This window comes from Vipera berus, assembly GCF_964194415.1.
Source record: "Vipera berus genome assembly, chromosome: 1".
NCBI classification, from domain to species: domain Eukaryota; kingdom Metazoa; phylum Chordata; class Lepidosauria; order Squamata; family Viperidae; genus Vipera; species Vipera berus.
The window spans coordinates 42,892,493-42,964,581 of NC_138202.1; the positions used below are offsets into that span (position 1 = coordinate 42,892,493).

At 39.1% G+C, this 72,089-nt stretch overlaps 1 protein-coding gene across 1 annotated transcript; it reads left to right on the forward strand.

Moving 5' to 3' along the window:
• The first annotated feature begins 2,440 nt into the window (after window positions 1-2,440).
• Window positions 2,441-53,602, forward strand: FBLN5 (fibulin 5). The gene is made up of 11 exons (XM_081325636.1): window positions 2,441-2,645; window positions 6,990-7,044; window positions 7,300-7,351; window positions 15,564-15,812; window positions 32,767-32,889; window positions 35,650-35,766; window positions 40,811-40,930; window positions 42,664-42,783; window positions 47,795-47,921; window positions 50,690-50,882; window positions 52,768-53,602. The coding sequence occupies exons 1-11, from the start codon at window positions 2,629-2,631 to the stop codon at window positions 52,927-52,929; spliced, it is 1,335 nt and encodes a 444-aa protein (XP_081181762.1). The 5' UTR covers window positions 2,441-2,628; the 3' UTR covers window positions 52,930-53,602.
• Window positions 53,603-72,089: the final 18,487 nt, after the last annotated feature.

Sequence of the window (72,089 nt, forward strand, 5' to 3'; positions counted from 1 at the left end):
GAGAATATATCAGAAGTGTTCTAGGGGTGCGGGGTATAGAAAAGTTTGTGAGCTGCTGGATTAGAAGATAAATCATGTGATATAGGTCTACCATATCAGGATTCTAAAAATCCAAAGAGCCTCAAGTAGCAGCAAAGAAACACAGAACCCCACCACCACCACTATGTAATGGACAGATTTTAGCAATACATATATGGTAGTTCTGATGTGATGTTAATCCTGCAAGGAAATGCTCACCTGCCTCCATTTTGGCGAACTGAAGTCTTCATCTAAGTATACTCTTTGACACAGGGAGCATATAGAAGAAAGAATCCAAAATGGAATTTTCAACATTTAGGGTATAAAAGTTCCTCAAACATTTAATTTGTTGCATATTTTGAATAACATACAATACAGTAGTTATAACTGAGCCTTGAAGAGGCAATTGACAAAGTTAACCTTCTAACAGGGGTCTCCAACCTATGGGCTGTGGCCTGGTACCAGGCTGCAGCCTGTTGGCCACTGGGCCCCGCCCAGTCATGGTAGCACTACCACGCTGGCACTAGCGGCCCCATTCGCACATGCGCTGGGACGCTACCACCACTGCCAGCATCACGTGGGCACCAGCGGCCCATTTGCATGTGTGTGTGCACCATAGGTGCACATGGCCCATTTGTACATGCACGTGGGCAGCAACACATGTGCCCTGGGTGTGCACAGCCCACTTACACATGCACATATACACTAGCACCACTGTCATGCTCATGCCTGTTTGTGCACACGTGCATGGGCCATGCATGTACACATTTCCCTGCTGCTCCCTTCCTTCCGCCAAGCTGGAAAGGTTGGGGAACTCTGTTCTAACATATCAGTTGCATGAAGCCATTTCCCATATGTTCTATTGCCAAGAAATGGCTGATATTGGAGAAGAAAATGAGCCTTTTAAGAGATTAATTATTTGTAACTGTCGAAATTATCCAGCTTAGACAGGCTCCTCCTGCGGATAAGTTTCATCCTAAATTAGTAGAATGTCACATACAAAGAAGGAGGAGAGATAAGACAAGAACAAAGGAGCTATTAATCATAAAGCTTCAGGGTCGGAAAGCATGTGGCAATACCGGCCCTATCAACCAAGTCTGGAAAGGAAGGATGTGGTGTAATTCTATGGACAGGTATACAGTAGTGGCCAAAATTGTGGAAAACTTTTGGGAAAAGTGTACAGTAGAAATGCCACCTTTGGTTAAGTTTCCACCAATTTTTCTTCTAATTTCTTTATAACTGTAGCCTTGTTCACTTAATAATACTATTTTACATTGCTTTCTGGGTAACCAGTCAACTCTTTGCACCATTACTTTTAATTTTATTACGTTTTACAAGCTCACTAAATGAAAGAACACACAAAAGCTAACCAACTTGATAGCGGTCACATAACACACTGACAAATGTCCTCCTCTCAGCTTCAATACAACATCAGTAACTGAGCCCTACTGTGATCTGATTGGCTCATTGCCAAAACAAGATGACACCTGATTGACTCTCTAAACACTCATGCTCATTGGCTACAATCAGATGAAGGTAAGCTACCTGATATCAACCTAAGCAAGTTGTGCTTCCTTTTTCTGGTTATTTGGCTATAACATTTCATAGAATACAGTACAGATAATTGAACAAACTTTGTTGCATTACATTCTTGATTAAATTATCTTTCCATTGATATATAATTTTATGGCACTACTCCAAAAAAAGTGGTATTAGCCATCAAATCTCAAAATACACTTTTCCCAAAAGGTTTCCACAATTTTGGCCACTACTGTAAAGATTTATGCTGAACTAATTTTGGATGTGAGGTATAGAGGTGGTCCAGCCTTTGCAAACGCTTCAATAAATCTTGTTTTGCTTCCCAATGCCTTTGGAGTTGAATTTTATTCCTCACAGCCTCAAGTAAGGCCATTCTCAAGAAGACTTCCACAACCTGATGCCTTCCAGATATGCTGGGGCTACAATTCTAGAATTCCCAGGCAGTCAAGATTCTAGAGGAACCACTCAATATTTGCAGATCTCTCTAAAAGATCTTGATAGAAGTTGATTGCTCATGCCAGTGTTGCCAGACCTACAGTACACTGCTTAGGAAGTGGTCCCCTTGCTTTTATTTATTTCACTTTATTTTTCATCTGACAGGCTTCTTAGGAGTGTTGTAAGGAGTCTAGCCAGCTGATGAGTTCTCTAATCTAAACCAGCTGTCCCTAAATTGAGGCCTCCCATTTGCATTGTTTTAACATACTTAGAAAATGAAGTATTCATTTTTAACATTCCTCCTCCAATTGGTTTAATGCTGAATTACAGAAGAGAACTAAGCAAAACCAGGTGCTCTTGCTGTATTCGCTCCAGTGTCTGAGGAGGAGCAGACCTCTCTGATTCCCTTCCCTCTCCTCCCCTCCCTCCTCCTTCCTTCCCCTTCTTCCCCTCATTCTTTCTGTCTCTCTTTCTCTCTCCCCGTTTCTCTATGATTTGGCCTTTCATTCTCTGGAAATTAAATGATGGTGGGTCTGAAGTTCTAGCAAAAGATTTAATGTACAAAAGCATTTTTAGATATTCAGCTGTACGGGCATTACTGTTTTACCTCCTTGGTTTTATTCATCAGTTTTGGACATGACAGCATTTAAAAGGTATGTTCTCTGTGTTACGTTACTATTTTGTTTCTTTTTGATAGTTTGCTGAATGCAATTTCTGAGTCAACTACTTAACTTATACATCCCATTATATTTGAAAGAGATTGTGTGGGAGAGGGGAGGAATAATTTTATTCCTTTAGTATTATGCAGATCTAATATCTGACAGCCTCTTTGTACTGAATCCAGCTGTTTATCACTGGAGCCATTTACAGAGTCTATGAAAAGTTTTTGTGCAGAAGTCCATCAACATTTATTGTAGATCAAAATCAGTTTACAGCAACGGAATGTTTTAAAAAAATATTTTCCACTAATATGCTGTTGACTAACTCAATTCCTCCTGAGAGAACTGAACAGACATATCATATGCTGTGACTATTATTTTTCCCCATGAAGATAACTATCTTGAAGTAGTTCCAGACTGCACTCTTATAGGAGGACATTTCTCTTATTTTGCAAACTAGGAAAAAATTGCTGGAAAAAAGAGGAAGTAACTGGATTGGATTGGTTTTTATATTGCTATTTAGTGTTTCTATGGCTTTGCTCAGTGTTCTTTGTGGGGTTTCATAAAGGATAAATCAGAATGTGCAGTTTAGATTTTGAATAGAAGACATAACAGAAGAAGAGATACAAAAATAAGGGGGGAAATATCTGTCATCTTCAGTTACGAGCTATTAGATTTATTTTCCCTCAGGTATGGCCTGTCTTTTTTCTTTTAATGCCTCTGAAAATGATTCCCTCTCAAGCAGTAGACACAACTAATAGAGTTTTTCTATCTTAGGAGGGGAAATTATTTAATGGCATCAGGCTGGCTATTATAGGAAAGATTCTGGATTCAGCAGAAATTTTTCCTGCTCTAGCACAGTAATTATTTATCTTCTTATGTTCTAGTCATACATGCACTCAAAGTTCTTATGAGACGTGATTATAATCCATATATGTTTGCAGTCATTGGGGGATGTGAATATGTTTTTCAGGGTGCCCAGATTGGCTGCAATGTCCGGTTGAATTAGATACTAGCTGTCACTTATACCAGTGTTTTGTTTTTCCTTTTTCCTTTTTTTGTCCTGTGAAATGACTCTTCCTTAACAGAACAGAATAATGAGAGTTGGGAGGGTTCTAGTCCAATCCCCTGAACAAGCAGGAAACCCAATATCAGGGGTAGGCAACCTTGGCTCTTTTATGACTCGTGGACTTCAACTCCCAGTATTCCTGAACCAGCTATGCTGGCTCAGGAATTCTGGGAATTGAAGTCCACGAGTCATAAAAGAGCCAAGGTTGCCTACCCCTGCCCTATACCATTCCAGACAAGTGGCTGTCCAATCTTTTCTTAAAAGCCTCCAGTGATGGCGCACCCACAATTTCTGAAGGCAAGTCATTCCACTGGTTAATTGTTCTCACTGTTAGGAAATTTCTCCTTAATTCCACGTTGGTTCTCTCCTTGATGTTTCCATCCATTGTTTCTTGACTTGCCTTCTAGAGTTTTGGAAAAATAGGTTTATCCCCTCTTCTTCGTGGCAGCCCCAGTGGCAGGAATCAAATATATGAACAACCAGTTCTCTGTGTGGATGCTGCTTCCAGAAGTCCATTCTGGGCCTGGGTAACAAAAAATTAGCTACCGGTTCTGCCGAAGTGGTGCGAACCAGCTGAATCCCACCACTGGGCAGCCCCCCAAATATTGGAACACTGCTATCTTATCATCCCTAGTCCTTCTTTTCATTAGACTAGACAAACCAATTCCTGCAACTGTTCTTCATATGTTTTAGCCTCCAGCCCCCAATCATCTTTGTTACTTTTTTCTGCACTCTTTCCAGAATCTCTACATCTTTTTTATAGTATGGTGGACAAAACTGGCTGCAATATTCTAATTGTGGTCTTACTAAGACCACAATGTTACAATCTTCCTTTGGAATACAATCTTCCTTTGGGATATGCAGTCTGCCTTTGAACTTGCACCATCTCTCTGGAAAGATTTTAAGAGAAAACAAATACAGCGAGACACGATAGATGATGCAGAAAGTTCTCCCAGACAGGTGCCTCTTATTACGTCAGGACTATAACTCCCAACATCCTTACCCATTTTTCCTGATCAGATTCTACTGTTCTTATCCTCATCCATATCAATGGTTGTCATCCTGTTGAGTGAGGAACCATGGGGTTTTCCTTGGTGGAAAAAAAAATACAGTCAGAGGACCATTTGGAACAGAAAAAAAATAGCTGGAAAGGGAAGGATGACAGCTCTTCTGAATTGCAGCCACTTTTCTCCAGCAGTTTTCCTCAGTGTGGTACCCTCTTAGAACAGGGGTGTCAAACTGCTGGCCCGTGGGCCAGATGCATCATAGCAAAACTGCACCCACCCCACTGCCGGCAATGGCAAAAAGTGGTGATATGTCGTGACACATCACGTGACGTTGCAAGTTTGACACCCCTGCTCTAGAATGCTCAGACTATAATGCTGAGAATTTCTGACCAACAGGATACTTGAGACTTATAGTCCTAATATCTCTAGAAAGCGCTGCTGCCAGAGGCTGTTCTGTTGGAGATCCTGGTTCCTCAGATATGGGGAGCAAACTGTGTACATTTTGCCTCTGAGCTGCCAGTCTCTTGACTATTTGAGACCTGATTTCAGTCTCTGTTATATATAGCATTTATACTCTATATAATGTGAAGCTACCATAAATAAATAAACACACAGCAAAATAACAGAGAATGATGAAGAGTTAGTGTTCCTGGCAATTTCAATCTCTGTTATTCTGCCATTTTGTTTGTTTTGTTTATGGTGCCTAAATCTATGCTGATTCCTGGCATCTGTCTGGACTATCCCTGCAGTTTACTTGGCAAGACTTTTCAGAAATGGTTTGCCATTGCCTTCTTCGTAAGGCTGAGAGAGATTGACTGGCCCAAGGTCACCAGCTCGCTTTGTACCTAAGGCAGAATTCAAATTCGTGGCCTCCCAATTTCTAGCCTGATGTCTTAATCACTACACCAAACTGATTCAGCTCTGCTATGTTAGCTCTAAATTACTGCAGGTATTGGTATATATTGTCAGAATGCAGTACGTTTAGCTCATGGCTGGGAAGCCCTCCAAGGTTTTGTTTCGTTTTTTACATTTTTTTATTCTGCCTTTATTGTTTTTATAAATAACTCAAGGCAGACAACATACTTAATACTCTTTCCAACCCCCCCTTATTTTCCCCACAGCAGTTCAAGAGGTAAATTGGGCTGAGAAAGAGTGGCTGCCGCAAAGTCAACCATCACAGTCTCCTGTTTTCCCACGGGACGGTAAAAGGTTTAGAGTCCCAGGGGTAGGCAACCTTGGCTCTTTTATGACTCGTGGACTTCAACTCCCAGAATTCCTGAGTCAGCTGACTCAGGAATTCTGGGAGTTGAAGTCCACGAGTCATAAAAGAGCCAAGGTTGCCTACCCCTGGTTTAGACTAGCAGAAATCCTCCATCCCCCTCCCACTCCTCTGGCAACTTAGAACAAGGGAAATGGCTGCAGCCATTGTTGACAGTACCTTAACCAGACAAAACATATGAAGAATGGTTGCAAGAATTGGGTAGGGCCAGTCCAGAGAAAAGGACTAGGGGTGACATGATAGCAGTATTCCAGTATTTGAGAGGCTGCCACAAAGAAGAGGGGGTCAAATTATTCTCCAAAGCACCAGAGGGCTGGACAAGAAACAATGGATGGAAATTAATCAAGGAGAGAAGCAATCAGGATTTAAAGAGAAAATTCCTAACAGTGAGGACAATTAACCAGAGGAACAGGTAGCATTCAGAAGTTGTAAGTGCTTTATCACTGGAGGTTTTTAAGAAGAGACTGGATAGCCACCTATCTGAAATGGAATAGGGCAGTGGTGGGATTCAGCTGGTTTGCACCACTTCGGCAGAACGGCAACTAATTTTTTGTTGCCCAGGCCCAGAATGGACTTCCAGAAGCGGCATCCACACACAGAACCAGTTGTTCCCATAGTTGAATGCCACCACTAGAATAGGGTCTCCTGTTTGAGCAGGGGAGTGGACTCAAAGACCTCCAAAATCCCTTCCAGCTCTATTCTGATTGAATTGAAATTGGCTGTCTTATTTTTTGTTCGTTTCAAGTTTGTTGCACTATATATATATATATATATATATATATATATCAGCAATGTTCATCATGTGGGACCCCTGGCTCAGCCACATGAAAAGATTATGGATTCCCACTCTTGCTTTAAGCACACCTTTTTCTCATGTAATTTTGGAAGCTGTCCTGTCATATTAAAAAACAACAACTGGTTTCTATTTACTTCAAATCACCACAGCAAATACCCATATAATAACTTTGTTATACCTCTTGCAGGTTAATGCCCATTTTCATGGCTGTTGGCTGCCTCATTAGTCATGGAACAACACAGGTGAGATACATACCGTGTGAGAAATAAGGGAAAGGATTACATGGGCTGGCATAGGGGAAAGAGAAAAATGACACAATATTAGATTCATTATAAACTTTACCAAATATAAAAATGCATGTGGCTGTGTCATTTCATCTTGGTAGCTGGTTTTTTCATGTCTATTGCTACCAAGGGAAAAAGAAAAGCATGATATTCCCTCCGATTTATAATTTTGCATTCTTCCAATTGTTTAATCCTCTTTTATTTTCTGTTTAGCAACAATGCTCAAATGGGTTTGAGATGGATCGCACGTCAGGCCAATGCTTAGGTAAGATTTTGATTATGCCCGTTCCTATCAGCTAACAATGTACCACATGATACAGTATAAGCTGTGTGCGCTGGAAGCTTTGGGTTATATTTATATTTTTCAATATGAAAAAGTATGATTTATTAATTACATCTTCAAATGAATATGACTAGATTCAACTCATTTAATTGGAACTGACCATGAAAGGGACGTGGTGTCTCAGTGGGTTAGGATGCTGAGTTTGTTGATCAGAAGGTCGGCAGTTTGGCGGGTCAAATCCCAAGTGCCACGTAACAGAGTGAGCGCCTGTTACTCGTCCCAGCTTCTTACCAACCTAGCAGTTCGAAAGCATGTAAAAATGCAAGTAGAAAAATAGGGACCACTACGGTGGGAAGGTAATAGTGTTCCGTGCGCCTTTGGCGTCTAGTCATGCCGGCCACATGACCACGGAGACGTCCTCGGACAAGCGCTGGCTCTTCGGCTTTGAAACGGAGATGAGCACCAGCCCCTAGAGTTGGAAACAACTAGCACGCATGTGCGGGGGAACCTTTATCTTTACCTTATGAAAGGGAAGAATCAATGTCTTGATTGCTGAATTTGAAATACAACATCCAATGTGGCTACAAAAAGATTAATTTTGAAGTCCTGCTTTATAATAAAGAAAATAAAACAATGAACAAAATGTAAATAGGATTGCTGCTATTGAAAGTCTGTAGTGAAACTATTAAATAGAGATATAGAACTAAAATATTATGGAGTTTATGGGAAAATATTTATCTGTTTATTAAACAGATTTATATAGCTGCCCAAGTTGCACACAATGATTCTGGATGATATACAACATTATTTATTTATTTATTTATTTATTTATTTATTTATTTATTTATTTACTTACTTATTTATTTATTTATTTAAATTTATATGCCGCCCTTCTCCCTGAGGACTCAGGGCGGTTCACAACAATAAAAATTAAAAAACATAGAATAATTTTTTTTAAAAGAATTAAACAATAAATGCAAAATTACAAGACAATTTAAGCTGGTAAAAAGCCTAATTAAAAACCGTAGTCAGTCCAGGCCCGCTTGTTGGAACAACCAGGTCTTCAGGTCACGGCAGAAGGACCGAAGGTCAGGGGCTGTCCGCAGCTCTGGGGGCAGTTCATTCCAGAGGGTCGGGGCGCCCACAGAGAAGGCTCTCCCCCTGGGGGTTGCCAGCCAGCATTGCCTGGCCGACGGCACCCTGAAGTGGCCGACTCTGTGGGAGCGAACCGGGCAATGGGAGGTTGACAATGGCAGCAGGTGGTCTCGCAAGTACCCTGGGCCTAAGCCATGTAGGGCTTTAAAGGTTATTACCAGCACCTTGAATCGCACTCAGAGGGTAACCGGAAGCCAATGCAGCTCGCGCAGGAGTGGTGTAACATGGGAGTCCTGAGATACTCCCATAAGCACCCGCGCGGCCACATTTTGCACCAGTTGAAGCCTCCGGGTGCTCTTCAAGGGCAGCCCCATGTAAAGAGCATTGCAGTAATCCAGGCGAGAAGTGACGAGGGCGTGGGTAACCATGCATAGGGCATCTCGGTCCAAAAAGGGGTGCAACTGGCGCACTAGGCAAACCTGTGCGAAGGCCCCCCTGGTCACGGCCGTTAGATGATCTTCCAAATTAAGCCGTGAATCCAGGAGGACACCCAAGTTGCGACCCCTTTCTGAGGGGGGCAATACCTCCCCCCATCAGAAGAGATAGAACTTGTTGGACAATACAAGATGCCGGTATCCACAGCCACTTGGTCTTGGAGGGGTTAAGCCTGAGCCTGTTCCTTCCCATCCCAGCCCGCACCGCCTCCAGGCACCAGGACATCACATCAGGGTGGAGATGAACAACTGGGTATCATCCACATATTGGTGATACCTCACCCCAAAGCCACAGATGATCTCACCCAGCGGCTTCATATAGATGCTAAACAGGAGAGGGGAGAGAACCAACCCCTGAGGCACCCCACAACTGAGGGGCCTCGGGGTAGATCTCTGTCCCCCTGCCAATACAAACTGCGAGCAGCCCGAGAGGTAGGAGAACCACCGTAAAACAGTGCCTCCCACTCCCAACCCCTCGAGCCGTCGCAGCAGGATACCATGGTCGATGGTATCAAAAGCCGCTGAGAGGTCAAGTAGGACCAGGACAGAGGAACAGCCCCTGTCCTGGGCCCGCCAGAGATCATCCACCAGTGCGACCAATGCCATTTCCGTGCTGTAGCCGGGTCTGAAACCAGACTGGTACGGGTCCAGATAGTCCGCTTCATCCAGGAATTACGGGAGCTGACGCACCACAACACTCTCAACAACCTTCGCTACAAAGTGAAGGTTGGAGACAGGACGGTAGTTATTCAATGAGGCTGGGTCCAGAGCAGGTTTCTTGAGGAGGGGACTCACCACCGCCTCTTTTAAGGTGGAGGGGAAGACACCCTCCATCAAAGAAGCATTGACAACTGCCTGGAGCCAGCCCCCTGTCACCTCCCAGGTGGCTGAAACCAGCCAGGAGGGACACGGGTCCAGTAAACAAGTTGTAGTGCTCAGTCTACGCATGATCCTGTCCACATCATCCAGAGTAACAGGGTCAAACTCACCCCAAATGGTATGATCAAGACCTGCCCTCTCCACTCCACCAGATTCCACCCAGTCGGAGTCTAAGCCAGTCCGGATCTGAGCGATTTTGTCCTGCAGATACTGTACAAATTCCTCAGCCCTACCCTGCAAGGGGTCATTCCTCAGTGCCTGATTAAACAGGGAGCGGGTCACTCTAAACAGGGCGGCTGGGCGGTTATCTGTGGACGCAATGAGAGCGGAAATGTAGACACACTTTGCCGCTTCCATCGCCATTAGATAAGACTTAAGATAAGTTCTTAGCTGTGTTCGATCAGATTCAGATCTGCTGGACCTCCAACAGCTCTCTAGGTATCTTTTCTGGCGCTTCATCTCCCGGAGCTCCTTGGTAAACCAGAGGGCCACCCGGGGTCTGCGCCGGGTCAGAGGCTGCAAAGGCACAACTCGATCCAAGGCCCCAGCAGCCGCCCTCTCCCAGGCTTCTACTAAGGCCTTGGCAGAGTCGTGGGCAAGGGAAGCAGGAATTGTCCCAAGCTCTGTCTGGAAACTTTCAGGGTCCATCAGGCACCTGGGGCGCAACCACCTGGTCAGTTCCGCCTCCCAGCGGAAGTCTAGCCAGAGAAGAAAATGATCGGACCATGACAGGGGTTGGATGATTAAATCCCCCCTACCCAGATCATTAATCCACTGCCCAGAGATAAAAACCAGGTCGAGTGTGTGCCCTCCATTATGGGTCGGGTCCTGAATTATTTGAGTCAGGTCCATGGCTGTCATGGAAGCCATGAACTCCTGGGCCAACTCAGACGCCTCACCCACGGAAGGCAGATTGAAATCCCCCAGAACTATAAGCCTGGGGAACTCAATCGCCAACCTGGACAAGACGTCGAGAAGCTTGGGCAGGACCGATGACACGCAGCTGGGAGACAGGTACGTAATCAATAGGCCCAACTGAACTCCAGGACCCCACTTCAAAAGGAGAGACTCACACCCGCCTATCTGAGGGACAGTGGCCACTTGCAGACAAAGACTCTCCCTAATAATAACCGCCACCTCCCCCCTGCCCCTGCCCTGGGCCCGCGGCTGGTGAAGCACCCGGAAACCTGGTGGGCATAATTCCGAGAGAGGGACACCCCCCTCTTGGCCCAACCAGGTCTCTGTGATGCAAGCCAGGTCCACGTTCTCCTCCTCAATAAGATCCTGTATGAGGGGAGTTAAAAATCTACAGTTCAACCCCCCAACCCTCACAATACCTACGATGGCAACAACACAATCAGATAAGCTATTTATTAAACAAATTTATAGAGCAATGTATTTAGAGAGTACATTGATTCAGATGCAGATCAGATAGAATAGAATAGAGCTGGAAGGGACTTTAGAGGTCTTCTAATCCAGCCCCCTGCTCAAGCAGGAGAACCTATACCATCCCAGACAAGTGGCTGTCTAGTCTCTTCTTGAAAATCTCCAGTAATGGAGCACCCACAATTTCTGGAGACAAGCTGTTCCACTGGTTAATTGTCCTCACTGTCAGGAAGTTTCTCCTTAATTCCAGGTTGCTTCTCTCTTTGATCAGCTTCCAACCATTGTTTCTTGTCCTGCTCTTTGGTGCTTTGGTGAATAACGTGACCCTCTCTTCTTTGTGGCAGCCCCTCAAGTACTGGAATACTGCTATCATGTCTCCCCTATTTCTTCTTTTCTTTAGACTAGCCAAACTCAAGTCCTGCAGCTGTTCTTCATCTCTTTTAGTCTCCAGGCCTTTGATCATCTTAGTTGCTCTTCTCTGAATTTTTTTTCCAAACTCCCAACATCTTTTTTGTGATATGGTGACCAAAATTGGTTGCAGTATTCCAGGTGTGGTCTTATGAGGGTTTTGTAAAGCAGTAGTAAAGCAGTCTTGCCCAATCTGTACTTATACCTTTGATTTTTCCTGACTAAATGTACAATTTTACTTTTCTCCACATTGAAACTCATGTTGTTGGATAGGTGCCATTGTTCAAGTTTGTCTAGATCTTTTTGGATCCTGAGTTTGTCTTCTGGGGTGTTGGCTACCCTTGCCAGTTTGGTGTCATCTGCAAATTTGATGAGTTTCCCTTCAATTCCCTCATCTAAGTCATTTATGAAGATATTGAAGAGTACTGAGCCTAAGACAGAGCCTTGTGGTACCCTGCTGCTTACTGTTTTCTTCCTTCATCACATCAGTCCCACTTTTAAATAGTGGAATAATTCAAGTAATGCCAATATGACATAAGTGTTTCTAAATAGTATTTAGCATGCTTTGCTAACTTAATGTCCCCCAGATGTATGGCCTACATGTCTCATTATCATTTCCAGCCAGGCACAATAAATGTCCATCCTGTTTACAAGTGATGGCAGTTGTCATCCATGACACTGGACAGGGAAGTTTGTCATAGGAGTATAGAAGAGTTAATTCTCTGAAACAAGAATGCAAAGCCTGAAACTCAAGGATCACAGCCAGAAGAAGACCTCTAAACAGTATGGCCAAATCATAATCATTTTACAACAGAAAAGGAAAAACTGGGAAATAATTGTTTGAAAATATTTAATTAAAAGTATTGGTGATATCATTTAAATGTCAGTTTTATTAAATCCAACTCATTTTTTTCCTGGTCCATCCACTTTTGTCTCTCAATGATTTTTGGAGTACAATCGTTCAGAGGCAACATTTGACTTCTGGGTCACTTTGGCCCTGCCTGAACAATGCAAGAGGCTTGGTGGTCTCCTCTCCTAATCATCCAACCATTTCAGCCATGTTTACAGTCCGCCCAGCTGCTACAAAGGAGTTTTGGGAAATTGCAGCTTCCTCTTTCTCTTCATCCTCGTTATTGTTGTTATTCATATAGGCATCTTTATTTGCCATCAAAGATAAATCAAACAGAAAAACAAATTTATAAAGCATTATTCAACTCTAATAGGAGCTAATCTCAGCCAAGGATCATGCTGAATAAGCTATTTCCAGGGTTTTGCAGCAGTTGCCCAGAATCTGCTATTCTATGAGTTATGTGATAAATCATATCCTAAAGGGTCAGAATGGCTATTATTCTGTTTTCACCAGTGCATATCTCCTGCTGTGGAAAAGACATCATGATTCTCAAATGCTAATGCTGCTGCATGTTATATCCCAAGCCTTTGCATTCTTTCTCTCAAAAGGGACACATAGATGCAAACATATTCAAATAACAACATAGCCCTATTATTCTAAATGGGAATAACCTTTGTTCTCCAAAATGGCTGTTGCTGTCCAATCTTATTCATCGGTTTGTTTGTGCATTTCTGAAGTCAGTTTACACTTTAGTACTCTGTGAAAGTGCCTAAAATGTGGCTGAGAGCTAGCAGGAGAATTCAAATGAATTCTTGAGAGTTCAAAATTTTGCACTGATATTTACACAAAAAAGAATATAAGGCGCGTGGAGTTCTAGAACAAGAGCCAGGTTCTACAGCTGCCAAATCAAACCTTTGCTGTCTTCGGGAAAAAAAGCCAGCCTAAAACACGTGTGCCAATGCTGTGACTTGAACAAGAAAAGGTTGTCTTTTTTGTAATTAGACATAAAAGTCTAGGTTAGAGGAAGAAAATGAAATCAGAACATTTCTACTTTTACTGAAAACAAAACAGCAAGGTAAGATGGATTTTTACTCAGCAGATACCAAAATAGGGTCAATTTGGTCTATGCCTTAATACTGTGTATGGGGTGGTCACAGCCAACTAGAACTATTCACCAAACTATGGTTTTCCAAATTTTGTCTTAATTTACAAATCACACGTGCCAAAATGAAACATTCCACTTTATGAAAGGTAGATCAGTCTAGGACTGAGGATAAATTTTAATCTGACCTTTTGCATAAAACATCCACATTGACCTAGTTCACGGGTAGGCAACCTTGGCTCTTTTATGACTCGTGGACTTCAACTCCCAGAATTCGTGAGCCAGCTGGCTCAGGAATTCTGGGAGTTGAAGTCCACGAGTCATAAAAGAGCCAAGGTTGCCTACCCCTGACCTAGTTCTTACACTTTGTTAAGATAAGTCATCTATCCATAGTGTACTAAATCCATCATAGTTAGGTTTGCACAATATGATAAGATATGTGGGTACCTTGGTGCTCTTTGATCTTGGATGTTTTCTTGCAGATGTTTCTTCACCAAACTAAGTAGCATCATCAGTGCTAGTAGGGAGTAAGGTAGCACTCTAGAGTAGCAATGTCTGCAAGAAAACAGCTGAGCTCAGAGAGCACCTAGGACCCCACAGTTCAACTGTGAGCTACAAATATTCACTTCTATGATAAGATATAAATCTGATTAAAGCAATAATGTGTGGACTCATGCAATATATTAAGCCAAAGACAGATGAATTCCATTATACATAACTTAGCATGATGGGTGAAGTCAAGTATAATGCGAAGGCTTTTGTTGGAGGAAAAGGTTGGAGAAGGTTTTCCCTGAATGCTCCTCCTACTACATTATTCTACTTCTGTCCTCCAACCATATGAGGATTGGAGGATCCCCCTCCATGCAATAGCTTTTAAGCAGGGGTCTTCAAACTCTGCCCTTTTATGACTCATGGACTTCAACTCCCAGAATTCCTCAGCCAGCATGCCTGGCTGAGGAATTCTGGGAGTTGAAATCCATGAGTCATAAAAGGGCAGAGTTTGAAGACCCCTGCTTTTAAGGGACATAGGGAATTGCAATAAAGGGGAAGGCCATGTGAAAACTATAGATTCATTTTAATGCCTTTCCCTATGAAGCACTCTGTAAATTGAGATTAACAGCCTGGATAATACCACTGTATCTGAGTTTTGCTTGGAAAATAACAACTTTAAACCATAATATTTAGGAAACAGTCTAACAGTATTGGGAGTAAGACCCATTGGACATGCATGGCATTGTTCTGAATATTAATTTAATGGATATATTACTAAACTTTAAAATCAACAACTGACTGAGCTTTTATATATTTATTACAGGCATTCCTCTACTTACAACAGTTCTTTCAGTGACCATTCAAAGTTACAACCGCACTGAAAAAAGTGACTTATGATGGTTTTTCACACTTACGACTATTGCAGCATCCCTATGGCCATGTGATCAAAATTCAGAAGCTTGGCAACTGGTTCATATTTATGACGGTTGCAGTGTCCCAGGATCATGTAATCAACTTTTGCAAACTTCTGACCAGCAAAATCAATGGGGAAGCCAGATTCACTTAACAACCGTGGCAAGAAAAGTTGTAAAATGGGGCAAAACTCACTTAAGAAATGACTCCCTTAGCAACATACATAAGTTGAGGACTACCCATATTTGTGCCCATTCTATTTATTTGGTTCGATTTATTTGTTTGAAATTAGTGGTTTTTGGTCCTTGCTGTTTACGTGCATTACATTTGAGGGGGTAGGGATGGATATTATTAAAAATCAGTCTATGTCTGTAAACTTCTCCTTTTCTTAAATTATCTCAAAAAGAAATTTACACTGAACTATTAAATTTGAAATTGAAAAGCAGGATAAATAATTTATGATGTGATTAAAAGTCAATACATTAATTAGTTGACTGAACAACAAGTGAATAATCAGACACAAAATATCAATCAGCAGAGAGCCAAGTTAACATTTCCATTTCTGGATTATTTCAGATATTGATGAATGCCGCACTATTGCTGAGGCCTGTAGAGGAGACATGGTGTGTGTCAACCAAAATGGCGGCTATTTATGCGTCCCACGAACAAATCCTATCCAGCGATCCCCATATATGAATCCTTACATACCTAGTCTGTACCCACCGCCTCCAGTCCCAGCTCCTGCTCCAAATTATCCTAATGTTGGAAGAACGCCTCCCATTTGTCGGTTTGGGTATCGAATGAATGAAAATAACCAGTGTGTAGGTAAATAGCAAGATGTTTCATTTGTGCCTGTCATGTACAGATTTTTAGCGTATCACAATTTGCTATCTGAATTGTTTGTGTGTGTGTGTGAGAGAGAGAGGAGTGAGACAGAGAGAGAGAGAGAGAGAGAGAGAGAGAGAGGGAGAGAGGGACAAAACAAGAGTATACGTAATCCTCGACTTATAACCGTTCATTGAGTGACCATTTGAAGTTACAACAGCAATGAAAAAAGTGAATTATGACCATTTTTCACAACATACGATCAAATGTCTCACTTAGCAACATACATTTTGGGCTCATTTGTGGTCGTTAGTCAAGGAATACCTGTATACATTGGTCCATTGGTTTCATGACTGAATAGCGAAACTCTGGCGAAAGGCCCAGGCAGCATTTTCCTGCTTTATTGTGCCTTGTCTATCTTTCAATGGCCTCTGTACCACCTTTGAATTGCTGATTATGTCAAAACAAGACATTTATCATGGTGAAATGTTTGTTTTGTTGACTTTTCTTTTGAACTAGTACCTTGCACATGAGGTAGGTAGGTTCATGCTGATGATTCTGACTGCCAGCTGTTTGAACCATCTAATGGGGGATAAATAGTGAATATATCTCATTCATGTACCAACTATTTTTATTACGAAATAACAGGCTTCAGGCTATAACTGTGCTGTTTTCTTTCAAACTTCTTTGTGATTTGTTGCTTTAACAGCTGTTTGTTTGGACATTGCTGTTTCCTTACAGGTAGCCCTTGTTTAGCAACCACAATTGCCATTGGCAACTTGGTCATTAAGCAACATGGTCACTAAATGAAACTACAAATGTGCATACAACTTGTTGACACATGAATAATTAGTAAGCATCAACACACACATCCTAGGCAGGCAGCAGGATAATATCTCCCAGATACTTCTTTGCAGTTTTTAAATATATTTCTTAAAAGAAAGAATATGATTATATCCAGGATATATATTATTTTGAAACTTCTTAATTCCTGGTGGAAGTAGATTATATTTCTGAAGCAAAACACAGTGTCATATTTAGACCAATATTTTTGTTTTGGCTATTTCCATATTTAACCCATTTAATCATGTAGTCCCTGAAGCTCTAGACTGCTTAGCCATAATAATCTTTTTGGCGAAAGAATTCAGTTTAGTAACCACCTTTATTCTTCTTATTCTTTCACTATAATTTCTAAACTAAAAAATTTCCTTCATCCCATTCCATAATTTTCTCCTTCATACTGATTTGGCAATCTTTGTTCAGTATTGCTAGAAATGTAGTGCAAAGATCTCTTTCTTTCTTTCTTTCTTTCTTTCTTTCTTTCTTTCTTTCTTTCTTTCTTTCTTTCTTTCTTTCTTTCTTTCTTTCTTTCTTTCTTTCTTTCTTTCTCTTTCTTTCTTTCTTTCTTTCTTTCTTTCTTTCTTTCTTTCTTTCTTTCTTTCTTTCTTTCTTTCTTTTTCTTTCTTCTTTCTTTCTCTCTCTCTCTCTCTCTCTCTCTCTTTCTTTCTTTCTTTCTCATTTCCATCGTTAGTCTTCATTCTGGCTAAAATGCTTAGTAAACGGTTGATTTAAAAGGCCGGTGCAGTACATAGTAACAAGGGTAGAGAACAGAGGAAGTGAAAAAGAAGAAATAAGTCCGTTGTATATTCTACATATTGCCAATTTTTTCTGCTTTTATCAGGAAAAAACTATAGGAGACTTCTGGTAATTTTGTAATACCTGTTTATTTACAAGTGTACAAAAATGGCACAGAGGAGAGACCCATAAACAAAGAGACGGTCCTGTTTTTTAAAGTATCCAATCTTCAAACAGCAACATTCCCTTGGAACCTCAGGTCCTTATTGCTCTTGGAATACAAAATTCAGGCTTATTTATCAATATTTAAATTTGTTAAGCATTTTAATGTACCCTTTTTCACCTAGGTAAGATTTGATAGCTGGCAGTCCTCAGACATGAATTGACTGGACAACAGTAAATTGGAAAGACGACAGTTGCACTGAAAAATTTCAGCTGTATAAAGAAAATCCAAATTGCATGCTGGCAACTAAAAAAAAAAGGTTACACATCCTACACAACCTAAATATAATCTTCCTAAAATACAGGAACCCTGATTGTAGGCTGTTTGGCCAGATACCTATCCTTGTATGCCATTGCAGGTGACTGCCTTTCCCTGTGAAATAAGTTTGGTGCATTAAATGCGATGTATGTCATGGCAGGTACCATGTCTTCTCATATAAAGATTGATGGAAAACAATCAAGTTGAGCAATTGCCTGGTAATCTTTCCCCAATTATTGTCCTTGCTTCTTTGGAACAGCCCTAACCTTTCAAAACTTAGTGTGGCTAAGTTAAAAAGTGCACACATAAAGGATTCCCCTCTCCTTTAGTTTTAAGTTCACACTCCTCACATATCTCTTTAGGTCCCCTTGGAGATCTTTCTAGTTTGGGATGGTGATTCCCTGCCCAAAATTAGCCGTCCCAATTTTTTAACCCGTCTACATCAGTATTCTTAGCGCTTCATGGTTTTTAGTTTCTTTTCTTATTCTTTCTCACAATCAGCCTTTGGATTCAGCCATCCTATTTTTACAGATGTGGAATTGAAGCTGAGGCATAACGTTTTTTCCCACCCAATGAGTCCATTTTTATGAGCTGGAATTTCAACTACTAATTCAAGTTCCAAATGTAACACCCTGTCCTTTGGCTCTTCTCTTTTTTCATTTGTTTTTCATTCCTGATTGTTCATCTGGGACTAGAGGCACTAAATTTTAATGTGTGTTGTCCCTATTCTTAATCATTTTTAGGATGTTTTTCAGTGTTGAAAGCACTGAAAAAGCACCTTCTAGTTCCAAATCACAGATGTATTAATTTTTTTAACAGTTTCTTGGCTTTTCTTTTGCTTGCAGCTCTCCATTAGTTTTATTCACTTGTATAAATGTGTAGTGAAGAGTTGGTTTCTCATGACATTAAATTTCATAACGGAAAGCCAGTTTTTCTTTCATTGGACAATACAGTCCTCACAATGCAGTGAGAGACTTCCTGTCATTTAGGCAGGTTCATCATAGTAAGAGCAGGTCTGAACTGGAAAAAATTGATTCTCCAGACATGCAGAATTCAATTATATATTATACTTTTGTTCTACTCTTCTTTCTGAGAGATTAGAAGAGTCTTCATTTTGCATATTGTCTTTACAAAAATCCTGAGAAAAATGTTAGACTAAAGCCTGAAGCCCAAAGTTTTATTTCATTAAAATCTAGATTTGCTCCAACCCTTCCATTGTAGCAAATGGACTTGATTCTCATGTATATGATTTAGAGTGATGTGAATGAACCTCAGAATCGTTTACTTCTTTCTCTTTCTTCACCAGCCCGGCTTTGCAATTTACCATGGTTAAAAATATGAAAAACAAGAGCAATGGGTTTTTCTTTCTTCTGACTTTACCCAAGGACAAAAAAGAACAGGGAGCTATTTTAGCTGGTGCTTAATTTAAGATTATGCCTAAATGAAGCAAGTAGCTCTTTCATTTGTTCTTTATTCGCTTTTTCAAACCACTTACCTGGCTTTCCTTTCGTTGCAGTATTCATTTCTCTCTCTCATTTAGCACTGGCAAAACATGAAATTAATACAGGTTTTAATATTTCCAATCTATTTTAATATCATTTAGGATAGTAACCATTTCAAGTGCTGAATAAAAAAGCATATAAGAAACAATTAAATTACATTGTCCATTAGTAACCTTTTTGTTATGTGCCATGGGATAATTGAGACAAAAAAATCTGTACAGTGCACCAAAAGCTTTTACACATGTATTTATGGCCTTGGATTAAGTTGAAGAAGTGACAGATAGTCCTCAATTTAAAACAATGGTTTGAGGTTATTTTTATTTTTATTTTTTTTATTTTAATTCCATTTATATCCCGCCCTTCTCCGAAGACTCAGGGCGGCTTACAAGCTTAGCAGTAGCCTTCATTCTATGTATATGCCTGCTTATTAGGGCTTTCACACACACCCCAAGCGGCATTATTACAAAGTCAGCTTAATTGCCCCCAACAATCTGGGTCCTCATTTTACCTACCTCGGAAGGATGGAAGGCTGAGTCAACCTTGAGCCTGGTGGGATGCGAACCTGCACTAATTGCAGGCAGCTGGTGTTACTTAAGGAGGCATTAGCCCACTGCTCCACCAAGGCTCTTATGACGGTCTTGGAAAAAGTTGCGACCATTGCACCATCCCTCACGGTCATGTGATTGCAATATCTCTGGGGTACATCTTCTGTCAAACTCTGAGAGAAAAGAGCTTGCAATGGTGGCTGCTCCAAGCTGCTAGTTTGGGTATTTTCCATGTTACTGTCCACTATGGAAACTTTCTTGAAATCTCCACATGGCTTCTGTCATGTTGAAATAGTCTTCAGTCTTCTGGAAAATCGTGCTGTCTTAGCTTTGATATAGCATCAAGAGATGGCAGCACTCGTATTGACACATCAGACTGATTGCTATTCTTGGCTCCTATGTTTCTTGGTTCAGATTTATTTGTTCTCTTCATTTTGATTCCAGATATAAATCTGGCTGCATTCCTATGCCACAATCAAGATGTTTGGCCAAAATATATAGAAATATAAATTCGTTCATCAACATTTGCAGATTAGCCAGACAACATTTTCAGATTTAAAGGGCACAGGGTTGGCCAAGACTGCTATAAGGAAAGGGAGATGTTGCTTTAATATCTTGTCTTAAGAACAAACGTATTTTTGCTTTTTAGAAACATAAATGCAGCATTTTGCCTTGTGGACTTTTAATATATCTGACCTACTTTTTTGCCAATTCATACAGTTATATTTCCTTCACTGAGCCTCTTTTCACATTATATTTGTGAATCTCAGATAAAGGGTATGACTAACTGATGAGAACATAAATGAGTTCGAAATGATCATCTTAGCCTCCCAAATTCTTTATTAGCAATTTGAATAATTTGCACAAATAATGAGCTGTCATAAGTTGACTAGTTCCTGTGGATAAGCCCTGAGCCGGGCCAAAACAGGAATGAAAGAGTTAATTAGCAAGGTCCACTCAAAAAGCCTTGACAAATACTTAAACATACATTTGCCTTGCCTTCCAGCTAATATAAGAGAGACAGAACCTGTGGCTCAGGAGGTTAAAACACTCCCTGATATACAATCAGCCCGGGTTCGAATCTCAGATAAAGGGTATGACTAACTGATGAGAACATAAATGAGTTCGAAATGATCATCTTAGCCTCCCAAATTCTTTATTAGCAATTTGAATAATTTGCACAAATAATGAGCTGTCATAAGTTGACTAGTTCCTGTGGATAAGCCCTGAGCCGGGCCAAAACAGGAATGAAAGAGTTAATTAGCAAGGTCCACTCAAAAAGCCTTGACAAATACTTAAACATACATTTGCCTTGCCTTCCAGCTAATATAAGAGAGAAAGAACCTGTGGCTCAGGAGGTTAAAACACTCCCTGATATACAATCAGCCCGGGTTCGAATCTCAGATAAAGGGTATGACTAACTGATGAGAACATAAATGAGTTCGAAATGATCATCTTAGCCTCCCAAATTCTTTATTAGCAATTTGAATAATTTGCACAAATAATGAGCTGTCATAAGTTGACTAGTTCCTGTGGATAAGCCCTGAGCCGGGCCAAAACAGGAATGAAAGAGTTAATTAGCAAGGTCCACTCAAAAAGCCTTGACAAATACTTAAACATACATTTGCCTTGCCTTCCAGCTAATATAAGAGAGACAGAACCTGTGGCTCAGGAGGTTAAAACACTCCCTGATATACAATCAGCCCGGGTTCGAATCTCAGATAAAGGGTATGACTAACTGATGAGAACATAAATGAGTTCGAAATGATCATCTTAGCCTCCCAAATTCTTTATTAGCAATTTGAATAATTTGCACAAATAATGAGCTGTCATAAGTTGACTAGTTCCTGTGGATAAGCCCTGAGCCGGGCCAAAACAGGAATGAAAGAGTTAATTAGCAAGGTCCACTCAAAAAGCCTTGACAAATACTTAAACATATATATATATATATATATATATATATATATATATATATATATATATATATATATATATATGTAAATGATCCAAACATTTAAAGAGCGACTACAACTAGAAATATCAATAGACTTATCATATAAGAATCAACGCTAGCTGCAACATGCTGTTGACCATACACTCAGTGGTCAACAAAAGATGTACCATGATATGGTATTTAAATTTTACAGAAAGCAATCTTCTTTTCCTTTAAGTATCCTCACAGTCTGGGTGAACTATAAATATGCTATTTGTGATTTTATTACATATGACAATTGGTGGAGTGCTTAAGTATTTAGATGTTAGGGTATGCATTTCATTTCAGTTTTAAGCTTAGTAAGAATCAATATAGACAGATGGAATTATTTTTAAATGTCCATATTTTTCCTGTCCCCTTCATGAATTACTGCCTTGTCGTGGCTAAGGGGCTTGTGTAATTCAATGAAGCTATGAGCTATGCCGTGCAGGGCCACCCAAGACGGACAGGTCATAGCAGAGAGTTCTGACAAAACATGATCCACTGAAGAAGGAAATGGCAACCCACTCCAGTATCTTTGCTATGAAAACCCTATGGACAGTACCAAAAGGCAAAACGATATGACACTGGAAGATGAGCCCTTCAGGTCAGAAGGTGTCCAATATGCTACTGGGGAAGAGCAGAGGGCTAGTACTAGTAGCGCCAGAAAGAATGAAGCAACCGGGCCAAAGCCGAAAGGACGCTCAGGAACCTGGAATGTAAGATCCATGAATCAAGGAAAGCTGGACATGGTCAAACAAGAGATGACAAGACTGAACATCGACATCTTAGGAATCAGCGCATTAAAATGGACAGGAATGGGTGAATTTAATTCAGATGACCATCAGGTATACTACTGCGGGCAAGAATCCCTCAGAAGAAATGGAGTAGCCTTCATAGTCAATAAAAGAGTACGAAAAGCAATACTGGGATACAATCTCCAAAATGACAGAAAGATTTCAGTTTGAATCCAAGGCAAACCATTCAATATCACAGTAGTCCAACCACCAATGTTGAACAGGATGAAATTGACTGATTCTATGAAGCCCTACAGCACCTTATAGAACTAACACCAAAAAATGATGTCCTTATCATCATAGGGCACGGGTCGGCAACCCGCGGCTCCGGAGCCGCATGCGGCTCTTTGAGCCGTCTCCTGCGGCTCCCAGTCACCCGGTGCGCGCGCACCTCTCCAAACGGGAGGAGGTGCGCGCGCACCACTCCAAACGGGAGGTGCGCGCGCACCACTCCAAACGGGAGGTGCGCGCGCACCACTCCAAACGGGAGGTGCGCGCGCACCACTCCAAACGGGAGGTGCGCGCGCACCACTCCAAACGGGAGGTGCGCGCGCACCACTCCAAAGGTTTGGAGAGCTGCGCGTGCACCTCTCTCGCACCTCCATCCGAACACCCGTTTGAAGACCTGCTGGTGTTCGGGCGGAGGTGCGGTTTGGAGACCTGGTGGTGCTGGTTTAGAAAGCTGCTGCGGCCTGCAGCAGCTTTCTAAACCGGCACCAGCAGGTCTCCAAACCGCTGTTCGGGCGGAGGTGCGTGCGCAGCTCCGCCCGAACACCCGTGTCGAGACCTGCTGGTGTTCGGGCGGAGGTCAGGCGGCAGTTTGGAGGTCCCGGGGGTGGCTCCGGCGACGCCCGGGCTGAAGGCGGCGCCGCAACCCAGCGCCCGTCACCACGGAGACCCGTCGCCGTTGGCGTGCAGGTGCGTCCACATAAAAAAAAGTGGAACCGCACGCGTGTATCCACGCACGCGCATGTGCAAAAAATTTTTTGCGCATGCGCAAAACATTTTGTTTTATGCGCATGCGCGTGCGTGGATGCACACGCGCGGCTCCCACTTTTTTTTATGTGTGATGGAACCAGTTCCCAGTGGCTCTTTTGCTTTTTCAGGTTGCCGACCCCTGTCATAGGGGATTGGAATGCTAAAGTAGGAAGCCAAAAGATAACCAGAATAAGAAGCACGTTTGGCCTTGGAGTACAAAATGAAGCAGGGCACAGGCTGATAGAATTTTGTCAAGGGAATACGATGGTCATAGCAAACACTCTTTTCCAACAACCCAAGAGACGGCTCTACACATGGACATCACCAGACGGCCAACACAGAAATCAGATTGACTATGTGCTCTGCAGCCAAAGATGGAGAAGCTCTATACCAGGGGTGTCAAACTGCCGGCCCACGGGCTGCACGCGTCACGATGAAACCGTGCCCACCCCATTGCCGGCAATGGAGAAAAAGCTCTGATATGTCGCGCGACATCACGTGACATCGTGAGTTTGACATGCCTGTTCTATACAGTCAGTAAAAACAAGACCAGGAGCTGACTGTGGCTCAGACCATGAGCTTCTCATTGCAAAATTTAGGCTTAAGCTGAAGAAAGTAGGGAGAAGCACTAGGCCACTCAGGTATGAACTAAATCATATCCCTGACGAATATACAGTATAGGTGACAAATAGATTTAAGGAATTAGATCTGATAGACAGAGTGCCTGAAAAACTATGGACAGAGGTTCGCAACATTGTAGAAGAAGTAGCAACTAAAACCATCCCAAAGAAAAAGAAATGCATGAAAGTAAAATGGCTGTCTGAGGAAGTTTTGCAAATAGCTGAGGAAAGGAGGGAAGCAAAAGGCAAGGGAGAAAAAGAAAGATACGCCCAATTGAATGCAGAATTCCAGAGAATAGCTAGAAGAGATAAGAACGCCTTCCTAAATGAACATTGCAAAGAAATAGAAGAAAACAATAGAATAGGGAGGACCTTCAAGAAAATTGAAAATAGGGAGTATCTCTTCAAGAAAATTGGAGAGATGAAGGGAACGTTTCATGCAAAAATGGGCACAATAAAGGACCAAAATGGCAGGGACCTAACAGAGGCAGAAGAGATTAAGAAGAGGTGGAAAAATTAACCAGAAGAACTATACAAGAATGAGCTTAACGTCCCAGATAACCACAATGAAGTGGTCACTGACCTTGAGCCAGACATCCTAGAATGTGAAGTGAAGTGGGCCTTAGAAAAGCTGAGCAACAACAAAGCTAGTGGAGGTGACAGTATTCCAGCTGAGCTATTCAAAATCTTAAAAGACGATGCAGTAAAAGTGCTACACTCAATTTGCCAGCAAATTTGGAAAACTCAACAGTGGCCACAGGATTGGAAAAGTTCAGTTTACATTCCAATTCCAAAGAAAGGCAGTGCCAAAGAATGTTCAAGCTATCGCACCATTGCACTCATTTCACATGCTATTAAAGTTATGCTTAAAATCCTACAAGCTACAGTCCAGCAGTATGTGGATCGACAACTACCAGAAGTATAGGCAGGATTTCAAAGAGGCAGAGGAACTAGAGATCAAATTGACAACATACGCTGCATCATGGAGAAAGCTAGGGAGTTCCAGAAAAACATCTACTTCTGCTTCATTGACTATGCTAAAGCCTTTGATTGTGTGGATCACAATAAACTGTGGCAAGTTCTTAAAGATATGGGTGTACCAGACCATCTTATTTGTCTCTTGAGAAACCTATATGCGGGTTAAGAAGCAACAGTGAGAACTGGATCTGACCAAGGAAAACTTAGTACAAATTGTATAATGCTGTTAACACTGCAGTGTCTTCTTTGAGTTTAGATTACAATTGTAATCAGATTGCAATTGACTCCTATTCCAAGATAGGGGTTTTTCTGCCATTACTATTATCAAGCCCAATATTCCTATACTATATTTGTGCATAAAAGTTTTGTTTCTAAGTGAACTTTGCACCTGTCTCATTAAGTTTTATTGTTATTTTTGATCCATTTCTCCAACCCATCAAGATCATTTAAAATTTTAAGTCAGTATTCTATGATGTAAATTTCCCCATACAATTTTGTGATATTGCAGATTGAATTAGTATTCCATCTACCTCTTTATCCAAATCTTGCTACTCCAATTTGATGAGCATTCTTAATTTTCAAGACAGCTATGTAACCACTTTATTGCCATGACATCCAGCTCATAAACTAGCTTCCCTAATCAGCATGTCATAGTAGTTCATCAAATGCTTTACTACAATCAAGATGTAATATGTTTATACACGCCTGCCATCTAATAGAGAAGTTTTTCAATAAAAATGTTGATTATACACACACGCACACACTCAACATAGGAACCAAATTAGATATGGGTCCAGATCACAAATGGAAGATTTCTTACTACAGAGCATCCAGTCTACTTCCTCAGGTTGCACAAATTCAGAACAATCTCGGATTACATTGCAAGATATCACTCCACTCATGTCACATGGATCTGCCCAAATGTTGTTTAATACTACAGTAAGTGAACATGAGCAATTTTAACAACAAAGAAATGAACAAAACCATCCCAGTGGCTTGCAGGCTTCTTGTCCCCCTCCCCCCCTATTCTTGTTCCTCCCCCAAAATAGTTTGCATTTCCCTGAACAGAGCTGCTGGGCAGGAATCTCTGGACACAACTTTACTGAAGCTTTACAATGATGTAGAATTAGCCATTTAGTTATGTTTCCTGTCTGGTTTACCTGGGAGGGTTCACTAAATGCTTTGTTGCTCTGAAGTGCTTGTCAATGGAATAACGGTTCTGAGAATGTTTCTGCAAAAATTATTGTCTCTGACTCACTCAAAGACTATTTGGCATTTCCCCCTTAGCTACGTTTTTGATCATTATATGGATTAGTTATGACCCAATTCTACTTCCATTGCCCTTCTACCCTTCTAAGTAACTGCCTTTCACAGTCACTTAAATATGCCTTGTGACATTTCTATTTATAACATTAGTGTTGTTAACATTTCACGCCAAAGCACGTAGTTTCTATGTGAACAGGCCCTGCAGAATTGTACATTATATTATGTGTTACTCTTCAGCCACGTTCTATGAGGTACCAAGTCTCTTTTCTTTGACTTTGACAATATAGCGTATATGATGTATTACAAAAAATAATAATCTGCAATTTCCAATTCTGAGACCAAAGACACAATAATAAAACAACTGACATGGGGCTTCTAGAAAAAACCCAGCAGAGCAAGGATTCAGCCTATTCTTCCCTTCAGGCTCCAGATGTCAAGCCTTGTAATGGCCAAGGGATTCTTGAGCCAATAATGTTACATGCAGATATAGCTAATATCTAGCTTGACCCACAGTGTGTAGTGATATATTATTGCTTCTGTTGATGACTTCTCTTCACGTAAAATGACAAAAGGATTCCTACATGAGATGCTTATAATCTGAACCTTTGCATAAGAGGCAAATGGAGTGGTCCAGAGATTAACAACAAAGAGAACATGTATTCAGATCATAGATACATATCATCACAAAGAGGTTAGTTCTGTTGCAAATTCACCATTTAGTGTATAGCCCTAAGAATAACCATGATATTTCATTTTATTTCATTTCAGCTCTTTTCAAACATTAGAATCTGGGCATGCTTACATACAGGATCACCTCTAGTTTCTTTTGGCCAGTAGCTCAGAGATATCAATCATTCAGTATGTGGCCCCCTGCCATTAAATGATTGCCATGAACTCCCCCCCCCATCACCGCCCCCCTGTTCAGGTTTACATTCCACCTCATTTTTTATCTGATTATATGCCTCCAATCTCTTCAAATTCTGATTCTCTAGTTCATAGACTTTATTATTTTGGGGTTACCATCATAATAATTCTTCTTAGATGCATAAAGAAATAACATATGCATTTGTGGACCTGATGAAGAACTAGGCTATTTTTAAAAATTAAAAATCTAGTAGAAGTGTAAAAATTATTCTGTGTGTTTTTCTGCCAAAGGCTAACATAGCTTTGTTACTTTATCTGGGTAATTGCCTTCCTTAAAAGTTTCAGTACTGTAAAGCAGTTTATCAAATGAATTACTAAGGATAAACTACACACAGCTAAGTATTACATCAGATCCTGATTTCTTTCATTTATTCATGTTTTAAAGTAGAATACCTTTTTTTACAATAAGTACTAAATTGCAGCATAAATGAATTATTCTTTGAACTGATATTAAAGGCATTTCTAAATAACTTTAGTACTTCAAAGAAGTAAAGTGGATATGGGTTTTGTAATGTGTACATTGGTAAAAACATTACATAGACTCTGTCCATTTAATGGTAATGAGGACACAGCTGTTATATTTTTCAAGCCAAAACTACTCAAGGATGTTTCTCCAGGGCTGGCATTTGTCCAATACATCTTCTTTACTTAGAAAGAATCCCCAAAGCCACATTGCTTAGAGAAGAATTAGTGTAGCTTTATGAGGGTTGCACTTGGAGCACAGCTGGCTAAGGATCAGATCCAACATTTAATAACATTTGAAAAGCAATTTACTTTCCCCTGCATAAGCTGTCTGGTTTCAGCAAAGCCAAAGATCACACATAAAGAATGGACAATCTTTTCTTTTCCAGAACCTATCAAAATTTTCCCCAAGGTAACTGACAAGATGGCGGGTTAGAGATACCAGTGAGAAATTCACCTTTTCCACCAACTCTCTTATAAAAGATTCTTGTTATCTTTGTGCTAAGAGAAAATTCTTAAATATCATAAAGCTCATGAAGACTTATGCCTATAATTAAAACTGGTTAGTTTTAAACAGTTTCTACCAAACTCTAAAAAGCATGTGTTGCCATAATAATGTCTGCCAGTTGCCAAGACCAAAACACCTGTCCTTCTGATGTTTGGTAACAAAGTCTGTTAATTGGCTTCAGAATACAAATGAGGCATATTGTGATTCAAGAGCTTCTATCTGAGTTTGTTCCTGAGCTGGTTGTTATATTATAAAGCATGCAGTTGCACAGTCAGTCAGTAGTGGGTAGTCTCAGAATAACTTCATTTGTGCCCCACAAGTTGTTCCTAATGAGGAGCCTGGCCAAAAACAACATTCTGGAATGTACCATTTGGTCACCTCATCTCAAAACGGATATCCTAAAACTAGAAAGTGTGCAGAAAGAGTCAAAGAGAACAGAGCTTAATGTCATTTTAATATTCATCTTGGGGGAAAGCCAACAAGCATTTCCAAGCATTCAGTTGGGAAAAATCTTCTGTAGGAGATGAGGATAATTCTGGAATGTTCACATGAGGGTGGGGAAAAAACTGACCATGAACCCTGGTCTAAAAGGACAAGCACAGAGCAAGAATAAATATATCAAGAGAGGTAGACCATTGCAATGTTACAAAACCAAAAGCAAGATAAAGAAGTCCCAGTATTGGTATGAAAGCCAGAAGTTTGCTATTTGTTTGTTTGTTTGTTTATTAAATGTTTTTAATGGGAGGGGGGCAATTGAACAGCTAAACTGAGGAAAAAATAAATAGATTTTTATTTCACATATGGGGATGTCTAAAAAAATCTGGATTGATGAATCTGGATTGATGAATTTGAACTTGATGTATAGCACAGGTGTCAAACCCGCCGTGTCACATGACAAGAAGGAGTATGAGAAGCTGGAGAAGTATCAGAACATGAAGGAAGAACTAGAAAGGTTGTGGAAAGTAAAGACCAAGGTGGTTTCAATGGTGGTAGGAGCACTCAGGGCTGTGTGCCCTAAGCTGGGAAAGTGGTTCCAATAGATCCCATGAACAATTTTGGAAATCTGGGTCCAGAAAAGTAAAATGTTAGGAACAGCTAACATGCTGCACAGACCCCTCATCTCACAGCCTCCTATGGAAGATACTGAGATTGAGGAAGACACATACCATTCATAGGAAGGCAATTTTTTATTTTTTTTTTTGCTGTATTATATTTTTATTCTGACTGGTTTCATTGTATACCACCCAGAGTCAGTTCAGAGTCAGGTGGTGTCTAAATGGAATAAATTAAATTAATGTGAATGGAAAACAAAGGTTGGTAGCTTGGCCGGAAGAAAAATTCCCAAATCCATATTAAGTAGACCATTTATTAGATTATCTTTACCTTATAATTCATAATGCAGGCTTTAAAATACTTAAAAAATACTTAAGAAGGCATTTTACATATTTTTACATGTTTAGTTGAACTTGAAAATCTTTCAAGGATTTTTAAGGATTTCAGTTTGCATTATCAACAGTACTGGCAAACAATGAATATATTTGGATTTCTTTGTATAACTAATTCCAAAATGTTAGGATCTAAGCATTTAAACACAAAGTATGCACAGAAACACAGTCTTAAAAATCTACAGGCAGACTTTGACTTACATGGGACAGTCTTTACGTGGATCATCAGATAACCAATCTGATTTTACAACCTTTTTTTAAATGGTGATTGTTTTATGTGGAAGTCATAAAACAAAAGCCACAGTTGTAAAGTGAATGCTGTGATTGTTATCAAAGGCTTGTATTTCCAATGTAATGTATTTAGTACTGCACTCTGGAACTTTAGAATAACTTGCCATTAATTTTTTAATGTAATTTCCAAATGTTTAAATTACGGTTTTTCCTCATATGAGCAAACCTTTTCAAATAGATCATTGGATGCAAACACAATATCATACAATGTGTTTCTCAGAGAAAATTATGCAGTTAGGACAGACATAATTATATGAAGCTGAATATATAGAGGAGCAGTGTCTAAAAAGAAGGGATTTAAACTATCTTAAATATTTTTCATATGGTATTCTGCCAAATTTTGTTCGTGACCAGTATTCTCAGGGAGTTCAATGCAAAACCAAGTAAGATTCTAATGAGGAATTAAAATAAAGGGGATTAAAGTAAATAAAGACATGCTTAGTGAGTACAAGAAGTCCATTTGGGTGAAGGTTACATACAATTAACATTGAAATTATGCTGTTCTTTCATGTTAATACAGTATTAGCATTGCAGACGATCTGCCTCTGGGTCACACAGTCATTACTTTCTAATTTGGCCCATCAGACAAAGTCCTTATAAAAGACAAAAGTGAAAAAGTTGATAAACCACATTTGGTTATATATTTCAGGTATGTTCCCATTCAAGGCCCCAGCAGCAGATTGGTAGATTGCATTAAACTGAGAAATTGAATGGGGAAATTGTGTTTGCACAATATTCTCTAGTCCATTTACTTTGGTAATAGTTTTCCAAAGAACAAAAAGATGCCAAAGAATGTCCTTGGAACACTTGTGTGTGTGATTTCTCTCTTTTTCCCTCTCAATTTTGTTTGATTTGATATTGTTTGGGTTTTGTATACCTACTGTAGCTGCCTATGGTCAATAAGCCTACACATTACTATCTTTTCTAGAACAGTTGTGTTTGCTTTTTTCCTATTATATTTTTTATTTCACCTCAATCACCTATTCTAATCTGATCTCAAGTTAAATGTGGGCTACAGAAGACTGAGATGGGTTCAGTTTCTGGTTCTGAGTGGTGATTCTCATTAATCTCCTTTCCTACTGACAATATTCAGTAAAATATATTTAAGTAAAACTACCTTTTACAATTGACTGATGGTGATTTTATCAGTGCTAATGGTGTTCAAGTGGTACTCTAGTTGTTTGGGGATTATTGTGTAGTGAGTTCTGGAACGCAGGGAGAACGTGAGACACATGAGTACAGCATATCAGCTCTTTATTTGGTGAAAGTGACTGTACTGGGGAATCAGGGTTACCTGTGCCCTTTTTATACCTGACCAGGTACGCCTTCAACCAATCATTTCAAACCCCAGATTCCCGCCAAAAGCTGATCCCTGTCACAGCAGTTTCGGTACAGCGCCACCTGGTGGTATCGGCTGCACTGCTGTCGCAACGGTTCCCAATTAACCCAATACATAACAGGGATTGTACTCAAGCACCTATTACTGTTGTCACCATCTTTGCTTTCTTTTGCCATAGTTCTTCTATTTCTATTTGCAGATCTTTGTATTTTGTCCGTTTTTTCCCTTCTATTCTGCTGTCTCCAGGTACTGCACTATCCACTAGCCACATTTCTTTGTCTTTGTTATTGACAATTATTAATATTATTGTTTTATTCTGCATTTTTAATATAAAATTCAAGGCAGAAGAGGCATGCTTTGTGTCTGTGAAAAGATGTCACCTGTCAGCATCTAGGAGGGCAGCATTTTTTGTGCTGTGACTCATATCATCTGGAACAACATCTCTCTCCTAACTAGACTTGCCCCAACCATGCTGCTCTTTTGCAGGGCATAAAAACCTGGCTTTGTCAGGGGCCCTGGGGCCCCGATGGTATGGATGATCCTATATCATCAATTGTGGGTTTTCTCAGGTGCTATTTTTATGTTGTTTTTGTTTTTTGGTATTTTGGTTGTGTTTCACTGTTTATATTCTGTTTTAATTGTGTTTTGATTGTGAGCTGCCAAGAGTCATGTGTGTGAGATGGGCAGCCTATAAGTTATCATCATCACCATCTTTTCCCCACTGATGAGGCTTCTTCCAAAATTCTACCTCATTAGCTTTCTTTTATTTGGAACTGCTAAACAACAGTACTACTATACCAGGTTTCCTAAATAATGCTGAAGAATGATTTTGCAGCAGCTCTTACCATCCCTTGGGTTTTCTTCTCTGTAAAAACAAATGTAATGAAACAAGGACAGAAACAGGATGCTGGATGCTGAGTTGGTATGAATTCAGAAATGTTTTCCAGGAATTGGACCTGGAACACAAGAAATTACGAACACCCCATGACATTGAATCCACTTGATAAGAGACAGAGTATCTGATGGGTGGAGATGTTTCTTCTGTACTGCCAATGATTTTGATCCATTCAGCTCTTGGCACAGAGTGAATTATCTCCAATGCCTCAGAGGTATTTTTAAAGCAACTCCAACTGTATTTTGGCATTTCTTTTGATTTATTTAGTTATATGAATCTTTTTATGCTGTGTTATAGGGATGGGACCAGAACTTAAAATAAATGTTGCTTTTCTTCTGAATAATCAAGTAATCCTTAATTATTTTCTGCATTGCAGATGTCGATGAATGCGCAACTGAATCACATCAGTGCAACCCTACCCAAATCTGCATCAACACTGAAGGAGGATATACTTGTTCCTGCACTGAAGGATATTGGCTTTTAGAAGGCCAGTGCTTAGGTATGTTACAATGGGATCAGCTACTCTTTTAGAAACTGCTGTCCTGAATTTCCACATGATTCCCAGAAGAAATACCGGTGACGCTCCCTCTCCAAACTTCTATTAAAGGATAACAAGGATAGATGGGGAAAGAAAGGGAACTTTACATTACAAGTGAGGTTGAGAAAAATAGCTTATGATTTCAATACACCTAGTCCTCATTTAGTAACCACAATTGGGACTGGCAGCTTGATCATTAAGCAAAGTGGTGATTAAGTGAAACTGTGACTGTGCTTATCTTGCTTCAGCTTTTTCTTTTTCTTTACAAGCCTGCAAAATTACTTTTTCAACACTGTAATAACAGTGAATGGTTGCTAAATGAGGCAGTTGCTAAATGAAGACTACCTGCAATGACTTGAGAACTACTATTCTTGAATATGTTACTTGAATGTCCCTCTCCAGATTCTGTGCATATTCCAAGGGACATAACTGGCATCAATAGATTAACATATTTTCCTCTCTTGATTAATGTGGAAAACATTCCTTTTACTTGTATTTAGTTGCACAATCCCAGCACATAGCCAAATTATGGTGTTACAGGAGCAAACAGTACTGTCATATTCATGACATGTTTATCAATTGATGAGATCGTGAATTCCAACGATGAAGAGGATTTTTTTTAGAATGTTATATATATTGAAAGGGCATGAAAGTTGGGTGACTTTTTTAAGAGCCCCCAAAACACGTGAGCTGGGTCAATCATTATCAAAGGAATAAACTAGCTGAAACACTAGGAAAGTTCTATAATGGATTCTTTGCTTTGAATGCATTGCTTTTGTTGGCTGTGACTGGTTTTTCCAGCCTTTTAGGTCTGCTTTGAACTTTTGCAATAGTCTAAGTTCCAGCTGATTTCATCAAATGGTGAAATACATTAGTACAGTCTAACAACCTTACTGGGAACAGCAGATATCTGGCTTCTCTCCCTTCAGAACAATTTCCTGCCACATTCTTCTGCTCATCATATAGACATGATGACCAGAGTGTGTGTCTGTCTGTCTGTCCATCTATTATCCACCCTACTCTCTCTTATATATGAATGAGCAAGGAAAGAGTTTCTTTTCATTCCTTTTTCTGTTGCATCATACTTTTAAATTGCAAGCTATTGTGATTATTTTATTCTTTTTACAGAATGAAACAACATCTTTAGAATACTCCTCTTATTATTTTCTTTTATACTGGTGCCAAATCTAGGTGCTTTTAAGTAAGCATTTAACTAACATTGATAGTGGTCAATTGCCCTGCTCCACAGGTTGCTGGATTTGGATTCCTATATGCACCAAGTAAAAACTAAATATATCACCCTTTTTGCCACTCTGAAGCCTCCCTATCCAAGGTATTCAATCTCATCTTACGTATTTTGGATTTTATTCAGTCTAGGGGCCTTTAACAGTTGGAAGAACAAAAGTTGACCGAGTATTAGGTGTTACTAAAAATGCAAGTAGAAAAATAGGGACCACTACGGTGGGAAGGTAACAGCGTTCCGTGCGCCTTTGGCGTCTAGTCATGCCGGCCACATGACCACGGAGACGTCCTCGGACAAGCGCTGGCTCTTTGGCTTTGAAACGGAGATGAGCACCGGCCCCTAGAGTTGGAAACGACTAGCACGCATGTGCGGGGGAACCTTTACCTTTACCTTTAATATTATTAGTCAGTGATATAGGAGAAGGAGTGGCAGAGCCTGAGGGTAGAGTCAAAAGAGGAAGCCTAGAGTTTCTACATTGCCATAAGCAGACTAAGTCCAGCACCTTTTCAATTCCATTAACCCTTATCTAGTGCCAAAACAGTGGTAACCATTAGTTGGCTAGATTCTTGTGCATAGGCATGAGCAATGAATCAATTTAATTAGAACTTCACGTGTGGCCCTGGTCATGTGCCTAGTACTTCTGCATTTCTGCTCTACATGTCAATTCATTTTTCATTCTATCAATGAGCTCAGATAACAAAGTTATTAACTATGTTTTAAAAAAACATAAGTGCACCAAAAAGACAACAACCAACCTGTTAGCTGTTATGCCAAATGATCTATTTGTTTGTTTGTTTTTCATTATTAAATTTATTGGCCACCCATTTTACTATTAGTTCCATCCATCCATCCATCTACCATCTATTATTTTTTTCTTCCTGATTTTGAATATTTGTCTCCATTTGGTTCCTCCACTGTGTCATCGTGTTATCTGGCATGAAATATGATTCAACTGCCAACCAATTGACTTCTGTACATAGAAATGGAAAGGTAGCACCATTTTCATTGCTTCAGGATGCAAAAAGTCTGGGTCTTCATCACCAATTCATGCAGTCAGGCTCTTCATATCTCAGCCCAGAGGTGTTATGCTTATCAGAAGCTCAAGTAGACATTTTGCTTATTGCCCAAGTTCCAGACATGTCAAACAGTTTGATCCCTGCTTGCATGGCTTGAATTAGGCTAAAAGCAAATAGAGTGCAGTTACAAAGAAGGTGTTGATGCCACTTGCCCTTAGTAAGCTGCTGAAGGAGACCTTAAATGAAAGGGGATTGCAATATTTGATGAAATAAAATTGTGCATAAAATCCGATAGCTGGATTAACATAAAATACGATAGCCGGAATAACATAACTATTGATCATATTATAATTATTTAAAATCTATTAACAAATATTGTAAGGGGATATTGGCTTCTAATTTTTTTTCTCCAATGTGGTAAATGCAACTATAGGTTTCACTTCTATTCAACTCTTTTACTAGATATAGATGAATGTCGCTATGGATACTGTCATCAGCTATGTGCCAATGTACCTGGCTCCTATTCCTGTACCTGCAACCCAGGATTTGTACTGAATGAAGATGGAAGGTCGTGTCAAGGTATTGTGTAGAGGAGGGAAGAGGGAGAAAAAACAGGATTCCAATTCCCAGACCGGGAATTCATGTCAATGTTCATACAATATACAAGCAAGTTCAGAAAGCAGCAAGGAAGCCTCATTTCAACCCTGACCTACAAATATTCTCCTCTGTTGATATTCAGATAACATTATGAATATATTTATCCCAGCAACCTTATGCCTTTTCCCCCTTTTTGAAAATAATATGTCATCAGAATAATGTAATTATTCTATAATTAAGTATATTACTATGCATTTTCATAATTAAACAATTAAATGCATTAAGCCCCAGCTTTTACGTAGATATTCACACTTACAGCTAGAAAGGCCTGGATCATATGACTAATGTTTAATGGGCACCGAAAGCTATTCCAACACCTCTTGTTTTCTCTAGGTTGATTGCTACCTTTCTAATTATATACTGAAGTTACATTTTCCACATTTATTCTTTATCTCTACTTTTTTCTTTTGGGGAAAAAAACTCTCTATGCCAGTAAAAATTGAATTTTGTATATAAAATGGTTATTAAACAAGTTCAAAAATGGGTCATTGATAATGAGCACCGAGAAACAATATTTATTGGTAGAATTCCATTTTATGTCTTGAGCCATAGAATAGTTTTTCAGGGGAATTAATTTGGCTTAAAAATAGAAAAAAAAATCACATTTCAAACTGACTACATTACAAATGTTATGAACCATGGCAACTAATAAATATAAGGAAATAAGAAGGAATTATACTATGTGAGACTTCTCCTTTCCCACCTGTGATCACAGGATTTCTGCTCATAAATGGAGATTAGCTCCATTTGGCAAACCGCCCTTCAGTTGATCACTTCCTAGTTTGGTGAGATATGGTAAGCTGGAAGTTGCCATTTCAGTGACATACATTTCTCTTGAACATGTTGATATTGTAGCACTTAAAGAATACTGAAAACTATACAACCATCTTTCAGTACAAATATAAATAGGTTCAGGGGAATTTACTATGGACTTAAGATCCAAGAGCTGTACATGTAGAGGTAGTCCTTGCTTAATGAATGGTCACTTAGTGACCACTCAAAGTTACAACACCCCTCCAAAGCTATTTACAACTTGCTCCCCAAGTTCTGATGGCTGCACATAGCCCTGTGGTCACATGATGGTATTCCAGGTGCTTGGCAACCAGTTCAGCTTTATGTCTGGTTGCAGCATTCTGTAGTCATGTGACTAGGATTTATGACATTGTTTTGCTAGGTGTGGGTCTTTTAGCGCAGTTTCTGGCAAAACAAAAAACAAAAACAAACCCACAACCAATAGAAATACATGGATTTACTTCATGATTGCAGTGTTTGCTCAACAACTGTCACATTCACTTAAGAACCACAATGTTCACTTAACGACTGCTGCAAAAAAGTTTATAAAATTCAGTCTGGTCAGGTGTATGCTTCAACTTAAGATCATCATAACTTACAATGCAAAATCGGGTCTCCATTACAACTGTAAGTTGAGGACTACCTGGACATCATGTGTTGATGACAATTATACCAGCATGCATTTACAGAGTTTTCCAACTGTAGTTCAGCTGTACTCCAATTAGAGTAACTGTCTAGACGAATTTTGCAACATGTGCTAATTTATAGTGTAGTACAATTACAAACTGCCTCCCTTTCAGATATAAGCACTTGCAGACAGTTTTTGTTTTTTAAGGCTTTGGGGGAAAATAATTTTTTTTCTGCTATTTCTTCCGTTCTCAGTTGTCTAATCTTGAAGGTGGGAAAAAAAACTTGGATGCAATTAAAAATGATCCCAATGATCCTACTGTGGGTGGCAATCCCTGGCTTTTGTACATTTTTCCTTTTTTGTGTCCTGTATTTGGTCAGTTTTTGTTATGATTAAACAGTTGGAGTCTTAAAATTAATTGATAAACAAGGAAACATCTGCAAAATACATTACGTTTTGTTTGCCATATTGGTCTAATCCCAAACAGAGCATAAAGAATATTTTTCTATACCTCCCTTTGCCTCATATAGTGTGGAGAAATAAATCAGAACGATGCTTACTCTTTATAAAACACAAGTTCTGCAGGGGAGGCTAGAGTGACTTGTACATTATTTGTTCCTAACATTTTGGCAGGAGTTTAATTTGTTTATCTCTCATGAACTCTGCAACATTTCTTAAAAACAATGAGATATGCTATGAGCTTTTGTTTACTCTGTGACTTCTTAGGAAAGTAGCATCGAACACAGAACGTATGTTCGTCTGCAGAAGGTGCTACACAGGTATGCCTCAACTCACAACCATAACTGGAACCAGAATTTCCATTGTTAAGTAAGGCAGTTGTTAAGCGAGTCATATCCTATTTTACGATCTTTTTTGCCATGGATTTTAAGCAAATCACTGCAGTCAAGTGAATCATGTAGTTATTAAGCAAATCCAACTTGCTCCATTGACTCTTGTCAGAAGCTGACTGGGAAGGTCACAAATGGAGACCGTATGATCCTGGGATACGACAGCCATTGTAAATACACGCTGGTTGCCAAGCACCCAAATTTTGACCATGTGACTTTGAGGATACTGTAATGTTTGTAAGTGCGAGAACTGGTTATAAGTCACATTTTTAGTGCCATTGTAACTTTAAATACTCACTAAAACAATGGTTGTAAGTTAAGGATTGCCTGTACTCAGACCAGGCACCTTCATTTTAAAAGCTGTCAGATATTAGGTAATGTGAAAAACTCCTGCTTTTGACTATAAATCTTCTCTGCCCATCTGAACAAGCACCTCTGAATGAAATGTAATGACGGCATTGTCTGATCTGATATAAACTGACTTCCTAACTGGGTCATCTTCTGCACAGTTGCAGACAGAAAGCTGAGAACATGCATTAAAAGAGCCTTGGTGGAGCAGTGGGCTAATGCCTTCTTAAGTAACACCAGCTGCCTGCAATTAGTGCAGGTTCGCATCCCACCAGGCTCAAGGTTGACTCAGCCTTCCATCCTTCCGAGGTAGGTAAAATGAGGACCCAGATTGTTGGGGGCAATTAAGCTGACTTTGTAATAATGCCGCTTGGGGTGTGTGTGAAAGCCCTAATAAGCAGGCATATACATAGAATGAAGGCTACTGCTAAGCTTGTAAGCCGCCCTGAGTCTTCGGAGAAGGGCGGGATATAAATGGAATTAAAATAAATAAATAAATAAATAAATTATGTCCCCTCAATTTCAGAAGTGAGAAGAAGGAAGCATTTGTTATTTTGGCCCAGGCTGTAAATATATTAAATATTTATTTATTTATTTATTTATTTATTTATTTATTACATTTTTATACCGCCCTTCTCCCGAAGGACTCAGGGCGGTGTACAGGGCAATAAATACAAAAACAGGATACAAAAGTTAAAAGCGAATTAAATAAATGCCCAAGGTTAAAACAATAGTTAAAATGTATTAAAACCCCAACCCTAACCCATCAGACCAGGTCAGACTGCTCAAATAGATACGTTTTTAGATCGCGCCGGAAGGAGCGAAGGTCGGGGGCCGTCCGGAGCTCAACCGGCAAGCGGTTCCATAGGTCTGGCGCGCCCACAGAGAACGCTCTCCCCCTGGGGGCCACCAATCGACATTCTTTGATCGGAGGCACCCTGAGGAGGCCCTCTCTGTGGGAGCGCACTGGACGGAGGGAAGTTGACGCCGGCCGCAGGTGTTGCCGTAGGTAATCCGGACCCATGACAAATATGCCTTATTTGTCTTAGAAATAAGAAATAATTGGCCTGCTCTACCTTGGTGCAAGAACTCTCTGATTGGCCTGTATTCCCCCTGGGTCCAGTACTACATATTATACCATAGTAGTAACTTCTAATAGCATGTATAATACTTAAAACCACATCAATGGCTAATTTATTGTACTTGGGGCAATACAATTTCATTCATATTCAGTCATATTTCAATGCTTGTATTAGTTTCCAATGTTCTTTAGGCATTCACGCTGTTAATATTGAGAAAATTGGAAACATTTCCTTTTACCCCAATTTATGTTTTTCCTAAACTGAGTTTCTGAAATATGTCTGTCCTTACATGAGAGAAAGAAAGGGGGCACCATGTCTTAAGACAGAATAAAAAACTGATACACATGTGCCAGAATGTAATCTTGATTTATATTCCACTCTATTCCACCTCACTGCAAACTTCTATCAGGAGCACAAGATGGTCAGAACAGTTGAAAGCAATATGAAAGCTGATATTATATTATAATAGAAAATCAACCATGTAGAACCTTGGTGGCGAACCTATGGCATGCGTGCCACAGGTGGCATGCAGAGCCCTCTCTGTGGGCACACACACCGTCGCCCCAGTCCTAGGCGTTCAGCTGGGTTTTATAAAACCTTTTTGCTTTAGGCCTCTGCCAGAGGGAAAAAAACTTCTCGCAAAGTTGGAATTGATTGAACTTTTTAGTCCCACCCAGTCTGTCGTTACTACTGCAGCCACGCCCACCCAATGGGCCACATCCACCCGGCACCCATGATACATGTGGGTTTTGGGTTGTAGTTTGGGCACTCAGTCTCTAAAAGGTTCGCCATCACTGATGTAGAATATTGAGAAACCAAACACATGGTATAAAATGTCTATATAAACTAGACCCTACATGGTGACATAAACCTTTTTCAAAAGTTGGTTACTTTTGATTAAAGTTGGTTACATTTGGCTAACAAACAGGTGATCTGGAAGGCCAATCAATGGAATCAAAGTTTGTTACATTGCTGAAGATACTGATCTATGGACTAGTAAGAAATAAGAAACACAAATTCAGAGCCCCATATGAAGATTGGAGTACTGTACATGATTACTTTGGAACAGAACAAAACAGAAATAAACAGGGATCCAAAAACTAGGATCCCATGATTTTGAGGGTGGGAAGTAGTTATATATCATTATTTTAAACATCTAAGAATAAGTTTTGATTGCAGTATTTATTGTAGATATTTTTTTCAAAATTGTAAATATTAATTAAAACTTGAGAAAGATCATTAATTTTTTAAGAACTGGCTATCCACAGATGTGAATGAATGTACAACTAACAGCCCTTGTGTACAAAACTGTATCAACACCTATGGCTCATTCCTTTGTCGTTGTGATCCTGGCTATGAATTGGAAACCGATGGCATTAGCTGTACTGGTAAGTAGAAATTATTGTGAAATATCTTGACTATGGGAGGAAATAAACCTTTTTGGGGGAAGGGGAATACACATAATGTTTTCTCACTGGCTCAGGAATTCTGGAAGTTGAAGTCCATGAGTCACCAAAGAGCCAAGGTTGCATACCCCTGGTATAAACCAATATTTTGTTTTTGAATTTTCATATTCAATTATTATTTGTATTTCATGTTTCCGACTTCATGTTCATCCCCAATTTGGGGCGTCAGATAACATTTTGCATAACTGATAAGTATCTGTTACTTTTGCCTTCTGGAAGCTACAAGAATATGTGTAGAAAAGTTATTTTAAACAATTTCAAGATCCAGACATAGAGAAGGACATCTGACTATTCTTCATCTTCCTATATTAGCATTTTTTCCATGATGTTGTGCTGGATCAAGAGTTGACACAACTCATTCTAAACACTTATTTTTGACACATCATCCAGGATAGAGCTTATTTTCTTATTGGGGCAAATAATAAATATAAATATATCATTGACATTCCTTTTTTCAGAATCTGGTTTCATTAGTCCAAGGATTACTATATTTATGTGCCAAACCTCAATGTTCATATTACTTTTTATTTAAAAATAATAGAACTTGCTCAAAGATTTAAAACAATGTTCTTTTATTTAGTGTTCTTAAATATCTTTGCCTTTGCCCCATTTTCATTCATAAATTTAGAAATATTGGCACATATAAATGCCATTCTCTCTCAAACCTAGAGTGAGAAGTAAAACAAAATCTGTATCAATGTGGTTGATTATGGTCCACAAGGGAATTGATTTAGGCTGTCAACGATTTTAGGTACGGCATCTTCAGGCTGGAGGGCTTGCTTTTCTTTATTGCCAGGAAATAAATTTCTGCTAGGCAGATTTAATTCCAGGAGCTCCAAAAATAAAGAAGATGTAATCGACTGTCTTAGTTTCCTCTCCCCTATTGTTGTCAAGATATTAATGATTTAAACTGTTAAGTCTTTTTTCTCTCTTGAATCGTGCATTAAAATGGCTTTGGCCTCTTTTCCCCAAATGTATTAAGTAACACAAATTTGCATCTGGATTCCATCAAATGTTGTGAAGATTGCATAATCATCGCAACATTGTGAAATTCTTTAGTTGAGTAGCCCTTTACAGACCCTACAGTGAATTATTTATGTTCACAAGATTTTTTGTGTCTTTTCCAATGTGTTCTACTTAAGTTCCAAAAATTGTCAGTCAGCATGGGGTATGTTAGGAGCATGGGCACATTAGGAGGGTACTAGGTTATGGAAGCCTGTTTTAGAGAATAATTTACACAAAATAGAATTCCTCTTCCAGGGATTCGTGAGTCACAAATACAAAATATTCGTAGACAAAATGTGAATGGATTGTGAATGTATTTGTGAATGAATTCTGTAAGCAGAACAGAGAAAAATGATTACGAAGATTAAAACCACTATTTCAGGAAATTACAATGAGGAATATGATTTGTACAAATGTACCATCAAGACAGAAGAAAATGAAAAGTTATTTCTCCATGCAGGCTTATCTAAGATTACATGGTGCTTGTGGTTTTCTACAAGCCTGACCTCAACTGCAATCCAAGCAGTTGTGAAGCATCATTACAACAGTTTTTCAGGAGCTTTAATCTATATAACTAATAGCAATTTTAGAAGTAATAGCAATTCTATAAAGAATGAGCAAACTTTTTTTTCATATTCTTACATTTGTAGATATGGATGAATGCAGCTTCTCAGAATTTCTCTGCCAGCATGAATGTGTTAATCAACCAGGTAGTTACTACTGTTTCTGCCCGTCTGGCTACATTCTTGTGGAGGACACTCGGTGTCAGGGTAAGAATCTTCCATTTATTTTGTCTTTCAAATATAATTAGAGGGCAAATAAGCCAATAGTTACTCTTTTAGAAATAGTAGTAACAATAGTAATGCTTAAGAGAATTAGTTTTTGAAAATTTTATTACAAAAAGCTAGTATTGAAAGCTATTACAGAATGTCACTGAAGCATAACTAAATGAGAAATGTTTCAAAGTTAATGGCTTTTCTGGCTAGCCAACTATTTTCCAGAGCAGCTAAAGGTCACCTAATGCTGTGATACTTTTCTACACATATCGTATTTTGTATGTTGTATCATATTTTCCAATAGGGAAGGCTTTAATGGAGAAAACTATTCTATAATAACTGCATTCTTATTTACTAGCTTTGAAAGCAGAGAATCTTTTTAAACATTCTGCAAGTATTTTGTGGCTGCAAAACTTTTCTTTATGCATCTGTGAGTACTTCCCTCCACTTGAGCACATTTCAAAAGAACTGTTGATTGACCTACTTGGCAGAAGTAAGCAATAAGATCAACCAGCTATGAGAGTTTAACTACTACAAGTCTCCATAAACTCAACTAGTTTTATTGACAGACGGGTTGAAAGAGGCAGCAAACATAAGTGGAAGCAGGGCTTTTTTTCTCATAGAACGCCTAGAATGGTGTTCCGGCACCTTTTTTTGCACACATACAAAAAAGCTTTTGCACAAGCTGTGCTACTCCCTCCAAACTTGCGCGTCCTACTTTCTTTGCTCACCTTCCCAAACTCCAAACTAGGAGGCGCGAGTTTGGAGTTGGAAAAGGCAAGCGAAGGAAGTAGGATGCGCGAGTTTGGAGTTTAGTAAGGTGAGGAGATTTGGAATTTCTCTCAGGCTAGTTTAGCTGTTGGAATTGCTCACAAGATTGGAAGCTCTGCTTTGTGTGTGTGTGTGTGTGTGTGTGTGTGTGTGTGTGTGTGTTTCCTTTCTGTGTTTCACAGCCTCATGAGTTTAATGAGATTTATTCTGAGATATAGATGTGCAGGACTGGCGTCTTAAAAATAGCTATCCTCTCAGTGCACACATATTTGAAACATTGGGTAGCGTTGGATAGATTGGATTTTTCCTTGTTGCAAAGGATGGCTTCAATATTTAATATCATGTCTTCCCCCACCCCCTTTAATATCAGTGAGGCTCCTCCAGTGGACCATGACCCAGCACTCGCCCCGGTCCCATCCCCCCTCCACCGGAGACCCTCAGATTTGCTCCAGTCCTGCCCAGCTCCGAACAAGTGCCCCTGACGCAAGTGACTTTAAGTTGGCCATGCCCACCCAGTAGGCCACACCCATGCCAGATTAACAAGATGAGAGTTCCGGCACCTTTTTTTTAGAAAAAAAGCACTGAGTGGAAGCATAATGGATTACACAATTTCTCACTAGTGGTCAAATTACAAAAGTAATTCCTTATTGATGTCTGATAGTCTTCTCTCCTAAATTCTTCTCTTTATAGTAAAATCATGTCCAAGCATAAAATCATGTTCAAGTCTTCTTTTTAAGTATCTTACTAGAACCTGTGACAAAAAGTCCATATAGTTAAAAATTTAGTAGTTTGTAGAGATTTCAAAAGTGGGTTGGTGAGTTTGCTTCTTATGTTTAGTATTTCTACATATAAAATTGGCCTAGTCAGTTTCTATCTTATTTACAGTAAATGTAATAATTATGAATATATCCCTCTCCTCTGGTACATTCCAACATATAATAATCAGCCAAAAGTTATTTCTTTTTGCCAAAAATATACTGGCTTACAAACTGGAAAATATATTTCTAGACTGTGTAGTAGATGAGTTTACCCAGATATTTCACAAATTATGCAAGTTTTCCCCAAGAGTAAACAGAGTCTACTTGGATCTCTTAAGGTTCATTCTTCCAATCATTTCTGACATGTTTCTCTTTTCTGTGAAACATATTTCACTTATACAAAGTGTTTGTTCTCCTGCACAGATGAACATTGTGGAGAATGCTGATCGTAGATCTACTTTGGCTATAAAAGCCACTAAACATCTTTCAACTATTAGTTCCCAATGCCTGTCAATGGCAATTAGCAAGAAAACAAGTATTTTTGGTTTAGTTCGCTAAAGAGATATAGTGATTTTTAAAAAAGTACTAAAGTCTGTGAAAAATTATCAGAAATGGAGAAGTGAAAGACATTATGTGGCTTCTTGTAACTAATGTTAAGTAACCTCTTTAGAAATCTAATCCTTCTCATAATTGAAACTAAAGCTGTGTTCATTCAGTGCCTTTTGTATTGGAAGTCCAAATCTAATGGCACATGACCTACTGACCACAAGTGGGCTCCTTATTTAAGAGATTGCTTTATTTATTTATTTAGCGTATGGCATACAATGTCAGGGAAGTCTACACATCCTAGACCAGTGGTGGCGAACCTATGGCACGCGTGCCGGAGGTGGCACTCAGAGTCCTCTCTGTTGGCACGCGTGCCCCTGCCGGCAGAGGCAGGTCCATCAGACTGCCACCGCCACCCAGAGCAGGAGCCCCGCCCAGCACAAAGGAGGCGAAGTAGCCGACTAGCAAGCTCGAGTAGAGGTGGTAGAGCAGAGGTCACCAACCATTGTTGATTGGTGGACTGGAAGAAAAGGGAGGGGGAAGCATTTTGCATGCGTGCATACATGGGGCCACAAGCGCGCACGCACTACTAATGGGGCGGGGCTAGTGCCTGCGTGATACTAGCCCTGCCCCGTTCTTGCGTGGTGTATTGCCTTGTATCAGCGCCTTGCAGTATGGTGGCCCATTTTTGTGCTCCTGGTTTTTGCGTGCCAGAAGTGGCACTCAGAGGCACCTCCCTGCCCCCCCCAGGGCACCATAATGCCGATGCACCCCTAGCACTTTGCAATAAATAAGTGGGTTTGGGACTGCGGTTTGGGCACTCGGTCTCTAAAAGGTTCGCCATCACTGTCCTAGACCCAATGCAGTCCTGACAGCCTAAATTGCTAGTTCATTCCGTTTGGTGCTTGGAAGCCTATCCTTGGTGCACTGCAGGGGGACAAACTTGCTTTACTCCAATTAGCTAGTAGTGCTCAGTCGCTGGCTCTTCCAGGCTCCTACGCCGGTCTCATCTTGCCTCATGTCGCAATCTGCCTCGCATTTGGCCAGGTCCAGCACCAGCTTCTGCTTTCCGCACACACGTATGCAGCTAGGTGCTAATCTGAGATCTCTCTTTTGCCTTACTTCCTAAACAAATTCAGAGAAAGCATTTTATTCTTCTTCCTATTAATAAATCTCCTTTCCTCTGCTATTATAAAATCTGCTGTACTGATCATTGTTCGGTTATTGTTCTTACCACTTCAGAAAGCTTAATTGTCCAGTGTTCTGCATAATGGAAACAGGTTTTGTTTTTCCTCATATTACATCTCACCAGACCTTTGAAGATCTCTAGACTTTAGTGTGTAATTTCATTTTAGTCTCACAAGAGTTGTGAGTGCATAAACTCCCTAAGGATGCCCAGTAAACTTTGTAGTGATGAAATTCAAATCCAAATTTTCATGATCCATTTCCAACATCCCTATCTGTTATTCTCCACAGCTGTGTTAGATAATATAAGATGATGTTATTATTGTTAACTGATAGCAGGAATTAAAATCCAATATGCCCCAAGACTGTTGAGAATTGGGCAATGTTTGGGAAAGACTCCCCTAAACATACTAAGTGTCATATCGTGGAAGGGGACTATCTGATAGGACTGTTGCAAATTGCAGTCTTAAAACTTAGTCACTTAAAACTTACAAGCCTTTATGGCAGACTACAAACTGTAAGACTCAGCCAGACTTTGTATCATATACAAAGGAATCACATCAGTTGCTTCCTCTTTGCTGGATTCACGAAATTTGAGGCTTTTTGGAAATTTGGGTATCATGGAAGGAAGCATATTCAGGAGAAGTTGCTAGACCAAGCCAGAAATCAGTGGAGTTCCATAGTTTCCATGGAATTAACTTACTGATTTCCAGGAAAAGGGAGAATCCAGTTAGAGTGAAGTAGGGAAAGACCTAAGAGATATGGTGACACAGTGGTTAGAATGCAGTACTAAAGGTTACTTCTACTGACTGCCAGCAGTTTGGCAGTTCAGTTCTCACCAGCTCAAGGTTGACTTTTATCCTTCTAAGGTTGGTAAAAGGAGGACCCAGACTGTTGGGGGCAATATGCTGACTCTGTAAACCACTTAGAGAGGGCTGTAAAACTCTGTGAAGCAGTATATAAGTCTAAGTGCTATTGCTATTTCAAGACTGTTTTATTTCATAAATATAGGTTAATGTTTTTACCAGGAAACTTGCACTTTATAATTTTGCTCAGTATAGAGCAGACATGTCAAACACAAGGCCCGGGGGCTGGATCCGGCCCGCAAAGTGGTTTCATGCGGCCCGTGAAGCCATCCTGGAAACAGTGAGGGAACGGCCCCCACTGCCTTGGCCCTGGCCCAGAGACCCTCCTTCTGCCAGAGACCCTCTGATCTGTCCCACTCCTGCCCAGGCCCCCATAGGCACCCTTGATGCGAACGATGTAGAGCTGGCCATGCCCACCCAGTAGGCCATACGCACTCTAGCCACGCCCACCCAGTAGGCCACGCCCACCCTGGCCATACCCACCTGGCCCCTTGAGGGCAACCGCAATGCTGATGCGGCCCTCAATGAAATTGAGTTTGACACCCCTGGTATAGAGAATAAGTGTAATAAATCATTGTGATCTGAATGTTGCATTACAGTTGTTTTATTTCCAATACTGAATTGGTAGAGTCTTAAAGAGAGATTGCCAAGTAAGGCACTGCAGGGTATGAACTGGCAGCTCAAACCACCAGGCTGCTATTTAAAGCCAGGAAAGCAGGACCAGAATATGTAGACCTAGAAGTGGAAGATCCCAGTCTTTCATCCTATGGGCTCAGCCCTACAAGGTTTTTAAAACTTGTTTATGTTATGACTGAACAATGTGTACTAATACATTTACTATAATACCATCTTTTCTGGGTTTTTTTTTCTTCATTTCAGATGTTAATGAATGTGAGGTTGGGAATCACACTTGTAACGTGCAGCAAACATGTTTTAATTTCCAAGGAGGATTCAAATGCCTAGACCCAGTAAGATGCGAGGATCCTTATATCCGGATCAATGAAAAGTGGGTAAAATATTAATAGAAAAAATTAGGGCAATGATATTCTACAGGGAGCACATTATACAGTATAGATCTTGGTTATTTTTCAAATTGCACTTGCTATTTTTGGTTGCTAGCCCTGTTCAGTCTTGATTTTAGAATGTATTCCCCATTATTTTTGAGAGAAGAACTTAGTATGAAATTGACCAATTTTTTTATTTATTTCCCAAAGATATCAAGGCTTGCATAGCCACTTGTTAAGTGCATAGCCATTGTCAAACTCAGTTTCTTGCTGTGTTATATATAAAATAGCCAATAGCTAAAAATGCAGTTTTTATAGTATGCATGTCTTTCTAAAATAGCATTTTCAAATATACAAAATATTTGTCAGTACGGTTTGCAATTTATCATAGTTTCATTCTAAGCTCATTCTTTCACGTTTTCTCCTCTCAGAATGGAAATGTTCAATGATACAAAATAGTTCTTTATCCAGTCACCAGGTGGCAGGATACTCAGCTATTTACAACCAAAATAGAAGAAATGCTTATGAAATAATAACATTTATCATCTTTTCCTGCAATATATATATATACAATTGCCTTTAAAATTAATTAGAGATATTTCATAAGTATGTTGTTAATACATGCTTATTTCACACACTCTGTTAAAGGCCCTACAAGGCAAAGTCATCTCTAATCTCTTTTCAAAATTAAAAATGCAATGTCATATACATAATTAAACACCCAGAGAAACAAAAGAAATGGAAAATAACGTTTTAAAAATATTTCTTCAGACAATGATTTATGCCTGAATTTAGATTTATGAATTCAAACTATAAATATTTTGACAATAATTTATGCTCAAATAATTTGTGCATACCAAATTAAATAAATAAATAATGGAATAAACCTGATATAATTTTTTTTTACTTTCATTTTTTCCTATCATATGTATATATGGATCATATATACATAACATATATATATAACAAGGATCACCATCTTATTTTTGAAATGAAAACTAACCTTTTATGTTCTGCAATATGTTATTCATTATGTTTTTATATCATCCGCTGACCAAGCCTTTGAGAGGCGCGGTGGCTTAGTGATTTTATGGTGCTAGAGATGGTCTCTGCTCCAGCGGTTTGAATCCTAGCACTGTGTGGCAGGGTGAACTTCCATCACTTGCCTCAGCTTCTGTCCGCCTAGCTGCAATTTGTTATATGCAAGTAGATAAATCAGTACCATTTCGGTGGGGAGATTAGTTGGAACTCTGTACAGGAAGTCAGATTCCTGCCGGTTCTGAATCTTTCCAGTTGTGACACCATTTGCAAGGTGGTTCCAGGGAAGGGAGGGGCCACGGGTAACGCTGCAAGAAGAGCTGTTCCTCTTTCTTTCTGGTGCGAAGCCAGCTCACCTTTTTGTGGTGCACCATTGCAAGCGTGTCTCACAACAGAACTGGTAAATTGGTAGCCAAACAACTACCCTGCAATAGCATTGTGGTTTCCTGGATAATGTAACACAGTATGCTAATAACCACCACCACCACCAAATCTTTGGACTGTTTGCAAAATGTGTAGATCAATAAAATACAAAATATAATATTAAAACATCCAAACAGATACATTAAGATTTAACTATCTCAGCATAAAAATAGCACTCATGTATTTGCTGTTAAGCAACACAGAAAGTAGCATTCTTATTTGCTTGTAATAATTTGATTATAACAGCAAAAATACTAACAGGTATGAAGTTTTAGCTAACAATAACCATTCACCATAATGCACGTTATAATAAATATGTTAAGCTTTATTAAATAATGTTAATAATATCCCAGGTCCTTGTAAATCAATAAGTTGATAGATGGACAAAAAATGCCAAATCCCATCTAAACATTTGGCTGATTATGCAACCAGATAACAATAACAACAACAACAACAACAACAACAACAACAATAACAATAACAATAACAATAACAATAACAATAATAATAATAATAATAATAATAATAATAATAATAATAATAATAATACAAAGTCAAAATTGAGAAGACAGCAACAGAGAGTAAGTGCCGCCTATGCAAAGAAACCGAAGAAACAGTGGACCACCTGGTAAGCTGCTGCAAGAAGATCACACAGACTGACTACAAGCAGTGGCATGACAAAGTAGCAACAATGGTGCATTGGAAGATCTGCAAGAAAAATCATTTGCCTGTAAGCAAGAACTGGTGGGATCATAAAATAGAGAAAGTCATAGAAAATGATAAAGTTAAACTGTTCTGGGACTTCAGAATTCAAACAGACTAGCATCTGCAACATAACACTCCGGACTTAACAATTGTCGATAAGAAAGACAAAAAAGTCTGGATAGTGGACGTGGCAGTGCCTGGAGACAGCAGAATAGATGAGAAAGAACTGGAGAAGATTACAAAATACAAAGACCTACAAAGAGAAATAGAAAGACTGTGGCAAAGGCAAGCAAGGGTAGTACCAATAGTAATAGGCACCTTGGGTGCAATCCCAAAACAACTGGAGCACCACTTGAACACCATTGGCATTGACAAATTCGCCATTAGTCAATTGCAAAAGGCGGCCTTACTAGGAACTGCTTCCATCCTCTGACCATATCTGTAATACCATCAAACATCCACATTTGCCTATCCCAGGTCCTTCGTAAGCACTCAATAGATAGACAAAAATGCCAAATCCAGTCTGAACATCTGGCTGACTGTGCGATGATTAATAATAATAATAATAACAACAATAACAATAGCAATACTTTTGTTTTGGCAGTCATTGTATATGTCCAACTGAAAACCCTAGCTGCAGAGACCAGCCATTCACCATCTTGTACAGAGACATGGATGTATCAGGACGTACTGTGCCCTCCGATGTATTTCAGATGCAAGCAACTTCTCGCTACCCTGGGGCTTACTACATCTTTCAGATTAAATCAGGAAATGAAGGCAGAGAATTCTACATGCGGGTGAGTGAGATTTACAAATAGACTTTTTCATTATCTTCTTTTTAAAATAATCTGTATTATTTTAAGAGGTTTTTTAAGTTTACATCTTAAAATTTTAAAAATTCTTAAAATTATACTTTTGAAAATTTCTATAACTTAAACTTTGTTTTGTGAATTGGTGCTTATTCACTCAGCACTACTATACCCATACACTGTATTGTTTAAATCATCATTATCACTATGATGCTATACAATGATAATATGTTTACTAGCCTGTCTTATACATTTGCTTACATTGCCTGTCTGAACAGTAAAATCATCACAAAAATACAGTATTCATTTTATAAAGAATGCTAGATGAGTGCCATTATTTGAGATAAAGAAAAAAGCAGTTTCAGACATTGACAGACAGTGTAGTCTCCATGTAGCAAGTACTGGAGCAAACATGGAAGTTATCTCCACAAAAACCTGTTTGTGACTTTTTCAGGGGGCTATATGCTAACTGGGAAAAAGGCGTTAGTAATCGTTTTATTTTTGAGCACTGTAGAATAGGCAGTGAGGCAGAAGAGAGAACTTTAATTCACTCCAGAACTTGACGCAGTGAATTACTTACTTATTTATTTATTTATTTATTTATTTATTTATTTATTTATTATATTTTTATACCGCCCTTCTCCCGAAGGACTCAGGGCGGTGTACAGGGCAATAAATACAAAACAGGATACAAAAGTTAAAAGCGACTAAATAAATGCCAAAGGTTAAAACAATAATTAAAAACGTATTTAGAACCCCAACCCTAACCCGTCAGACCAGGTCAGACTGCTCAAATAGATACGTTTTTAGATCACGCCGGAAGGAGCAAAGGTCGGGGGCCGTCCGGAGCTCAACCGGCAAGTGGTTCCATAGGTCTGGCGCGCCCACAGAGAACGCTCTCCCCCTGGGGGCCACCAATCGACATTCTTTGATCGGGGGCACCCTGAGGAGGCCCTCTCTGTGGGAGCGCACTGGACGGAGGGAAGTTGACGCCGGCCGCAGGTGTTGCCGTAGGTAATCCGGACCCATGCCATGTAGGGCTTTGTAAGTCATTACTAACACCTTGAATCTTCTCCCCAAGAAGACTTCATGAAGGGCTAGATGGGAATGCAATTTTAGAGCAGCCTTACTCCGGATTTAAGTGGCCTATGATAAAGCAGTTTCTGCCCTCTCAAACACTTCCATCAGTGGAAAGAAGGAAGAAGCAAGGGGAACAATTCAGACACCTATTTCTTTGAAAGTAAATTTCTACAATCTCTGAAAACTAAGACTGGCTCTATTGTTTCTAGTGGTTGCAGCTACTGGGAACCAAATCAGGTGAAAAATCGATTGTTTAAATAATCAGTTATTAAATAAATATGATCCTCCCTCCTATGTCTTTTGATCTCGGCCTCTTTTCTTTTGAGCTATTTCCCCAATCTGCTCCATAAGGCAGGAAATATCCATGCTATTTGCTACTCCAACTCTTGCAGAACATTAGCAGCAGTCAAAAAATAAAGTCAATCCAAAAACGCAATCAGAAAAAGCAGCAGTCAATAGCCCTTCGCATTCACACAGTATTTATCCAATACTAGATACACAGAAGTGAAATGGCGACTTGTTTTCAGTGCAAACTGCTGGTGCAGGGCTCAGTTCGGATTCAGACCACTCTCCCCCAACCAATACATTCTAGATCAGCCCCATCACCACGCTCTGGTTTGGCAAGATTTGGTGTGTTTTCCGTAGTGATTATGACCATAGTCTTGAGTCACCAACAAAAATAAATCTTATACAACAGAGCCATGATTTTGTTACATATATTTAAGAAGACAGCTTTTGGCCACATGCTATGCTTGAAGTACTTCAACATCTTTCCTTGGCTTTCTCCACACAGCAAACTGGACCTATCAGTGCCACGCTTGTGATGACTCGTCCTCTGAAGGGGCCACGTGACATTGTGTTGGACCTGGAGATGGTCACTGTTAACACTGTCATCAATTTCAGAGGAAGTTCTGTCATTCGACTGAGGATTTATGTATCACAATATCCATTCTAAACCTAGACTGGCATTGCTTTCTTTAAAACTACCATAGCAGCAGCTGAAAAAGGAGCCTTTTCTGCCCAAACTTTTTTCCTCAGAAGTCAATTCTTCCAACAATTCAACTTGAAATTAATATTCAAACATGTCACAATGGTTCATGTTAACAATAACTGGACAGTACTTCTTGTGGTTTAAAGGCACCTGAGCTTTGTATTATCAGTGGATTCTACAGAGTTATTTTATTTTATTTTGCTCGTGAGTGTTTAGATACTTTGGTCTTGCTTTCCAAACTTTTTCTAAAGTGTGATTAAAAGCTTTAAAAACTGTGAAGATTTTCACTGTAATGGCAATGCTGTTTAGCCAAAACACTAGAGAAACTGGGAAAAGTTGACTTCTACTGTTCTGTTTTCTAAAAACGAAAGAAAAACAAGTAAAAAAAAATGCTTGTGGGACCAGGAAAGCATCAGCTACTCTCTCTCTCAAAAAAAATAATCTTTATGGAATAATCTTACATTCCAAACCCTGGGTTTGATTCAGGGAGAATAATTCTTTATTGGCTTTCTTTTATACTTTCCCCCTTTATTTCCAGGCCATGGAATTGACTGCCTGGAGATCTTAACTAGAATCCAAACCAACCACAGCTATAAACACTTGCTTAAGAGAACTTTGCACTTATACATCTTGTATATACCCATTTACACCCTAGGCAACCTGTTCTTAAAATAGACATAATTTTCAAAAACAGCTTTTTGAAACAACATAGATGGCATGTCAAACTTTATGCTCAACTTTAAAATATTTTTTTAAAAAGTCATTTCAGGCACAAGAAAACAGGCACACATAAAATAATTCTTTGGATGTTGGCCATTACGGATAGTATGCATGTAATTTAATGACATACTTTAAAATATTTACTCAAAAAGAGGCCATTATCTTTTCATTATCTATTCCAGGCCCATTTCCTTAATAGTCACAAAGCAGCCTACTGCTGTGTAATGATAGTTCAATACGAAATCAGCAGAAAAAAATCCACACATATAGGTCATTTTAGCAACTCCAACAGAACCATTTTTATTCTTAATTTTATTATGCTTATTTTATATTACTCCTTTTTTTCTGCATAGGAAAAACATGCATCTGCAATTCAAGAAATACCCAGGCTAGTAATTAGGATGGCTCAATAAGAGAGTATATAAGTTTCTAGCTTAGTTCCCAGTGTTTCCAGTTAAAGACCTCAGGAAGCAGAATGGGAATATCTAATGCCTTAAAGAACCGTGACAAGTAACCGCATCCATTAAATTGGCTAGTGGTTTAACCTTGAAAAAGGTAGTTTTTTCTGCATATTAAAAAACTAGATGTACTGTATTCAGTGACATATGTTCTAAATACAGATTGTTGATTAACAACCACTCATTCAGCAACAGTTTTAAGTTATGATAGTTCTGAATGAGGCAAATTACAGTTGATCCTCAAAGTTGCAGCTGTCGTGGCATCTCTGGGGGTGACAGGATCACAATTTGGGTGTTTGGCATGGGAGTGCAGTGGTTAGAATGCAGTATTCCAGGCTAACTCTACCCACAGCCTGGAGTTCGATTCTGATGGGCTTGATCCTTCAGTAAAAAAAAGGACCCAGATTGTTGGGGGCAATATGCTGACTCTGTAGACCACTTAGAAAGGGCCATAAGGCATTATGAAGTGCTATATAAGTCTAAGTGCTATTGCTATTGCTTGGCAACCAGCTTGCAATTATGACACTACAGTGTCCTGCAGGCATGTGATTGCCATTTGCAATCTTATTGCTGGTTTCTGGCAAGCAAAGTCAATAGGGAAACCAGCAGGTCACAAATGGTGATCATGTGACATCAAAGCTAACAGGATTTGCCTAATGACCTAAAATGGAAATGCCAGATGACACAGTTTATAACCGTGTTGCTTAGTGATAGGGCTCCTTGTCCCAATTACTGTTGTTACCAAACATCTACCTGTAGGCATTATATTAAAACATAGAGTTAGTCCTGGACTTATGACCACAGTTGGACCAGAATTTCCATTCTAAATTGGTGCAGTTATAAAACAGTCATCACATGACTGAAACCGATTTTATGATCATTTTTATCATGGTCATTAAGTGAATGGTATTCCAATACATGAATTACTTCATACTTTTACTATATTATGAACATTTTTAAGATTTCCACTATTAGATAAAATCACATAAGATTAAGGAAACATGAACTAGCTATGCTGAATCTGATTTCTCAATGCATATTCAAAATAATCTATGTGGTCCAAATTTCAACAGAAGATCAGTAAGGATTTGATTTTTAAAAAGCTGATTGCACTGTCCTGGGACTTGAGATCATAGTTGTGACTGCACTTCCACATATATTTGGGGAACATTTATTTATGGGAGTAAAAATCAAAACAAATCATAGTAGCAACGAACATAGTTCTGTCATTTGCAGAAGATACATTTTTTAAAATTGCTTTCCTGCACATATGCTTTGTAATAGTTTCAATAAGTCAAACAATACACTGATTTTTTTTAAAATGTATTTTTATTTTTAATTGTTTTATTTTTTTCCACTGGTTTCACCAGTTTTCTTGGAACAAAAATATATTGTTCAGAACTAAAGTGTGAACATACAAGTTCACTAAAGGGACTATATTTTTCTGAATGTTCTGATCATTTAAGAGGCTCTATTCCTAGTCCAGTTGTGCTTAATTTGTAAGTTGTTTAAACTTTGTTCAAAGTAAAAAAAAAAGATGTGCAGATTTTTTAAAAAAGGGAAAATATATTTGGCAATATATCTATGTTTGGACTCTTAAATCAGCAGCAAACCTTGGATGACTTCTTCTGTATAATTATAATTACTTCAGACTATATGAAGACCATGAGTAGCTTCCTTTCCAGTTCAAGGAATGACCTGGCTTGAGTGCATTTATTTCTTTTTACAGTTCCACAAACTTCTTCCAAAGGTTTACTGTTGCTCATGCACATAATGCTGAACTATCTTTTTGCTTATGTCCAAAACAGGTATTTTACACATCCATGTGGAAAAAAATATGTGATGGTTATTTGATTGTCCATTTTCTGGAGGACTATTGTACTATCAACTAATAACGTGGCTTTTCTCCCTGACAATCGAATGACCATCCACTAGTGCTTTACTGAAATGATTTTGTTTCCTGCTCCAGCTCAGTCACAAAAGAAGATTTCCCCCACCCCACCCCAGTGCATTATATGGTGAGGCAATGCAATTGCGTCAGTGCTGCTTGGACACAAAGGGTTAGAAATACTTTTTCTTTGCTGTATAAAAAGCCAGTATTAATGGTGAAATACTTTTATGAAAAATGTGCTGAGGAAATTATTAACCGGTGAAAACCCTGCTGAAATATATGGAAATTATTAAGTAAATAAACTATGCCTGAAGACATAATTTTGCTTCTGGGTGGTTCTCACGCATTACGGTGGGTTTCCAGCAGTTTTTTTCAGCAGATTGTGCTGCTTGGCTACTATTGTAGAGATCAAATGTAAATTCTTCCTTCTTTGCTGCCAAATGTTTCTTTTCATTTTATTATTAATTGATTATTTTATTTGGAAAAAAAATAATGTTAGCAAGTCATAATTTGTTACTTTTCCATATGTTGCTGAGGTTAAATACATTATGCAAACCAGCAAACTGAGTCAGTTTTGGGTTTTTTAAAACAATTATTGTTTTGTCCTGCCTTTATTACTTTTTTTAAAAAAATTATAGACAGGATAAATAACTCAAGTCAGCAAACACACCTTAGGTTGGGCTAAGAGAGATTGGCCAAAGCCACCCAGTTGAATCACACAGAGATAGGAAAAAGATAGTTTTATCTTTAAATATGAATGATTAATTATATGTTTCCCAGCTTGAGCAATTTATAAAAATAATTGTAAAAACAATAAAAGCAGAGTAAAATAAATAGTATTATAATCAGACAGTTAAACCAGTATTTTTCCATCATCCACTCTTGTTTCAGCCATAAAGTAATCAGAATCCAGGAGTGATTTATTGCTATCTGTACTAGTATTACAAATTTAATCCTTTTCCTCCCAAGCCACCATTATATGTCTCTACAGCAGACAGCTATTTCTAATTCTCCTTTTTATCTCCTGTAGAGTTAAGTAAATACATTAATTACACTTGGTTGGCAATCTCTCAGACCATTGTCCTCAATTTTCTTCCTTTGGTACAGATTACCATTTCCTTTCTCTACTACTTTATGGTATTCAGGCAACTCTGCTACTCTTCAGCCCAGGAAGAGTAGGAACAAACAAGCCTTCAGCAGGTCCAGATCCTACTCCAGCATGACTCTCAGTCATCTTTTGTCCTCTCTCATTGTCCTTTCGCTAACCAGTTTAGTCACATTTACTTCTTGCCTGCCTTTTATAACAACTGCTGTCATAAAACTCGTTAGTTTATTAGACTATTATAATAAAGTGTAGATCTGATGAAAGAATGGGAGATAGTCCTGCTGCAGTCGTCACATATTGAATGAATGCAATCCATACACATTAACAGGTAACAACATGGTTTGTCGGTCTGATAAACATTAATTGGCTAGATCCCAACATGCTAAATCACAAATTGTAGATTACAAAGCATTGCTTTCCATGTTGAATGAACTAGGACTGAATGTTACTCATATTATTTCATCTTTGTTTATTCATGCTGGAATGCATCTGCTGTTCCTCCATGTTCTTCCTAAGAAAAGGGAATCTGTTCATTAGTGTTAAGTACTCCTAAGCGCTAAATGAACAGTAGAATTAATTGGAGAGATTAAGTCCTGATAAAGTACCCCAAATATCTACAGACAAAAGCAATGTTAAACTAAATTAATTATGACAATTATATAAGTCTAGTTGAATATATTATTACTGTAGCATAGCCTTTTGTAAACGAGCTTGCTTGAACTTCAGATGTACGTTCCCTTTTCTGAATCTGTCTCCAATTAACTCTGTAATTTGTGTTATGTATGAATTGAAAATTTTTTATAGCTGCTTCTACATTCCATGCAGCCTTTCCCTTAGACCCTAGGACCCTCTTCCCTATTTCCTCATTCTTGTTCACTTAATTATATTGTAACCCTATTGCTACTGCCCTATTTATGGTTTGTTGCAGATCCAGATGTTTAGTCTGGATTTGGCATCTTTATCTACCTATCAAATCTTTCCCAAGGACATAAGATGTTGTTTAAAGATGTTAAATGACAGCTATAGATTGGTATCTTGGTGTATTAATTTAGTCACAATTAACCTGAATTAATACTGCTTATCTGGGATTAAGCTCTATTTACCATAGTAGGATTTCCATCAGAATGAGCACAGAATTTACTAACAGTATCTACGGATACAACTTACTACAGGATGAATGGTTTATAAAAAGTCCACTGAATACATGAGACTTGCTTTTCAGGAACTTCAGGATTTAAGTTTCTTGATCAAGTCATTTAGTTTGTATTATGTCCTCTGGTCATTCAGGCTTGAAGTACGGTAATCTTTAATAACCTAATGCAGTCTATAGATTAAGAAATTCAGAGTTTGAAGATTATAAATTCAAAGCACATTTTCTGGAATTTTCTATCCATTAGTTACTTCATATTTTTTCAGATTGTATTGTACTTATACAGGAAAATATTTCCAGTTGATCTATATGGCAGATTTTTCTGACTATTTTTCTCCATTGGAATGTTCTTCTATAAAGTTTTATTAGGGTATATTTGGAATGTAGTTTAGCTTCTAACTTAGCCTTCCTCAATCTTCCAGACAGGGTTATTGTGGCGAAAATAGGAGGCGAAAAATGTGTTGAATAAGCCTTGAGTTATTTGTAAAAATAATAAAGGTGGGATACAAATAAATATATAAATAATAATATATTCGATAAAAACAATTTCTCGCCAGAATAATTCTGGGAGTTGCAATCAAACACATCTGAAGTGGTTCTAGTTGAAGAAGGTTGATCTAACCATACTTCCTTTGTCTAAATCAAAGATGGGCAGATGTTTGGTATATTCAGAGTACCGGTATTTAGAGAATTTGGGGCACAAATGGCCACAATGAATGCACTAATAATACAATCTGGGTACAGCAATATTCCCATACATGAATGGGGCTAGGACGGGAGATTATAATGTAAAGCCTCTTTTTTTGTGTAGAAAGCCATATTGCAGATTTTCAGCAACTCTACTGGTAGCATCCCATCTATATTTATACACATGCATATTTCCCAAAATCTCTTTAAATGACTGCTTCTTCATTTGTCCTAAGCTTCTTATCAATAGTGATACTGCCCTTACCTGGGTTCCATTCTGCACTATTTCCCTTGTTCCAAGCAATACTTTTCACTGTGTCTCTGATCATCATATGGATAAATCCATGAGTTGTTAACCAAGTTATCAGTGCCACAAGATTGCCTAACTCTTTGTCTGTCCTGTCCCAAAGAGAGATCACTTGCTCAGACAGGATTAGTTTTATGGAATGTTTGATTTTGGCAACCATTTTCAATGAAGTATCAACCCTGCTGAATTTCCATATTGCCTGTGTACAAGTCTAACTCATGCGAATAGGCATTGACCCTCATAACTATGCTAAATCAGTACTATGAGGACATGTTGGTGTCAGAATGTGGAAGAGTGTAGAGAGAATGTGGAATGCAAAGATCAAAAAGATTTTTTGTTACTTGAGGAATTACATTTTAGCTATTATTTGCTAAAAAGTACACTGACAATAGCTTTAGAAAAATATGTGGGAAAATTAGATAAAGGCTTGTAGCCCTCAGTGCTTCAGAACTTTCTCCAGGACATGTTAAGATTTATTTATTTATTTACTAGATTTCTATCTAATCTTTATTTTGTGGAACTCAAGGTAGCATGGTATGAAATTCTCTCCCATTTTCCCCACAATAATTACACTGTGGTGGACTGATGGAAAGGCCCTAGCCCAAAATCGTAACATCTGGCTCCCATGCATATGGGAGGACTAGAACTCATGGTCTCCCAGTCTCTGAGCCATTACTTTATGCATTAAATATGCCAAATTGGGTCTCAATATATTAACATAGTCTTTACAAAATAATAACTATTTATAAACAGTTGTCACAAGTTGCTAAATTAAATACTCAAAAGTATAATGAGACATGGAATATGCAACTGGAACATCCAATTAATAAATACCAATGAAAGGCCACTAGCACTTATCCTTCATATTTCTATTGATTTAACATTACAATTAATTCAACAAATATTATTGAATTACATGCTTTATATGATACTGTATGGTGATGTGCTACAGTGGCTCCTTTTGGGGAAGTTATTTCACATATTAATTTTATTTTGGAGCATACACAGTAATTTTTGTAGATGCTCATAGTTTTTGATTATGAGAATTTCTATGCAACTTCATTCAAATGACACTAAGTACCATATAAAGATCAACAATAAATAGCAATATAACAATGCATCAAAAATTAAATTGTAATTCCCTGTCATTAATATATTATACACAACACCTTCTTTCTCTTATAACCAGGAAAAACAGTGACATTTCCAGAAAATTCCTATGGCTCCTGTTAATATTGGAAAGAATTCCAGAAGCTATACTATTCATACTTTATCTAATATTGTTGTTGTTAGCTGCGAAGTCGTGTCCGACCCATCGCAATTCCATGGACGTTCCTCCAGGCCTTCCTGTCCTCTACCATCTTCTGGAGTCCATTTAAGCTCACGCCTACTGCTTCAGTGACTCCATCCAGCCACCTCATTCTCTGTCGTCCCCTTCTTCTATTGCCCTCAATCTTTCCCAGCATTAGGCTCTTCTTCAGTGAGTCCTTCCTTCTCATTAGGTGGCCAAAGTATTTGAGTTTCGACTTCAGGATCTGGCCTTCAGGATCTGGCCTTCTAAAGAGCAGTCAGGGTTGATCTCCTCTAGGACTGACCGGTTATACTATATATATATATATATATATATATATATATATATATATATATATATATACCCCGTATATATATATACCCCGTATATATATATATACCGTATATATATATATATATATATATATATATATATATATATATATATATATATATATATATATATATATATATATATATATGTTTTCTGAGGTTTTCGCGGGTGTTCGTATGTGGATCTTTGGTTATTCGGGTTTTTCCCCGCGTAGAACTAAAGGAAGCAGAAGCCACCAGCCTGATGATGACGGATGGGATTCCGTCGAAACGTCGCTCCTACACCTTTAGTTCTACGCGGGGAAAAACCCGAATAACCAAAGATCCATATATATATACATATATACATATATATATATATAAAAATCTGTTTGGTACTCATTGTTTTTGGTACTCATCCACGATGAGTACTAAGGTACCACTGTACCTGCTCTACATTGAATGTTATCCTTCCCATTATATATGATAATGTTACAAAGCCCTTCATAGGTAATTATCTATTTCCTTCCCGGTTCATATAAAACTATCAGTTGAAACACATCATCTGGGTACACTAGTTTGTTGGAACAGGTACAGGTACTGGTAAATAAATAGCTAGAACATATGAAGGGCTGAAAATGAGAAGTCAATTAAGTGCTTAAAGATGCATGCCACAGAATTGCTTTCTGATTTTGATGGAGGGAATATTTCAACTTCCCCTGTCAGTTTGCATATGGCAGGCATGCACTGAAAGTCAAGTTGATCTCTAAGCTGCTATGAAAAAATGCCTTCTCATGCCTGAGAATAAAAATAAGGCATTAATGGCCAAGCATCAGAATAATTGCAACAGAAAGACACCTCCAGGCAATAGGATGTTGGCAGATTTGAAAAGGCACAGCAAAGTAGCAAAGTAGCAGAGGAGCAAAGTAGCTAAGCCAGGAGGAGCAAAGTAGCCCTTGCTGATTGGACCCTCTTTGCTTTTAAACTGCCAGAGGCTTCTGGGAAAAGCTACAATACTGTGAGTTAAGAAGGTGGGTGGAGGAGCAAAGTAACTAAGCCCTTGCTGATTGGACCCTCTGCTTTTAAACTGCCAGAGGCTGCTGGGAAAAGCTACAATACTGTGAGTTAAGAAGAAGGTGTCTGAAGGAGCAAAGTAGTGGCCCACGTGCCTAACAGCGTGCAAATCTTATAGCTAAAAATAAAAAATAGTGGTACATTCAGGGCAAGTGCATCTGAGATTCCTTTCATCTCAGCATGTCTGGCCCTTCTACTCTACTGAGCCTCCGCGCTATCAGCCCCCTCTACCGCAAAGATCCTTCAGAAGTGCAGTGTGGACAACCGTGGGATCTGGCAGGGTGAGAGCTGTGAACCATAAACCCAAAGCTTTCACTGAGTCCCTGCATAACAGATACAGTGCTCTTGCTGACCTTAACAGGGACATTAACAAACAGGTCAAGGTAGTTGTGATGATAACTCAAATAAACAGGGGACCATGGTCCAAGATGAACTTGTTTTTGACAGGGAGAAGTGTGAATCAGGTATTACACATCAGTCACGCAAGAAGAGAAAGGTACACAAAAAGAGAAGCCACCTTCTGGTTAGTGATTCAATTATAAGGGATGTAAATTTAGGAAAGGATACAGAGGTTTCAAAAGAGGTCAGATGTCTTCCAGGTGCTACTGCCAGTAGGGACAAGAAGCGTATTTTCAAAATAGTCAACAATGACAGCAATGACTGTAATGTGGATGCTATTGTACATCTTGGCACTAACGATCTGTCCCAAAAGGATGTACTCTGTGTGCAGAATGATTTCCAGAGCTTGGGGTAGGAACTCAGCAGAATAGGCTGTAGGTTCACTTTTTCAGAGGTCTTACCAGTGTATAAGGAGCAAAATGGAAAAGGCCAGCGTATAGCAGAATTCAATATGTGGCTAAAGGAGTGGTGTACAGGAGAAGGCTTTGGTTATATTAGTCATGATGTCTGTAGCTGGTCCAATGAAAAAATGTACAAAAGAGATGGTCTGCATCCATCCAAGAAAGGGACTGAGTTACTTGGCAATAAATTCACAGCTTTTCTGGAGGAATATTTAAACTAAACAACAGGGACAGTGAGTTAATTGATACAGAACATCCCTGTCCCCGGCAATCTAAGAAAATAGGGGAACTCAGGCACCACACAAGCTATGTAGCAAGTAAACACAGGGTCAGTCATAAAGGACTTAAATGTCTATACACCAATGCGCAGAATATGAACAGTAAGCAGGGTGAACTAGAAATTCAGGTAAATGAGGGCGGATATGATATTGTTGCCATTACGGAAACATGTTGGGACAAAACCCACAAATAGAACACACAGCTAGAGGGATTTAAATTATTTAAAAGAAACAGACCAAACAAAAGAGGAGGTGGAGTTGCTCTATATATAAGAAATAACTTTATCTCTACAGAAATAGAGCACAACAATGATGAAAACTGTAAACTTGAATGCATTTGGGTCAATATAAAAGGGGAAAAATGATATTGCCATAGGTGTGTACTATAGGCTGCCCAACCAGAGGAAATAGATGAACTTTTTGCTAGTCAGCTAACTAAGGTATGTAGGAAGCACATCACAATAGTTATGGGGGACTTTAATTACCCTGATATCAACTGGGAGACAAACTGTGCACCAAGTGGAAGATCAAATAGATTCCTGACAAACCTAGCAGACAACTTTCTCTCCCAAAAAGTAGAGACGGGAACTAGGGGATTAGCCATATTGGATTTAATTCTCACTAACAGAGATGAAATGATAGAAGGTGTCAAAGTCACAGGAACCTTGGGGAGAAGTGATCATGCAATATTGGAATTCAACATTATGGAAGCACAAGCAATAGAACACAGTCAAACTAGAGCCTTGGACTTTAAAAGAGCTAATTTCAATAAACTTAGAGAGACCTTGGGAAGAATTCCATGGATGAGAATCCTAAAGGGGAAAATAACTCAAGAAGCTTGGGAAATTTTGAAAAGTGAGATAATAAAGGCCCAGTGTAGCACAATACCAACAAAGAAGAAAAATAACAGCTCTCAAAAGAAACCAGCATGGCTGCATAAAGAACTCTCTGATAAATTGAAAGATAAAAAGGACAACTATAAGAAGTGGAAAGAGGGGCACATAACTAAGGCAGAATATCAGCAAATAGCCCGTGCCTGCAAAGATGAAGTGAGGGAAGATAAGGCTCAAAATGAACTAAGGCTTGCGACCAAAAAAAAAGCTTCTTTCAACATGTAAAAAACAAGAAAAAAGTTAAGGAAATGATTGGTCCATTAGTGGGGGAAAGTGGCAAGAAGGTGACAAGCAACAGGGAGAAAGCAGAATTATTTAACTCATTTTTGCATCTGTCTTTACACAAAGGGAAAAAAACAGTCCAACCTACCAAAAACAGTGCCATAAAAAACAGAATAGAAACGCAAGTTGAGATAGGCAAGAAAATGGTAAGTGAGCAGCGATGGATACCACGAAGCCTCCTCCCAGAAGGTAACAAGGAAAACAGGTGGTGAAGAGGATGTGTAGTGTCCCAGATAATCTTACGGATCCTGTTCAAACAACACTTCTGTGCTATGTCCTGGATGGAGGGGAGGGAACTGCCAATGATCTTTTCAGCCATCCTAACCACTCTCTGCACCACCTTCCTGTCTGAAGCAGTGATGCTTCCAAACCAGACTGTGATGCTGTATGACAGGATGTTCTCGAGCACTAGAGCACACAACACAAAAAGAAATAATGATTCCAGGTAACAGGAAAATGGAAAAAAAACACAATATAATCCTATAAATTAAATCAGAAAGTTTTTTAAAAAAGAAATATTTCTTAAAAAAAAGAGATCTATTTCTCTATATATTTACTATGATAGATAACATACTATTAATCTGCAGAATTTCATATAATAATAATAATAATAATAATAATAATAATAATAATAATAATAATAATAATAATAAGTTGGAAGTTAGCAGTTCATTTAGTGACTGTTCAGTTACAACAGCATAGCAAAGTGATTTGTGACCATTTTTCAACAACAACAACAATAATAATAATACCTGAACAAACTGACCAACAAACTGACCAACCAGCAGAAGAAGCCACCACACAGGATGAAGATTCCCCTGTGCAACAACTCGAAAGTGTAGAGCTAAGTAATCTAGCAAAAGTGCTGAAAGAAAAGATTGAAAACCACATCAAAGAAAACACAGAAAGAAAAAGACTGCCTGCCATCCATGAAGTGCATAGCAAATGAGTGAAAGATCTACTAAATGCTGTGAACAACATTTTAACTTCTATCCCATCCAGCACACTGTATGAAACAAACCAACTAATGTACAGTACAGCCGCCGTTATAACTGCAGAATTGGGTTATAAAATGCCAAAAAAGAAACCCACTGGAACACCAAAGTGGAAAATTCGACTTGGAAATAAAACAAGAAAACTACGAGGAGATGTCAGCAAATTGAAATACTTGAAAGAAGGAAAACTAAAGAACGAAAAGCTGAAAAATAGTTTACACAAAAAATATAACCTGGAGGAAACAACAATAACAGAAATCATGGAAAACCTAAAACTGCGTGTAATAGCAACAGCAAAGAAAATTGAAAGATATGAAGGACGAATAAAACAATATTGTGAAAATGTCCAGTTCAGAAGAAACCAGCACCTCTTCTATCGGTCACTTGATGAAAATAAAGTCCAAACTACTGTTCAACCATGTAAAGAAAAAACCTTAAACTTTTGGAAAGAACTGTGGGAAAACCCAGTGGAACATAATAAAACTGCCTCCTGGATCAAAGATATCCAAAAACAAGCAACACAAAACAAAATGGAGAATATTGTAATAACCACTGATATGGTTACAAAACAAGTAAAGAAGGTCAAGAACTGGAATGCACCTGGCCTGGATGAGCTGCATGGACACTGGTTGAAACACCTTACCAGCCTCCATCACCGCATGGCCACTCAGTTTGATGAAATACTTCAAAATGCCACAAGTGAAGAACGGTTAACAGCTGGTCGAACATACCTGATAATGAAAGACCCTGAAAAGAGCACAGAACCAAGCAACTACCGCCCAATTACTTGTCTGCCAACAACATTCAAACTTTTTACAAGAACACTGGCAAATTCAGTATTCAATCATCTGATGGAAAACAATTTGTATCCAGCAGAACCAGTGCTTTTTTTGCAAAAGAAAAAGGTGCCGGAACTCACACATGTCATACAACCCACCTTGCCTACCCTACAAGGTTCCATCCAAAAAAGGTGCCGGAACTCCGTTCTGAGCGTTCTATGAGAAAAAAAGCCCTGAGCAGAACAAAAAGGAAATTATAAAAAATCAAGAGGAACAAGAGATCAGCTGCCCATTGACAAAATGTTACTTAAAAATGCAAAATGACGAAAAACAAATTTAAATATGGCGTGGATTGATTACAAGAAAGCATTTGACTCATTACCCCACAATTGGATTAATGCATGTCTGGAAAACTTTGGAATGAGCAAAAACATCTATACATTTTTAAAGCAAATATGCAAAAATGGAAAACAGTTCTAACAGCAAATGAGGAGAACATTGGTGAAATCAACACCAGACGAGGAATCTTCCAAGGGGACTCACTTTCACCACTACTGTTCAACTTCGCATTAATTCCATTGACAATAATATTATGAAACACAAAACTGAGATACCACATCTCAAGCCAGCATGGCAAGATAAACCATCTACTATACATGGATGTGGTAGAGGACAGGAAGGCCTGGAGGAACATTGTCCATAGGGTCGTGATGGGTCGGACATGACTTTGCAACTAACAACAACAACAATACATGGATGACTTAAAACTGTATGCGAAAAGCCACACTGAACTTGAATCAATAATCAATGCAGTTCAACTGTTTAGCAGTGACATCAGAATGGACTTTGGACTTGGAAAATGTGCTATATTATCCATGCAATGAGGAAAAGTGGGAAAAATAGAAGGAATAGAACTGGGAAACGGAAGTATTATGAAAGCACTAGCAAAGGATGATGATTACAAATACCTAGGCATATTGGAAGCAGATAACATCTTGAATGGAAAAGTCAAAGAGTCAACACAAAAGGAATACATCAGAAGAGTCCACAAAATACTAAAATCAAAGCTGAATGCTGGAAATATAATTAAAGCCATTAATACATGGGCAGTCTGTGAGGCTGTGAAAACAGAGAGCATTATCAAAATAACAGAAACAAAGGCTGAATATAAGGAAAAACGGCTGGATGATAGATTAAATAGATGGAAAACCAAAGCTTTGCATGGACAACATTTGAAAAACATTGAAGGAAAATGTGACAACAACTTGACATGGGCATGGCTTAAGATGAGAACCATCAAGAAACAGAAGGCTTAATACTGGCTGCTCAAGAACAAGCACTACAAACTAATGCCATGAAAGCAAAGATACAAAAATCTACTGACAATCCAAATTGCCGACTTTGCAATAACAAAGCTGAAACTGTTTCACATTTAATATGTGAGTGCAGCAAAATTGCGCAAACTGATTACAAAGCTAGACATGACCAAGTTGCTAAACTAATCCACTGGGCATTGTGTAAAAAATACGACTTGCCCGTGACCGAAAAGCCATGGGAACATAGGGTAGAAAAGGTTGTCAAAAATGAGAGGGTAAAGATCTTGTGGGACTTATGAATACAGACAGATCACCATTTGGAACACAACACGCCAGATATCACAGTTGTAGAGAACCGAAGCGTACAGCTGATTGATATCACTGTACCAGGAGATGCCAGAGTCGAAGAAAAAGAACTGGAAAAAATTACGAAATACCGGGACCTGGCCATCGAAACTGCACGATTATGGATGAAACGTGTAACAGTGATACCCATTGTCATCGGGGCACTGGGAACTATGTCCAAAAACCTTACAAAACACATCAAGAAATTGTAACTACCTGCAATAACTCCAGCAAAGCTACAAAAAACTGCGCTACTCGGAACATCTTACATTTTAAGGAGATACCTGGTTGATACCTAGGATGCTGGCAGCAGCCCGTGTCAACCATTAGTGCCAGTCAATTTGAGAGTTCAGTTGACTGAGTTTCATGTTTTATGAATAAAGGTTTTATAATAATAATAATCTGCAAGAAATATCATTTCCCTGTAAGCAAGAACTGGTGGGATCATAAAATAGAGAAAGTCATAGAAAATGATAAAGTTAAACTGCTCTGGGACTTCAGAATTCAAACAGAAAAGCACCTGCAACATAACACCCCAGACTTAACTATTGTCGATAAGAAAGACAAAAAAGTCTGGATAGTGGACGTGGCAGTGCCTGGAGACAGCAGAATAGATGAGAAAGAACTGGAGAAGATAACAAAATACAAAGACCTACAAATAGAATAGAAAGACTGTGGCAAAGGCAAGCAAGGGTAGTACCAATAGTAATAGGCACCTTGGGTGCAATCCCAAAACAACTAGAGCACCACTTGAACACCATCACATCAAGGTTGACTCAGCCTTCCATCCTTCCGACGTAGGTAAAATGAGGACCCAGATTGTTGGGGGCGATAAGCTGACTTTGTAATAATGCTGCTTGGGGGGGGGGGCGAAAGCCCTAATAAGCAGGCATATACATAGAATGAAGGCTATTGCTAAGCACATTGATTTGTGCTTCTTAGATTGTAAGCCGCCCTGAGTCTTCGGAGAAGGGCGGGATATAAGTGGGATAAAAAAATAAAAACCATTGGCATTTACAAATTTGCCATTAGTCAATTGCAAAAGGCGGCCTTACTAGGAACTGCTTCCATCCTGCAACGATATCTGTAATCAAACATCCACATCTGCCTATCCCAGGTCCTTGGTAAGGACTCAATAGGTAAACAAAAATTCCAAATCCAGTCTGAACATCTGGCTGTGCGAATAATAATAATAATAATAATAATAATAATAATAATAATAATAATAATAATAATAATAATAATAATAATAATAATAATAATAATAATAATAATAATAATAATAATAATAGAGTTGGCAGGGACCTTGGAGGTCAGCTAGTCCAACCCCCTGCTCAGGCAGGAAACCCTGTACCATTTCAGACAAATGGCTGTTCAGTCTCTTAAAAACTTCCAGAGTTGGAGCATTCACAGCTTCTGGAGGCAGGTTGTTCCACTGATTAATTGTTCTAACTGTCAGGAAGTTTCTCCTTAGTTCTTGGTTGCTTCTCTCCTTGATTTCCATCCATCCGTTGCTTCTTGTCCTGCCTTCAGGTGCTTTGGAGAATAGCTTGACTCCCTCTTCTTTTGGGCAGCCCCTGAGATAATGTAACACTGCTATTATGTGCCCCTTCCTCCTTCTCTTCATTAGACTACTAGACATACCCAATTCCAGCAACCGTCCCCTATATGTTTTAGCCTCCAGTCCCCTAATCATCTTTGTTGCTCTTCTCTGTACTCTTTCTAGAGTCTCAACATCTTTTTTACATCGTGGTGACCAAAACTGGATGCAGTATTCCAAGTGTGGCTTTATCAGGGTGTTATAAAGTGTATTAACACTTCACTTGATCCTGATTCCAACCCTCTATAAATGCAGCCTTTTGCAACATTCCCACTGTCACATGATTCAAATTCAGATTCTTGGCAACCAGTTTATATTTATGATGGTTGCAGAGTCCTGGGGTCATATGATCACCTTTTGTGACCTTCTGACAAGCAAAATCACTGAGGAAGCCAGATTCAGTTAACAACAGTTTTACTAACTTAACAATTACAACACTTCACTTAACAACTGTGGCAAGAAAAGTCATTAAATGGGGCAGAAGTCACCTAACAAATGTTTCACTTAGAAACATGAGTTTGGGGCTCAATTGTGATCATAAGTCAAGGACTTCCTATATTTCAGTGCTGTGATTCAATTTTAAATAATGAACTGAAAGAAGTTGCAAGGACTCAGGCAGTTTAGACACTGAAAAACTACTTGAACATCATTGTTGTTGTTAGTTGCGAAGTCATGTCCGACCCATCGCGACCCTATGGACAATGTTCCTCCAGGCCTTCCTGTCCTCTACCATCTTCTGGAGTCCATTTAAGCTCACGCCTACTGCTTCAGTGACTCCATCCAGCCACCTCATTCTCTGTCGTCCCCTTCTTCTATTGCCCTCAATCTTTCCCAGCATTAGGCTCTTCTCCAGTGAGTCCTTCCTTCTCATTAGATGGCCAAAGTATTTGAGTTTTAGCTTCAGGATCTGGCCTTCTAAAGAGCTGTCAGGGTTGATCTCCTCTAGGACTGACCGGTTTGATCGCCTTGCAGTCCAAGGGACTCGCAGGAGTCTTCTCCAGCACCATAGTTCAAAGGCTTCAATTCTTTGGCGCTCAGCCTTTCTTATGGTCCAGCTTTCACTGCCATACAATGCAACTGGGAAGACCATAGCCTTGACTATACGTACTTTTGTTGACAGGGTGAGGTCTCTGCTTTTTAGTGTGCTGTCTAGATTTGCCATGGCTTTCCTCCCCAGGAGCAAGCGTCTTTTAATTTCTTGGCTACAGTCCCCATCTGCAGTGATCTTGGAGCCCAGGAAAATAAAATCTGTCACTACCTCCATTTCTTCCCCATCTATTTGCCAGGAATTGAGAGGGCCAGATGCCATGATCTTGGTTTTCTTAATGTTTAGTTTCAACCCACATTTTGCACTCTCCTTCTTCACTCGCAACAAGAGGCTCTTTAGTTCCTCTTCACTTTCTGCCATTAGAGTGGTATCATCTGCATATCTTAGGTTGTTGATGTTTCTTCCGGCAATCTTAATTCCAACTTTTGATTCATCTAGCCCTGCCTTTCTCATGATGTGCTCTGCATATAAGTTAAATAGGCAAGGCGACAGTATGCAGCCTTGCCGGACTCCTTTCCCAATTTGGAACCAATCAGTGGTTCCGTGTCCAGTTCTCACTGTTGCTTCTTGGCCTACATATAGGTTTCTCAAGAGACAAATAAGATGGTCTGGTATGCCCATCTCTTTAAGAACTTGCCAGAGTTTGTTATGATCCACACAATCAAAGGCTTTAGCATAGTCAATGAAGCAGAAGTAGATGTTTTTCTGGAACTCTCTAGCTTTCTCCATGATCCAGCGTATGTTAGCAATTTGATCTCTAGTTCCTCTGCCTCTTCGAAATCCTGCCTGTACTTCTGGTAGTTCTCGATCCACATACTGCTGGAGTCTAGCTTGTAGAATTTTAAGCATAACTTTACTAGCATGAGAAATGAGTGCAATGGTGCGATAGTTTGAACATTCTTTGGCACTGCCTTTCTTTGGAATTGGAATGTAAACTGATCTTTTCCAATCCTGTGGCCACTGTTGAGTTTTCCAAATTTGCTGGCAAATTGAGTGTAGCACTTTTACTGCATCGCCTTTTAAGATTTTGAATAGCTCAGCTGGAATACTGTCACCTCCACTAGCTTTGTTGTTGCTCAGCTTTTCTAAGGCCCACTTCACTTCACATTCTAGGATGTCTGGCTCGAGGTCAGTGACCACCTCATTGTGATTATCAGGGACATTAAGCTCATTCTTGTATAGTTCTTCTGTGTAATTTTGCCACCTCTTCTTAATCTCTTCTGCCTCTGTTAGGTCCCTGCCATTTTGGTCCTTTATCATGCCCATTTTTGCATGGAACGTTCCCTTCATCTCTCCAATTTTCTTGAAAAGCTCTCTGGTCCTCCCTATTCTATTGTTTTTTTCTATTTCTTTGCATTGTTCATTTAAGAAGGCATTCTTATCTCTTCTAGCTATTCTTTGGAATTCTGCATTTAATTGGGCATATCTTTCTTTTTCTCCCTTGCCTTTCGCTTCCCTCCTTTCCTCAGCTATTTGCAAAGCTTCCTCAGACAGCCATTTTGCTTTCTTGCATTTCTTTTTCTTTGGGATGGTTTTGGTTGCTACCTCTTGTACAATGTTGCGAACCTCTGTCCATAGTTCTTCAGGCACTCTGTCTATCAGATCTAATTCCTTAAATCTATTTGTCACCTCTACTGTATATTCAACAGGGATATGATTTAATTCATACCTGACTGGCCTAGCGCTTTTCCCTACTTTCTTTAATTTAAGCCTAAACTTTGCAACAAGAAGCTCATGGTCTGAGCCACAGTCAGCTCCTGGTCTTGTTTTTACTGACTGTATAGAGCTTCTCCA

Bases quoted from the DNA above. Each gene is read 5' to 3' on its own strand.
- FBLN5 (XM_081325636.1), top strand. The intron at 35,767-40,810 runs GTATTGTGTAGA...GGCTATCCACAG, and splicing joins AGATGGAAGGTCGTGTCAAG to ATGTGAATGAATGTACAACT. The intron at 47,922-50,689 runs GTGGGTAAAATA...TTGTTTTGGCAG, and splicing joins TATATCCGGATCAATGAAAA to TCATTGTATATGTCCAACTG.